The 61,463-nt window shown below is 48.4% G+C and overlaps 1 protein-coding gene and 1 long non-coding RNA gene across 3 annotated transcripts; both read left to right on the top strand.

The window, feature by feature from the left end:
- Nucleotides 1-14,366: 14,366 nt before the first annotated feature.
- On the top strand, nt 14,367-19,986 carry LOC144724499 (uncharacterized). Of its 2 annotated transcripts, none has more exons than XR_013586509.1 (5): nt 14,367-14,481; nt 16,187-16,342; nt 16,940-17,143; nt 17,274-17,423; nt 18,858-19,986. It is a non-coding gene; the product is annotated as an uncharacterized LOC144724499 (long non-coding RNA). The 2 variants fall into 2 exon arrangements; XR_013586510.1 differs by lacking the exon at nt 14,367-14,481 and adding an exon at nt 14,597-14,643.
- A 3,488-nt stretch (nt 19,987-23,474) lies between these two features.
- LRRC63 (leucine rich repeat containing 63) lies at nt 23,475-57,320 on the top strand. Its single transcript, XM_078603696.1, has 5 exons — nt 23,475-24,039; nt 26,108-26,244; nt 38,460-38,543; nt 45,652-45,894; nt 56,177-57,320. Exons 1-5 carry the CDS (start codon nt 23,980-23,982, stop codon nt 56,379-56,381), a joined length of 729 nt encoding a protein of 242 aa, XP_078459822.1. The 5' UTR covers nt 23,475-23,979; the 3' UTR covers nt 56,382-57,320.
- The last annotated feature ends 4,143 nt before the right edge of the window (nt 57,321-61,463 follow it).

Genomic DNA, 61,463 nt, shown 5'->3' with positions numbered 1-61,463 from the left:
GCGGACTGTGCTTTACGCTATATTATTCATTATAACGCGATTTTTCCAAAACGCGGTGTTCTTCAGGAACGCAACTACTACCGCGTTATAGGAGAACACGACTGTATTGTGTTACGATGAGGGGAAACGGCAGTGAAAATGGACTGCAGGGTGAATCGGTTTCACACCAGGACTCTTGCCCAGCTCCAGCTCCTCGAGGATTAGTGGGGCACATTAGGAATGGACCACTCATTTTAATAAGTCCTTATGTACTGTGCAGTACAACAATGCACGTGTGTACACCACCATGTGATGACTGGGTTGGGCCTGTGGTGGGGCTGGCAGGGTTAATGATTAACCGGACGTGTACACCAGTCACATGGTTAATGGTGACTCGGTGAAGATTGCTGTGTGTGACACACGTGCTGTTGTATTTTACAGATAAAGGACGCAAAGGTTGTTTTTGATCATTATATAAATGTTCTAGACTTGTTCTAGACTTCAAGCTTGGCTTTGATTTGTTAGTTTGTGATTTATTAAATTGGAGGGGTTTTAGCACTGTGCATTGTAAAGGATGACGTACTGCAGTTATACTTGTAATTCTTAATTCTCTAGCCCTAATACTGTTCATTCAATAACCATGCCCATGCACCCAGAGTATGACTACTTGCAATGCTATTGAGAATAGAATACATGTAAAGTAGTAAGTTGTACAATGATGACAAATACAGTACGTATACTGTACACATACAGTACAGATAATGGGTGTAAGTGGATGGTATAGACATACAGCTTAGGATTAAAGTAATATTCGAATAGTGAAGTGCAAATGTTATTGTCAAAGACAAAGATGGTTTATCAGTAGTAGAAGTGGATTTAAGAGAAAACTGTTAATGAGTAACCGGACGTTTACACCGGTCACGTGGTTAATGGCGACTCGGTGAAGATTGCTGTGTGTGACACGTGCTGTTGTATTCTACAGATTAACCACAATAAATGTGTTTGCCCTCGATTTGGAGCACCTGCCCAACGTCCTTTATTTCGAGTGTGCAACATTAGGCTACTGGGTGGGCCACCATAACGATGATTCGCCGCCAAGGGTAGTGAATCTGGCTGGGCCAAGATGGACATTTGGTGGTTGGATGCCCGCCCCAGCAGTGCCCCAGTGCCAATGTCGACCACAGCCCAGCAGCAGCACGGCTTACCGTCACTCTCGTTTATGGCAAGGCGCTTGTGCCTCGGCATGACTGTGGGCTCGGTGTAACGGTGGAATTGCACAAAGTGGCGGTGCCTCGCAAGCCCCGGCACAGCGTGGGATACGTCGTACTACGTGCACACACCATAGACAACGGAGGTATCACACGTTTTTTGGTGTCGAGGGTAAAATAAACAGTGTTACATTATCACGCAATGGGTAAAAATTATGATTAGTAAAACGACGACCAGTAAACCGGTATGTGAGTGATGAGTGCACCGATTGGTAGGCGCGAACACACAAACCGGACGGCGGTCGAATTCACTACGTGCTACATTTAGCCCTCATTTTTTCAATAACAGGAGTCAATCCCAATTCAAGTGTATTTGTGTCACCAGGTGGTAAGATCTCGACAGACCAGGGATATACGGATTTGCAAGAATGACCAGAGGATACCGAAATTACAAAGAAAAGCTAATAAAGTGCAGCGATAATAAATTGCAGTGCAGCAGTAAGTGTAGCGTTACCACCTTGCCATCGCCTTCTCACACATGGAGCTCTGGAGCAGCGGCTTCTCAATCTTTTGTTGGCGGATATACCCTATCTCCCTTGTTTAAATTTATTTCAACCGAGTACAACCCCTTGCCTGACCCAACATGGCACTGAGGAATAAATGTATGAATAATGAACATTAATATTTAACCAATTGTCCATTTTGTGAGGTACCCTAACAAGCGAGTAACTGCAAGCGAATAAATAAAATTAAACGGACGCCCTGCACGCATAACGTAATTTGGTCACGCTTGCTGGTTACTCTTGGAAACCCGCATTGTTTACCGATCCATGAGTTTATTAAGGTCTTTATATCGTTCAATGTTACCATATGGATTTAAAATGTATCGTTATTTTATATTGGCAGATTCATATGTGATTATTCACTAATGACTCTCATGTATGATATAATTTCACACATTTATGAATCACCTCACGTACCTCTTGGGACATTGCCACGTTCCCCCCCCCCCCCCCCGGGGTCTGCGTACCCCTGGTTGAGAACCACTGCTCTGGAAGATATTTGGTCTATCCTTCTGCTCCGGCCAAACGTCGTTGAAGAATTACGTGGGAGAATCTCCAGTTTACCTCACCACAAGCTATCTGCCAATTTCGATCGATTGTGGTGTAGCCATGCCTTGCCACTGGGTATACTGAGATTTAAGGAACTTGAAGCACCATTTGTTTCAACTACCGTGCCGGGAGATGGAATAAAATCGGCAACCTCTGGTCCAGTGTGCTACCCTTTACACCACTGTGACAGCTCCCTTTGTTTCTCAGTTAAACTGGTAATACGGTAACCGGTTTTTACCAGGTTTTTTGTTGTTCATTCGGTTACCAAGAATGCATAAGAACGATTCTAACCACCATTTTAATAAAGGCATGAACACACACAGTGGAGCACGTGACAAATACGAAGCTGCTAAAGTACCGACAGCAGGTTTTACAGAACTAAACTAATAAACAAGCCCTGGCGCAGGAAGGATGCGACGCACCTGGTCGCAGAGGAGTCCCACGGAAGAGCAGGCCAGGCCAGCAGCACGCTCACAGCAAGAACTCACTCCGCAGACGCCACTTGGAGAGGACGCACACACACACAAGGCACAGGGGCCCCGGTGAGTCACGGTTTGTATACGCCCAATGTAATACAATAAGGCTCACGGTGCATTAAACATTCACAAGGGCGAACATAACCCGGTCCCTGCGCACGGCACCTGCACGCTATTCGCTTACGTACGCCAAAGCATCGGGTATGAGCGTGGCCGCCCAACCATGGCACAAGGGGAATGACATATCGCCTGGTTAAACAAGTGGGTTTCACGCAAGTAAATTGCACTTGTTTCAAATGAAGGGCATTTTTTTTCTAGTCAAAAACCTCAAGAGTGAAGTTTAGAAAGTAAATTGCGGAGCTCTTGTCTATGACAGGGCATTTCACTACTGTACTGTGGTGTGCAGTGGTCAAAATGTGCCGGTATACGATGGTATGCCATACGGGCACTTCTCAGAACACCACACATATATATAACGGTTCCTATTGCGATACGGCAGTGGTTCTCTTCGTGTGCTTCCCGGACCACCGGTGGTCTGTGACGGTCCTCAGGTGGTCCGCGGTGACTGTAATGCAAACGCAGGTTCATCCGGAAAAATAATGGCAACATTTATACCTTTTGTTTCGGGCATTGATATTGATTTCTGTCGAGATTAATCTGTCGTGGGGGTGTGGTGTGGGTTTTGTTGGCCCGGGCAACGCCGGTTATATAAGCTAGTATATATATGAATTTGCAACATGACCATATATTTTGTATACAATTTGCAAGTGTCACTATCCTCTGCAATTAATATAGTCATTTAAAAATCAAGAATATTTTAGGAGACTCTACACAAGTTCGTAGAACGGTATATTAATGCAAGTAGAAACAAAGCACTGTCCAGAACTCGTATTTTCCGCTGCCCTTTTTTCCACAACTCCTATTATCTGTGACAACTGTAGGATCCGTGAAAACTCCTATTATCCCCGATCCTATAATAAAACATACACTGTAAATATTTTTTTTATCTCATCGTGACCACAAATCGTGATAATTAATCAAATCGTGGGGGTGTGGTATGGGTTGGACCAGTGGACGACGCTCTCATTGGCTGAGCGAATGTAAACAAGGACGGCGGCGGGTACATTTTCTCACTCGTAGGTGCTTTTTTGCTTTTTAGATTTTCTTTTTTTGTAAAAAAAATCTCCAAGACAAAGAGCGCTATCGCGAATCAGTGTTCTACAGGGTCGCGCTAAGTGACGTCTGCTTGTAATCAATAACGGATTGCCTGTGACATCCTGTACGCACACTGCAATATACACACATTAAACTCAACTATGTGATGGAGGTGTCAGTCACCCCCTTTTATTCCATCTCAAACACTCACACGGTCTATCTGGTGCTCACCCCGGATAAAATACGGAGATCAAGCATGGCAAAACCGCAACTACATTTGTCGAGTGTCAGTGGGGAATCCCTAATCCTAAATGGCATGGTGCATCACCCACAATGCAAACAAAACAGTGCAAATATAACATGAGAGCAAGTGACGCCGGGAAAAGTTCGGGACTCACATGTAGCAACCGCTGTTTACCACTAAGTGGCAGTGATGCCACTACGGCGCTTGTGCCATGCTCTGTGCACTTTAAGGCCACGTGAAGTATCGAGGGCCCGCAGGCAGGTCGGGGAACCGGCTCAGGTGTCATGGGTTGGTGGCAGTTTCCTTCCTGAGTGGAGAACTGTCCACTCCTCATGGTGACTGGAGCCAGAACCAGTCCACCAAACCTTTTCTGCGTAATTTGCACTTACAAGAAGGTCGTTTGGCTGATGGGTTGTATAAAACATTTTTGCATTATTTTATGTGGAGAGCCATATGTGTGAAGGAAAAGGGAAATAATAAAATAATAAAAATCAAACATAATAAATAATTCTCACGACGTTTCGAACCAAGAAGATGAATCCCTGCAGTCACGAAAGCTTTAAATCGATATATAAAAATAGTAAAAAAATTATCTGTATGTCGGTTTGTGGCTTTGTGTGTTCGCGCACTTGTGAAGGATTTGGCTCTCCAACGGTGGGGTTTACATTAAATAAAAAAAATAACCCGTAAAAACAAAGTTTTTCACTATAGATCCTTTATATGCGTGGCATCGGTTTTCTATTTATTATTCATTTCTGTTTTTTTTGAGTAAAAGTTTCATTTTTATCACATTGGTATTTAAATTAAATATAAGGAAAGTCGTATATAAGGATTATAAGGTTTTCAGTTTTTGCATGATTGTTTATATTGTACATTTTTGTTGTTTTCTTGAATAATTTTCTGTTTAGGAAAAATATATGATTGTGTTAGTAAAATTTTTTTTTTCCTAAAAAGTGTAAAATTTTGGAAAAACATTTTCACGAAAATAAATTGTCACGCACAACGAGTCTGTGTGCAAAATGTCAGCTCGATTGTATCACGGGAAGTGGGTTAAAAAACGACCGAAAGATTTGCACGGTCGTAAGCGCGCAAGCAAGCAAGCAAGTGAACTTAATATAAAGGATTTAATAAGTATAACCAGTAAAAACAAAGTTTTTCACTATAAATCCTTTATATGCGTGGCGGCTAGAGTCCTCTGTCCTCTGGCTTGAGATGGCTGCCACCTATGGGTCAGATGATTGCATTGCACCATTAAGCAATTGGTAATTAAATATATTTTTGTCCTAAAAAGTGTAAAAATTTTGAAAAAAAATTTCACGAACATTAATTGTCACGCACAACGAGTCTGTGTGGAAAATGTCAGCTCGATTGGATCACGGGAAGTGGGTTAAAAACGACCAAAAGATTTGCACGGTCCTAAGCAAGCAAGCGAACTTAATATAAAGGATTTAAAAATAGCCAAGTACCACGCTGTAAGCCCCGCCGTGAGCAACTGCTATTCCTTTTTCATATCCGTCAACTTTTAATAAATTTAATTAGCGATTTAGTGCGATTTTTTTGCGCTATCTCTTTATTTATTTATGACGCGTGCACGACCATACCAACTGACGCGCCTTTGGTGGGGGGACGGCCCATGCCAAGTCGCACGCCATCGGTGGGAGTGAGGGGGACATTTTCTTTTGCGTTAAAAATACTTTAAAAATACATTAAACGCTGAGCTTAAATCTTCACTGTGTGATGTCCCCCCCACCCCGATGCGTGCAGTTACTAATATATACAGTCGCTAGATGCTACCACTATAGGCCGTAGATATTACTGCAGAGCAGCCGGGGAGATCGTGGCTGGGGGGGGTGTCAGGGGTAGCAGCCCAGCCCCAGCCTGCCAAGGTGCCACCTCGGCTGGCTGGACAATCTAGGCGAGTCCAGAGGCTCTGCACTGGACTAGGCCTAACCACGCCACTGTCAGGTGAGTACTTTGTGCTATAGAGTCGATAAATCCTGCTATAGAGTCAGCATGTACTACTGTTGTGATAGCAGGTACCACCACAGTCGGTAGGCACTGCTGTAATCATAGCAGGTACCACCACAGTCAGTCCGCACTGCTGTTAGATTTTTAAGAGTAGTTTTGAAATGTGTTTTTGGCCCGGGCAACGCCGGGTATATAAGCTAGTTTGTTATATTACTCAGGTACTCGGCGACATTCTGCCTCACTTGGCCCACCCGTGACCTTTCTCTCTTGCTTTGTTGGCCTGCGGGGCTCTACCTTACCCCACGCCTCCACATAACTCTGCGAACCACGAGTCCAACAGTCGCAGTCGAGGAGGAAGTCATACCCTGGCTCGCCAGGAGAAGGCAGTACAGCAACAATGTGAAGTTCACCTGCTCAGTCTGTTTGGGATAAAGTGTTGCCCCGTTGTACGCGTGTGTTTTCTCCATGTGCTCCGGTTTCTTCCCACATGTAAACACTCGTGAATTCACCGATAACACTTTCATAATCAGAGGCGTAGCTAGGAGGGGGCAGGGGGGTACATATGTCCCTGGGCGCCAAGGTAAAGGGGCGCCAAAATGAGGCTGACAACGTTACATTAGAACTTATTGCGGCGGGCGCGGCAGCCTGAAACTACTGCACAAATCTACACCTCAACCTAAAAGTTTATATATCCCGCCACACACAGCCTACATGTCATGTAATTACATTTTGGTACGCGCACCTATTAAGAACCTACATGGAAGAACGTCCCAAACAACAGACAGGCACAGTCTTTCAGCCCTAGTCACTGGCCTGTTTTTTGGTGGCGGAAACTACGACATGATGATGAACTTGTTAACAGTAACGGGGAATATGAGATAGAAGAATCTTCTGAGGTTTCAGGTTTCACGATGTTGGCTACTTAGAATTTGATAAAACGACAAAGCTATCGAAAATATCACAGCCTCTTCGCAATGAAATGATTACTCTCGGATCCTTGCCTTTTCAGCACAGAGACAATCTATCATCAGTATCCAGAGAACGTTCAATTACACCAGCATGGTTTAAACGTCGACTAGCGAACGGAGGGGAAGTGAATCGTTCGTGGCTATTATATTCACCAATCAATAATGCTGCTTACTGTTTCTGTTGTCTATTATTTACATCATCGAGTTCAAACTCACGAGCTTCGTTTGAGTTAACAAACGGTTTCAACAAGTGGAGAAAGCCAGAAAAAACTAAATTCTCATGAAAACAATCCTAGCCACCGCATACAGCTTTTACTACATTGAAGTAAGCCAAACGAAGAATAACACTGGTCACACTTTTTCTGGCATAAGGTATTCCAACGGTTTTAAGGTAATGTTGGGGTGCTGATTGCAAATCTGGCATCAGTTTTTGTATATCACGTCAGGTTTTTTGAGATATCAAATATTGCATTTTCAATAAAAAACTGCAGAAGAAAAATATTAAATAAATGTGGATATCTACATAAAATTATATTATAAACGCACTATCCTAAAAATACAGCACCATATTTTAACACTAAAGCAGTCACTGACTCGCAACAACTTGCAATCATAAGTGACAAAGTTAATTTCTGGTAAAATCAATGAAAATGGGGTATGCCGATAGCATAAAAATGATGTGATAGAGCAAATCTGAGATCAGATTTGGAATCAGCACCCTGAAATTAGTCTAAAAAAGCTGCAAAAGTCCAGGCCAGAAAAAATGTTTTTTTTTATTGACCAGTGTAATTGATGGTACTGGAATTAACGCAGTGGTTCAAGCTCAGATTCATTTGGAAAAACAACGTTGGCGAGATATATTGCAAAGAATACTCACCTATATTCAGTTTCTGGTTTCACAAAATTTGGCACCACGTGGCCATGAGGAAAATTTGAATGCGGATGAGGATAAAAATGTTGGAAACTTTCTCGCGCTGATCAAACTCGTTGCTCAGTATGACCCATTGTTAGCAAAACACGTACAGCACGCAGGAGAAAATCCGGGATCAGTTTCTTATTTGTCACCGGAAATCCAGAATGAATTTATCCACATACTTGCGTCGACTGTAAATAACCAATTGTTGAGTGATATCAGGAAAAACAGGTACTACGGTATCTTACTTGACTCAACTCCTGATCGAGGACATCGGGAACAGCTTTCTCAGGTCATAAGATTTGTGGATGTGGATTTTCAAACTAAAAAAGTAACTATCAAAGAATCATTTTTAGGTTATATCGAGATACATGCAAACGATGCAGCAAGCCTAGAAAGAGTCATCGTCGAGAGACTGAAATCTGACAACATACCTCTAGCCGACTGTCGGGCACAATGTTATGACAATGCTGCTGTGATGACTGGGCATATATCCGGCCTTCAACAACGAATGTGACAAAAATCACAGAGCATTGTTTGTCAACTGACAACCACAGCTTAAACTTGGCAGGAGTACACTCAGCTAAACAGGATCCACTTGTCGTCATTTTTTGGAACAGTTGAAAGTATATATTTGTTTTTCTCTCGTTCAACAGTTCGTTGGGAAGAGTAAAAAAAAGCTGTGCCCATCACAGTAAAGCGTGAGTCTGAAACACGCTTGAGTGCACGATCAGAAGCTGTTAAAGCTATCTATGAAGGACTGGATGAACTAGTAGGGCTGCTAGACAAATTATCGGAGGACGTAACTATGACGCCTGAAACCAGAAGTGATGCAGAACAGTTACATTTCTGGAATGTCATTCTTGGAAAAATTTATCGTGTTCAGAAGCGCTTACAGGATCCTACTATGAATTTCAAGGAAGCAGCAACTGATCTTGAATCTTTGGAGCATGAATTTGTCAAGCTTCGTGATGATTTGAGCCAAATTACTGTAGAAAACGCTAAAACAAGATGCACAGCCTGGGGGATCGATGTGGACAGAAGAATTAGGCGACGTCGGAAGATGCCAGGAGAACTGGCAAGAGATGCAGGAGTTTCAGCAGAAGAAGAAATTGTGCGCGTTATGAAGAGCGTATTTTATCGACTTCAACAGATGTCAACACGGTTTTTACGACTAAAAGACCTGAACACAAAATTTGTATTTCTGCTGGACGTCAAAACTCTTCTATCCGACACAGATGTCGATGCAATTCGTCGAAATTGCACAGATTTTGGAAATTTCTATGACACCGACATTAATGGCCATGAACTTTTCACAGAAATTGGAGATTGCAAAATGCTGCTCAGTAACCGGAATGAAGTTCTACCAGAAACTCCTTTGGATCTGCTTGGTTTTATTGTGTTTTATGGAGACGACATATTTCCGAATTTCACTGCAAATGTTATTAACAATAGCAGTTTCAATTGCAAGCTGTGAGCGGTCGTTCAGCAAATTGAAACTTATTTTGTCGTATTTGCGTGCTTCAATGGGACAAGATCGTCTCAGCGATCTTGCTCTTCTTAGCGTTGAAAGAGAAACATTAGAAAAAACAGATTTTGATTACGTGATTGACCAGTTTGCGACAGTGAAATCAAGAGAAATGTATCTATTGTAGACTATGTCAACCAGTCTACGAGAGTGACTGAGTGAGCCATGTAATATAATTTCTATAAATTTGCTTCTTTAAATACAATGTTTCATTAAATTTTTTATTGTTATTCCTTATTCGATGTAATAGCAAAATGTGATTCAACGGGGGGGGGGGGGGGCGCCAATTTTATAGTTCGTCCCCGGAAGCAAAATATCCTAGCTACGCCTTTGCTTTCATTTATAGAAGACCTAGTTTGGGAAATTGGTGGTGCCCGCTCATCACGCGGCTGTTCCCCGTGTCTCCGAATCGTTCCGTCCCTATGAGAGTGAGTGAATACTGTGTGCGCGTTACAAGTTGAAATATATTATTTATACGCAGCGTCATCTCCTTTAGCCGCAGCGCACCTAATTACTCACCATCCTCCACGACATCATCGTCACCTTCTGCATCCCCAACCTTCCAATGGCACAGCGTCGCAACACACAAATACATTTTATACAAATCGGACTCGAATGTACAGAATAAAACTTTGATGAATACCAAGAAAATAATATGCAACTATCAGTGGTCATGGTGTTAATATTTTTCGGTTCATGGGGACCGTTTATGATGTTGGAGCATAGGATACACACATTTTAGGGTAAAAAAACTTCAGTGCGTCAAATTCCTGCAGCCACTTTGGCCATCATTCCGACACATTTGGCCGTCTTCATATAATTTTGGGGAAAATCTCCCCAGTTATGCACGAACGCACAAAACCCTGTATCCACCACTCCCTTTGCCAGTCGCAGAAAGGCCCAGAGTGGTCTTGGGGTGGCAGGGAAGAGTGGAACAGTGGTTAGAGCAATGTGTGGGGGTGGTGGTGGCGGTGGTGGGGGGGGGTCTTTGTCTGAGCAGTGCGGATGGAGGGAGGAAAGCGGCTGCGTGACGTCACCGTCTCCAAGGCGCCGCGTCAACTCCACTCCGGCTCCACACGCTGTTGCCACCCTTCGACTGCTTATACCAACGTATACGAACTTATACTAACTTATACGAACTATAACGACACCCACTACTACATACATTGGCCAAGACACTGTCCCGTACACTGCGATGGTGTACACACGATACAAAGCTGTAAGGACGCGTACACAGTAACACCGATGCACTTACACTTACCACGCTGTAGCATCACCTGAGATTAGCGCGGATGGCTACGTACGGTGCGAAATAAGTTCAACATACATACTCGACACGATAGTGAACGCCTCTATTACACAACGCTTGACGGCATACACGATACACCTCCATAGGACCAGTCCACTACAACACCAGTGTAGAGTAACGCCGCTAGGCCACTCTACGTCTACAATCGCCGACATTCTACCCCACCAGCACACGACACACCGCATACATCGCTCTAGCAGTGTACAAACACGATACACATTTACCCCGACCACACAACCCTCCCCACACCACACGTACCGCTGCGCACACTCTTCAGCCCCACCTGCACGCTGCAGTCTAAAAGACCCCCCCCCACCCCGTATAGCAAACGCTCCAAGTGTTACACCTCGCACACACGCCACGCACTCACACCACGCACTCACATTACGCACACCTCGCACACACACCACGCACTCACACCACGCACACACACCACGCACTCACACCACGCACACGCAACTCGCACACGCACCACGCACTCGCACCACGAACTCACACCACGCACACACACTACGCACTCACACCACGCACACACACCACGCACACACGGCCACTCTTCACGACCCCCACTCCGCAGCAGCAGCAGCAGCGCCCGGGTTCCACGGCCTCGCACTTCCTTCTCAGGGAGCTCCCGGCACGTGGAGCGAAACTTCGGACACCGCGAAATCCGATGCAGTGGTATGTACAGGCTGGTCCAGATGTCTTCTGACCCCCAATTAATTGACTCCTAATGTTTTTTTCCTTTCCATGTTCATTTCTGTTTAAAACACATTCCTGCGGAGGGAGCTGGTAGGAACGTTGGGTTGATCGGTCAATGGCCAGGGTCAACGGCGGCGTGGTGTATTCCGCAAATATGCCCGACTGTGAGGGTGGGCACAATCCGGCGTGAGTAGGTTAAACGTTGAGTTTTATAAGGGCACCACGGGGTGACCAGCCCCTCCCCACCCAGCCCAACTCCTCCCATCCCCCACCCAGCCCCACCCTCCCCACCCAGCCCCTCCCCACCCAGCCCCTCCCCACCCTCCCCTCTCCACCCAGCCCCACCCCTCCCATTTTTGGATTCACGACGGACGGACGGACACAATCCCCTGTGGGCTGGTGTAACCAGGAGGTTCCTACCAGTATATAAACCTTACTCGTACTCAAAATTGTAAATGTTGTGGGTTTACTCTCCAACACACCGGCGTGCTGAACTAGTAACGAATTGGCACGTTTTGTTTACGACACGTTTATATTTATGCAATCAAACCCAACAACCTCTATTATGGGCCCCCTTTGACTACCACCATGACATACGTTTATAACAACAACAATGTAACGTTCTTGAAAACGCGGTTTACATTTATTTTTGTATCAAAATTCTTTCATTTACGTTCCACGTTTTGTCTTCATTTAATTAGAGCAGTAACGTTTAACAACCGTGCGAGACAAATCACAACATTGGGCCCCCACCTGACCCATTGCCGCACCCCCTGAGCTGATAATGTCCTTAACCGCAGTCACTGTTTGAGACAGATAATTGCGTTCAGCGCCCAACTTTCTTGTTACACTTTTACTTTTACGTTTGCTCAGGTAATCCTCACCGACTCTCAAGGCTCTTTGGTAGGAGGGTCCTGCCAAGTTGTTGGAGGAGGGGGTGACGTTGATGCTACTGTGTGCACCGTACTCCCAATTGAGTAATTTGCAGGTAATTGTTTAGCAATGTTATATTGGACCGATATCGGTTACATCGCATGTGTTTTTTTATAGCTGTGGGAGGAAACCGGCAAACCACGATGAAACCCTCATGCAGAACAGGGGGGGGAACACACTTCACACAGAAAGCCACCCTAGTTAGGAGTCGAACCCAGACAGTTGATGCTATAAGTCACAAGTGTCACCATTATGCCACGCTTTCACCCAAATACTGTAGCTAGTTCGTGAGCCCAGACAAAAAAGAAAAAAATTTACCAGGCAAGGCCCACCGCTCTTTTTCAGAAGCAACCTGGCCACAAATGATAGTTCAATGAAGTGGCTCATGTGGAAATTTATAGCAGCTAAATACTCTAATCACATTTGGGGGGGGGGGGGAGGGGAAACCAGAAGAACCGGAGAAAAATCCACACGACCACGGGAAGAACATGCAAACACACGACCTCCTGCACACCAGGCGAGGGAGTTAACATCTCACCACCACTTGTCGGCACCACCTGAGGTGACGTAACTTTAGTGGTTACAATTTATATATGTGATAACAGTAATTATGTGATGTTTAATTGAAATGAGTGGGTTATCAAATAATGCATAGTTACGTAGAATTATTAGCCTGAGAAATTATTTTGTACTCCTAGGTGGCATCAATTTTTGCTCTGGCCCATGGAAGAATAATCCTACTTTGTACCCCTGTGTCAAGGTTATGGATCACAAGTGCTCTATTGGTTCGGAAAAAGCGAGAACCGAATAATTGGTATGGAAAAAAATTAGGCTTTCGCAACCAATATTATCCATAATAGAGGTTTTTTGGGTTAGATCGCGTCAATATAAATGTATTGTAATTACCGACAAAACATCGAACTCCAATTGTACATGTTGTGGGTTTACTCTCCAACACACTGGTGTGGTGAACTACTAACGAATTGGAAGTTTTTGTTTCCATGACAAACCATACTAATTGACTGCGTTGGGTGGTGGCGGATTTAACGACACATTTATATTAAGGAATCTAACCCACTAAAAACCTTGTAAAAAATATAACTATACACTCAAAGCAAATTGAGCAACCTTTTCACACGTAAATTTGGAAAATTATTTTAAAAATAAAGTATTCAAGGAAAGATTACTTCCAAAAATATAATGGGATACATATATTTGGAAGAGGGGAGCATTGTGTGGCACTGCATAACTCTAGACACACCCGGTACAGTGTCTGCCTCTGCACCAAAGGGTGATTGGTGGTGCAACTATAGACCACGGTAAATTCACGCAATAAGAACCAGACGGTAGGGGTGCAAATAGTTTTAAGGCACAACCAATAGCTTTCTTACACCAAGGGGAAATCTCACACCAGTTTCACCCGTGCAAGAACCACGCACAGGTACGACAACACGACACACCCCCTGCCCTCCGCTGCCTCTGCAGCTTTACGCGAGATTTCACTGGCCCCACTCCTTCCCTTAGCCCTATTCCAGACCCCTTTTCGAGGCCCTTGACACTGTCATGAGCCGTGTCGTGGTGTGTGCGGAAGCCCCCACACGTTGCAGGTGATGTTGCGTGTTGTACGAACCCCCAATCCTCGGGGGAGTCATCCTCTTGACTCAGACTAAACCCACTCGGCCATTTGCCCATGTGTTTTACCGTGGTTCCTCCTGTATCCTTGTGTTTGCCTCGTAACAACAGCCTTGATATGTCTCTTCGAAATAGAGTAGTTCCCTGTTTTTTCTGCATCTTCCTTTAAAATAGGGTTAATTTATGCGTGCACATGTTTGCATATGTATGCATGAGTCTGTGTTTGACTCCAGTTGGCCAAAACCATGACCGACTCAACACGACTGCTCCGCCGCCCCCTGCCGCCAGCACCTCCAACTCTGCCAACCTCACCAACCCCTCGCGCCACACACCCCACACCATCTTCACCTGCCTCAGGTGTGTCACCAACCCCTCGTGCCACACACCCCACACCATCTTCACCTGCCTCAGGTGTGTGACCAACCCCTCGAGCCACACACCCCACACCATCTTCACCTGTCTCAGGTGTGTGACCAACCCCTCGCGCCACACACCCCACACCATCTTCACCTGCCTCAGGTGTGTGACCAACCCCACATGCTACGCACCCCACACGATCTACACCTGTCCCAGGTGTGTGACCAACCTCACGAACCCCACGCGCCACACACCCCACACCATCTACACCTGTCCCAGGTGTGTGACCAACCCCACTCGCTACACACCCCACACCATCTACACCTGCCCTAGGTGTGCTACCAACCTCACCAACTACACCATCTATGCCACCCGAGGTCCACTGCCCTATTTGCATTGTGTGTATGATTCCCCTCTCCCCTTTATACTTTGCTGTCAGACATGAAGATGTGAAGGTAGATTTTATATATTTCATTTTAAGGCCAGTGTTATTTCAGAATGTGCTTGAGTGCGTTTAGGAATTGATTATGCAATTTGAACGTATTTTATTTATTTAAGGGGCGCCACGTTCATGTGATGTTATCTCCTCGACTGGTATGCAGGAGGTCAGGGGTTCGATCCTGACCCTGATGCCTGTATATTTGGAGTTTGCATGTTCTCCCTGTGGTCGCGTGGAGTTTTTCTCCAGGTTCTCCGGGTTTTCCCTCCACATTTAAAAACATGTGTTTAGACTATTTAGATTATTTTACTGCTATAAATGTCCAAATGATCAGCCATTTTGTTGGTGGCTTTTGAAAATTAAATGGGCTTTGTCTGGTAGGATGGGGATAGTTTAGTTTTGTTTGTATGTGTTTTGGTGATTTGTTTACCTTTCTTGTACGTTGCACTCCTATCATGTTTTTGTATTTGTTGTTGTAGCGTTCTTACCTGCCCCTAATGGACATAAGTGAAAAAGAGCTTTATAGCTCATCGGATTCCTCCAGTAGAATGAAATATTCTGATTCTGTGTATGGAAATTAGCATACAGACCAAAAAGCAACTCGTTCTGATTCCATTTATTGTGTGTTATGTACTGCATTGTACTGTAGTGTGACGCGTACGGTTGGCGATGTTGGTAGCATACCTGGGACAGACGTTGATGGTGCGGGATCTGTGACACGTGCGGTTGGTGAGGCTGTCATTGTCATTGGACCAAGTCATTCACATGATCTGTCAGTCATCTCAGTCAGCCCATAACATCGGGGTCTGTCCTGTGACCTCGTGTCTGCAAGTGCCTTCTAACACTTCACATGGCCTCAAAGGGCACTTAACCTGGCACGAGTGCTGTGATAACATCACCGTCACTTAATAGCGAATAGAGGCTGCTGTTTTATTGTAGTTATGTCCGTAGTCTCGATATTGGAGGGTACATTTTTCTCAAAGACCATAAACCCCAGCTGAAGTCCTGGGGTTAAAGTTCTACATTATATTAACCCTTATGCTAAACACTTAATAATATACTATCCACATTTTCATTGAACCATATAATTCACGTAATAATAATTGATTATGGAGTATGACACAAAAACCCACAGAAAGTGGCCAAATTAATTATTGGTTACTGATTATTCACGTTGGTCATCTTGATTATTAGACATTTGCAGTGAACAGTTTGTGTGTGGCTGCTTCTTCAGTCTTTTGCGCTGTATGTATGTGTGACCAGCAGACTGGAGCCGCCCGGAGTGGTCCTGCGGCCCAGCTCCCCTCCCACCTTCTAGACCATTCAGACTGCCGGGCTTGAGGGCCGTGGCTACTTGCAAACACTGCCATGGGAATCCACCCATATTCACACTCGATGACTTCTTGGCCTTCCCGCCCTTTGGTGTGGTTCACATACTGTACTTACATTTACAAATTATTACATTTACCACTTGGACACAAGCAATCAACAGGCATACAGGAATTCCTCAATTATCTAACTCCCAATTTATGAATGTTCGCTTGAACGAAATTTGAACTGACATATCTGTTGCTTATTCCGGTTTCAAGTTTATTTTGTTGAACCAGGTGAGTACAGAATTGTCTTATTTGCAAAATGACAAAGTATTGGTGGCAGCGACAGTATTCAAGCCCATTACTTAGACCACTCGGCCACGCTACCGTGAGTTAAAGCATTATCAGTTGCCGAAAGGTGGTTAAAATAATAGAATCAGTTTTATAAAGTGCCTTTCAAATTAGTAGACTCAAAACACTGACACATTGTATTCAGCAATATATTATACATGTAAAAATGTGCATTTAAAACATAACTTAAATATATGAAAGCTATAAAATATTCACCTTGGGATGATTTGTTGTACCTACAATTTAATGAGTAAATTAACATGGGATGCTTGTCGATATAAAACATTAAAAATAAATGCAAGGGTTAACGTGGACAGCATTACATTCAGATGATCTATGTGTTCTCTCCGCATAGACCCCGTTTCCCAGATAAAGTGGCTGAGGCAAGCTGTGCTCTCACGCTGCAACTATGGTAATCTTGTGCGCATGCTGGCATCCACGCTGGAGAAGGGCCATTGCGGACACAGCAAGCACAGGGAGATCACGGACGTTGTTATTTCCGTGCAGGCCATCCCAGCCGCGCCACCTGCACGTGTCCCTAAACTTCAGCTCCTTCTGGGTCAGCTCCACTCAAAGACACGTTTCATATTGTGCATAGTCCACATCTACATGTCTACCACAGCTGAATATGTTGAATCTAATATTTGATGTGAATCACATGACACCTGTCTTCTATGCTTTCCCAACAGAAATAAGGGCCTTTATCCAGGAACATATGGCAGCTCTGACCATTGGCACCCTTGATGATGATGAACTTAGGGAGAAATGGAATACAGAGAAATCTCAGCATCTTCAATCAAAATGGGAACCACACGTCAAGGAATCACCAATTCAGCCAGGTACAACATAAAGGTGTGAGCAGCCACAGTGGAGTCGGGTCTTAAACAACGACTGTTTGTAAGACATTTTCAAATGTACTTCTCTTTATGAAGAGTTAGTGTTGATGGTTTGAAATTTTCAAGTCAAAGTTGAAGTGATTTCTTGTTTAAATGAGCACTGCGGCGACACTTATTTCACATTGACAGCCCTGAGCCAGTTGTGTAAATTCTACATTGCTATGAAAAGGGAAATAATATACATGGACTATGACTTGAAAGTTTCACCAGTATTAACCTGCGTGCTTCAGTCTACTATAATGTAGCAGTGAGGGTGAGGTCGGTTGGATATGTTTTTACATGTGACCAGTCTAATTATCATTCGGCACCTTTTCTTTTTGGAAATCTATATCCTTGTCTAGAGACACAAGTCTTGCGTTTTCTTCACAAAGGCTAATATTGACGATGCAGATACCAGTTAGTAACAAGTCAACTTCCAAGTCTCAGTGTATTGTGTCAGATATAACACAACTTAGTCTGGGTAAACCCAGGATGGAACACAGTGAGTCCTTTAAAATGTTTCCAGCTACTACAGCTGTCAATGTCGACAGGGTGAATGTCTCTAAAGCTCAAGGTTGTGTGTCAGACAGCAGTGTTGGAGAAAATAAACTTATATGTGTAAGAAATTGCTGAAAATAAGTTAGGTAGGTTTGACAATGCAGAGAGACTACACACTTCATTCTTGATGAGAGCTGGGAAATTATGGAGCCTGGAATCACTATTAGTATTGGACATCTGTGAAAAAGGGCTTCATAGCTCATCGGATTTCTCCAGGATAAATACAAATTCTGATTTTGACTTCTTAGAATCGAATAAGTTTGCGAGCAGCATTGTCGGATCTGTGGAATTGTGAAAGGACAGGCTGCGTGGACCTCTGTATGGTGCTCGGGCAAGAAAGGAGGTCCTGGTCAGCCAAGTAGTTTTAGCCACAGACCCCACGTTAACTCCTCACATGGGGCAATCCATTACCCTGAGGCAGATTTGAGTGCGCCACATTGGCTGCTTTCCAAGACAAATGGGAGCCCACTTTCCAACACTGGAGCCATCGGAATGAACAGTACCAAGTATGCCAAAATTATCATGGGGGATTTCTGACCATACTTCACCATGCTGGTCAGTGCGACTTGATGTGGGGAAGAGAAGGGCTGGTTCTGAAGTTAACAGTGGCCACGAATCGAACTCAGGTGACTGGGTTCATAGCTCAACACACAGGAAGGAATCAACAGATCAAATGCAGCACAGTCTGTATGCATACATTTGTGATTGTTCCACTGCAGTGTTCTTAGACCTAGCCATCCGGCATTATGCACACGTAGATAAGTGCATCGTTGAATTTTCAACACTACAGCTGAAATTGTCGTGAGCGCAGCGTCCGTGTTCTGTGCCGTGTGAGCGCAGCCGTCGGGCTTGTGCTGCACGCTGTGCCAGCAGGCAGCTTCCAGGGCGAGGCGCGCAGCCGCTCACCCTTCAGCACCGTCATCAGCCCTGCTGAGCTCGCCGTGCTGCACTGCTTACTGCAGGGTGGCACCACGCTCAGCCTCAAGGCACGTGCCACACTTCGTTTGGTTCATTAAGATGCCGTCTGCTGTTGTATATGTTGGGTATCAAAATTTGTTATGTTGTATGCGTGCGTGGGTGAAATTATTATGTTGTATATGTGGGTTATGAATATTCAGTGAAAATAATAATAATCAAATGAAATTTGGCCAAATGTGTAATTATCCGGAAATATGTTAATTTATGTAATTATGTACATTTAATTATGCCAATTCGAGAGGTAATCGTAGTAATTATGCGAGTGGGTGTAATTATGATAATGCAAGTCGTTATGATAACCAGACCCCGCCTCGGTGACGAGGGTGGGTTATCGATCGGAATAAGGCAATTAATCGTATGCAGTTATGCAGGTGTGGTGTAAGTATGCAAGATTAACTTAGATTAACTCGGCATCGTTGTCTAGGTTCGTCTCATTCTCGCTTATTTTAGGTCCCCGGTTCACCCCGTTATCGCTTTAACATTTACTGAGTATGTATTAGTGTGTTTATTAAGGTCACCAAGTTCAGATCTCAACGCAGAAGCAGATCTTATGCATAGATTTCAGGAAAGAATCACACAACCACTTCTGTATTAATCAATTTATTACTAATTCAACCTCAACTATGATATAGTATGCGAACTCTCATTCCCGGAACGTCAACACGGCATCAATACAGTATCATCAACGATTGTCTGATTTCACTTTGACAACGGCACATGGATCCCGCATAACGCGATGGTTGTTAGTGAGAGAGAGTCGTTAAAACATGCAAATACTATGCTAAGAAAAACCTTAACGTTAATGAATGATTACTCAATATTGTTCACGCAGTACCGTACTCCTTATTGATCATACGCAACCCTTATCACGTTGTTAGCACCTTGGGTCACGGGACAGTTGAATATTCTGTAGAGGATGCGAGTACGTGCGGCGATTATGACTGAAAGATACTTGAAAGATTATACGGCGATAAAAAAACACAATCAAAAACAGTTATTATTCTTAAAGGCACCAATCTCAACAGATACATCGGCAGGTTATCTGACAACAGAATGGCTCGGAGTAAGGGCCTGCGACGGTGCTCCTTTCCCGAAGATCGTTATCTTGTACCAAGTTTACTAATTGGGGACCAGATCACCTGATAAGGATCTGGTGGGCCACCACTCCCCACGGGAGCGTGGCTCGGCGGAAGGAGGTGCCAAGAATCAATTCGTATTGATGGATCTGTTGGGAATTTATGCGATTAAGAGTACAGCCCACTAAGTGTTAAAGATAAAAATTACGAACACTCTTATAAACGACGGATGGCCATCACTCGGTCTCGCTGTGATGCCTTCACAGCCACGGATGGCTTATGGGTTCGAGTGTTTTGAGTGGTAAGAGTTGTCTTGAATAGTCAGTGTTCGGAGTCGGTTCTTTATGTCAAACAGACGCCTGGTGGTCGTGTGGTGAGGGGGCGGTGCGCGTCATACGTATCAGTCGCTCCCCTGTCACCGTGGTGAACTGGTGGATGCCTGTTGATACGCTGTCGTAGTTCGGAACCCGGTCGGTAGGTGGCGCCCACAGCTCGCTCGCAGCGTGCAGTGTTGGGTCGTCGACCAGGGTGAGCACGAAGCCTCGTCGCCAAACCGCGATTCTCGCCACTCCGGCGGCAGCAGAGACCTCCGACTCAGCAGAGGTTGACCCACGCAGGCCGAGTTGAGCTGTCAAGCGGGTCTTGCCCGCCTGCAGAGGAGATGGGGAGCCGCTTGAGTCGAGCCCCGAGAGCCGGCTCCGGTGAGCCGATCGAACTCGGCTGAGTCCCAGACGAGCTGAAGAGTCGAGCCGACCCGCTGGTCGCAGCTCGCTCCTGAGTCGACCCTCCCGGTCGAGCTGAAGATGAGTCGAGCCGACCCGCTGGTCGCAGCTCGCTCCTGAGTCGACCCTCCCGGTCGAGCTGAAGATGAGTCGAGCCGACCCGCTGGTCGCAGCTCGCTCCTGAGTCGACCCTCCCGGTCGAGCTGAAGATGAGTCGAGCCGACCCGCTGGTCGCAGCTCGCTCCTGAGTCGACCCTCCCGGTCGAGCTGGTTTCCAATGCTCAGGGTCCTTTCTTTTATGCCGAAAAATCCCTTTGGGTCCTGCCCACAAGGCGGGGTTTCTTTCGATTTTTGCTGTGTCAGGATCTGTCCGTAGGTAGGTGTGTCCATGTGTGTGTCCGTACGTCCGTATGTCCTTGTGTGCATCACCCACGGTATATTCCGTTGTCATACTCCCTCCATAAAATCCACGAGCAAACAATCAGATGTTACAAATTGCCTCACAGTCGTCTCTCTGTCTGGGTGCGATATTATCTCTTGTCTGGCCTTCTTCATGAACCAAAACACAGACGTTACAAATCGTCTCACAGGCGTCTCTGTCCGTGTTGCACGACCTGGAGGGAGGGCAACACTCCCTCCGACCCTCACCGATGCACAAAGAAATGGTTAAAAAGTTTTAAGTTAACATTTGTCCCTTACCATTTCACAGTTATGATTCTGTATGTAACCTAAGGTCTGCCGTTTCCCATCGTGGTGCTTGACCCAAGTGGAGGTGCCTCCCCGAGCGTATACACACTCTTATCCCGCGCTGCGGGGATACAAAGACGGCCGGGATCTCCCTTTCTCTCTGACCCTGGGTTTAACATCGCTCTTTTATTATGTATTTTATATTCGACCTGGTGGTGATTCATCCCGTTATCCTGGCTTTTCATAAGTTTTACTTTTGTCTTTTCATGCATAGGCTTATTATTGTTAATTTATTTCCGATATCTTAGGTTAAGGGGTAAGTTTCTTGATCCTAGGAATTCGTATTCCTTGGTGTCTGCATGGTTATATAAGCGGAATATAGTTTACGGTGAATAGCGTTAACATTGATGTTATGTACGATATTATGTATTGTGATGTCTTTAACTTAACTTGTTTATCAGGGCTTTACTGACATGAAGTTGCATTTCATAGCCCCGCAGTCTTTGCCTCACCCTGTCTCTGCTCGCCGTTGTTGCTGTCCAGCTGACGCCGTTAACTCAAGGCCTCATTAATTTCCGTCACTCCTTGTAGGTGAGGGCGGTTGAACCTTGGAGTCAGTTCTGGTTTTTGTCTGCCTGCTTCTTCTGATGTCCCCTGACCCCTGAGTTATTATTTCTACTTTTATGGCCTGTCGAAGCCCGACTCGCTGTTGCTGGGCTGGTGGGTCGCTGGGATGGTGTCGTTCCCGGCTTTTTGCTTACGTTTGCAGTTCGCCGTGCTCTTAATTTCCTTCCCTCTTCAACCTTATATCGACTATTCGCTCCTGTCTGGGTGCGATTCAATTTTGACTTAGGAAGGTTCTGATTGTCATATGCTTCGGGTCGAGTTGTATAAAAAGTATTAAAGTATGGAAATAACATTTCATATTGACTTAATGATGGTGATGGTTCAGTAGGCGTAACTTGTGGCCTGGTTTAATTGGAGTGGGTGTGAATATCAATAACTTTAGCCTACCCTGTTGTTAAATTCCGACTTTAACGTTACTTTAATAGCAATACAGAATAATTGAGCTTTTTGTCTTAACTAGTCGAACGCGAACTTCTGGTGACCCCCGCAGCCTTGTTGTTGCTGAGTCTGCATGGTTGAGAGATATACAACCCTCTTATTTGTCTCACTGTGGCCACCCAACCTTCTGCTCTGGGAGTGTTATTCTTAATTTCAGGTCAAAGGCCCCCTCACGTTCAGACGTGCAGGGTTGTTTAAATCAGCTCCCTCCCCTGTGCACACAGCCTTGAGCTGACCCACTTATTTAATAATTTAATTCCTTGGCCTTTTTGGGTATCTTTGCTCCCTCCAGTTCATTACTTAACAACCCCTGGTGTTTTGCAGTTTGCTGCGCTTTGGTGTGTTTTTATTCATTATATAACAAGTAAAAAGATAATATATAAAAAATATCAATTTTGGAAGAAGGCTAGTACACAACACTGCCCAAAGCTTAACTGGAATTCAAATAAATACCGAGTTATTTTATGCGTAAAAAATTACATATAGAACACAGAAGTGCTCGCCAGCCACTGTTTAACCCTTTCCTGTTCCGATGACGAAACCGGAAGTGAAACTAAAATAAAATAATTGTATCGGTACCGAGGCTCCCACAAGGCTGTGCGGAAGGGTGTGTGGAAGTTTGGTGCCAGCTATCATATACAGTGCAGTCGTGTCTCTACCGTTATCTGTGGTGAGTACAGCATCTTATAAAACAATGGCGCTACACTTCTCTAATTAAAAGTAATGTTGACTGCTTGCGCGTTCCGAGATTCAGCAGTGAACGGGATCCACCATGCGAATAGCAGACGTCATCGGAATGGGAAAGGGTTAATTATATCCAAAAACTGTGGGTTGGAACTCATATCTATCCCAGGACATCGCCTTAAAGGGGCCGGGGTTGCATCCCTCCTGGTTGAGATACATCTTGTACTTTTCTGGGTGTTAGTAAACCAATGCAGAGTTTTCTGTTCGCCTAAGGGTTTGGCCAATGGCTGTGTGTCTTGGAATATTTTAGTTTAATGTTTTATGGAATTTATGGAAGGTGCATTGAGGCTTGTTTGGGCAAAAGGCAAAATTAGAAAGAGGAAACAAATCGATACATTGCAGTGGTGTACTGATTCACAGTGACTGGTGAAGTAAGCATTCATAATAACTAATTTTGTATTTGTTGATTTTTTATTTAAATTTATTGTGAATGTTTATTGTTGTTACTCAGATAAAACGATTGTAATCTCCTTGATATGTTGTAAATGTCCATGCATTTCCAATGTTTTCTATATTTGGCATTTTCACTTATGGCATTTATCACTTGCGGTATAATGAAGAGGAGTGCATATTTGGTGTTGGGTATACGCGACGGTATCATTACAATAATGTTCAGAGATTAAAGTGCAAAATGTGTTTTATTTCTTCAAGGCACATTTCATCGACAGCTTACCAGGCCTGTCACCGCTGATGGACACTTTGGTTTACCTCAACCTGTCCTATAATAATCTGCGAAGCTTACCACACGAGGTACACAAAATGTCATAATGATATTTGCATTATTTGATGCAGATAAAATGTCCCCGCTTTTGTTTAACACAACCCCAGTAAACCTGACCAAAACTATTTTTATTTTACCAGGTAAGGCCCCCTGAGCTATGTAGCTCTTTTTCAAATGCTTCCTGGCCACGAATGATAACTCAACGACGTGGCTTATCATGTGGACATTTATAGCAGCCAAATACTCTAAATGCATGTTTCTAAATGTGGAGAGAAAAATCCACGCGGCCACGGGGGGAACGTGCAAACTCCGAATATACAGGCTTAAGGGTCGGGATAGAACCCATCACCTCCCGTATTCTAGGTGAAGTAGTTAACATCTCGCCTCTGTGGTGCCTGTAAACCCTCCCTCCCTATGTGACATGCTTGCTGCCGTCGTATCGGCCATTCTGTGTTGCGCAGGGTATCAGGAAGGGATCTGAAAGAAGCCCCCCCCCCCCCACCATTAAAACTCCACATCATGGTGTCATTAATTACATCCCGAGCCAATATTTCTGGTTAAGACTCAGCACATTATGTACGCAAGCAGTTCAACACTGAGGCTTCGTCCATCCCTGTACATGTGTGTCCTAGAGTTTCCCCTCTCCCCTCTGGCAGCTTAAACCAGTCAGAACCAAGTTTGGAGCCATGGAGCCAAGCCCGCACTTCTGCAGTGTTGACTGAGAGGCCGAGTGTGATGCTTCTTGCGTTCAGATTTGGAGTTGGAGTTTGAGAATGAAACAGAACAAACCTTGACGAAGTCTCCACGTCTATCGTTGTGTGCATACCAACACCCGGGTCCACTGGCATACTACCTTTCAAAAATGAAATGTGCAGCCAATGAACTGAACTACAGTTCGCAAGTGCTACACATGCAGCCCCCGTAAACCCTCCCTTCCAATGTAACATTCCCGTAAACTAATCCCTTCCCATGTAACATGCTTGCTTGCTATCATCCTATCAGCCATTTTGCTGGGTAGTCATTGAAAACGAGCTTCTTAGCTCAATGGAACTTACCTAAGTTACAACTCAATACACCTTACATGACGTCTCTTCACCCCCCTACTGGTGCTGCCCATTCGAACGGGCACTCCCAGAGTTAGCTGTCCCTATAAAGTACAAGGTGACAGCACCTGACTGCCAGTAGGAAATAGTCTGCCAGTACGGGGGTACGAGTGCGACTGTATGTGCAATCTAAATTTTAGTCATTTGTGCCTGATTTTAGAGATCGCAAATGCACGTTTAATTTGTTATCATTTGCCCGCATTCTACCCAGCTCAAAGCAATGGAGAGCCAAACATTTCATGTTGTTACATTTTAAACTCTATGTAAGTGTTGGCAGGGTGCTTGTCTTAACATGGATATAGTTTGGTGTATTTTAATAGTAAATGGGAATGATAATGGTGCTCATATTGGCAATACATGAGAATAGTTGTAATATGACAATAGTGATCAGTGTGTATTAGTGGGAATTATGTTATTAACGGTGAGGATTAGTGGGGTGCCTATCGGACTGGCGGTTCTGCTTTCATATGGATATCGACTTAGTAGTAACTATAAATCCATGTCTACGTTATGCATCCAGCTGCCGGCTTCAGAGCGTCGTGAGTGTTAAGACCACTCCTGCTGTCAGAACACTCGTAGTGGACACGAACACACAGAGTGACCCATAGATTCACAGAAACACACACTCACACAGAGAAACATAGACTCCCACAGAGATCTATAGACTCATCACACAGAGACCCATTGACCCAGATAGAGATCTATAGACTCACACACAGACCTACAGGGTCACACAGAAATACATAGACTCATAAAGAGACATGCAAACTCACACAGAAGCACATAGACTCACAAAGAGAACAATAGACGTATACAGACACCGAAAGACTCGCAGAGAGAGATCCGTAGGATCACAGAGCAATGCATCAGTCACACAGCTACACATCGACTTACACAGAAACAATGTTTTCCACTGTTTACAATGTTTTCCACTGTTTTGGTGTGTCACAGTCGCATTTCGGTGATTCTTTAATTTTTCGTTGGTGGAAAGCAGCTGCTTGAACTTGGTGGACTGGAAGTGCTGAAGCTGCGGAACAACCCGCTGAGCGGGCTGCCCCAACAGCTGGCCGGCCTGTCGCATCTACACACACTGGTGCTCTCCTTTTGCCTGTTCACCTCACTGCCCCAGAGGTGAGTGACATGTCCGTCTGTTTAGACAATGAACGGTTTTTCATCACTTCATTAATCTTGTTTTTATATCGATAGGCAGTTTTACAATAAGATATTCTAAAAGTGCTACATAGATACATAATGAAATATTATTATTCAACAATAGTCGCTTACAAATCAACTTTCAAAGAAACTGAACATAAGATGATACATTTTCCTTAAAAATGCAAATGATTAGTTTTAAAGGGTTTATAATCTCACTACAAATACAGAAACTTTAAACACAGGAACAACAACATCTAAAAGCACTGTCAACAAAATATGGCAATAAATAAGTACATAATAAACAGTGGTGGTGATATTGTAAAGGATTATAAGTTATGTTAAATAACGAAATCAATAAGCATAAAATACACCTTCCCATGTCTGACTGAATGTCAAATAAGTCCACAGTTCGCCTGAATTAAACCAATGCTGCTGAAAAGAATTACTTCCAGATGGACGTGTGGCTGATATAATGTGTAAATAAATAAACTATGTAATTATTTTGTGTGGAGGGACATATGTGCGCTAGGCATATTGTCTTCTTATTTTTTTTAAGGTTGTAAATTTTTGTTTAATTTAGTAGCATCGTTCATGCAAATTGCATCTCACAGTCACCGTGGAGCCAAAGACAAAGCTGAAGGGAAGCAGCCAGGCGGTGAGGCCGCATCTCTGATTAGGACAGTTGGCTACGTGCGGTGCGAAAGAAGTTCGACGTACATACTCACACAGAGACCCATAGACTCACACAGTAGTGACCCATAGTTTGTTGTCCTTTCCCGCACACTTCCGATGAGTACGGTTAGCTACGTACGGTGCAAAAGAAGTTCAACAGACATTCATACTACCAACAATTGGCCAAGCTCTGCAGTCTTCTAGAAGATGTCAGCCAGTTAAAGCGTGTTTATATTGCAACTAATGTTCTCCACAATGACGTTGTGATGCGAATATTATAGATCCCTTTGTTGATTTGATATGTAGGACTATTCATGTTTATTCAGGTAATTGAAAAACTATTATTTTTCAACATTGCTTTTGCATCCATTGCAACGTTACAATAAATGTATATTGCTACCACTATGCCGTGGGTAAACCATTTAACAAATTAGTTTAGTAATATTGCATTACGTGTTGTGGTTGCATAATGTTTTGTTTCTTATATATAAGTGTTTATATGAAAATGAACTTGGCACCACAGATAGGAACTATCTACATTACTGGACATCTGTGAAATACTAGACATCTGTGAAAAAAAGCTTTTTAGCTCATCAGATATTTTTAGTCTATAAAGTTCTAATTGTAACAATTAGAACATTTACTACTTTTGATATTGCGTTTTTTTATGTTGATTCTTTTGCAGAGCATTACCTGCTTTGCTTTTTAATACCACTTTTGTAACAGTATTATAACTTGTACCGAACACCGGTTGCAAATTAATGACCGGTATTCTAGATTTTAATAAATAAAATACTTGCTTGTGTAATGAGGGAGCGCCATCCAGGGGATACCAGGGGGTAACGAGTACAGGCATGATAATGCCATCGGGATCCAATCCGAGAGGGGGGGATATGATCGGGCCGGTGAGGCGTTTGGGTGTGGCCAGAGGCGGGGCTTAGCTCCGCCAAGGGGGATATAAGGGAGAGTGGGGGGAAGGTTCGGGGTCGGTGTGGAAGCCTGGGTTCCGGACGGCGGTGCTGCCTTCTCCTCCTCGCCACGGGCCACGTGGCGGGTCTTCCCTCGGAGCTCGCCTCCAGTTCCAGCGTGCCGTCAGCCAGCCACGAGGCCGGAGAGTGGAGCCCCGCGGGAACGCGGAGAGAGAGAGAGGCACGTTGTCCACGGGTTGGGAGAGTGGAACCATCGGGAGGGAAGTGAAGCTGTGTTGTACCGTTCTGAATAAAGAAGCACTCAACAAGCTCCGTCGTGGAAATACTGGTGCCAGAAGTGGCCTTTCAAGACAAGACGATCATGAAGGAGAAAAATGTCTAAAAAATCTCAGAAAGAAGAACCCACCTGTGTAATCTTCAGACGACGATGAAACGGAGACCCTGGACCAGCCGACCCCGGGACCCGTGGTCCCGGTTACAAGCGCCTCGGCCGAGGAAGTTACTGCTCCGGGGGCAGGCGCCGTGGTTGCGGCACCTCCATGCGTAAGGCCCGACGACGGGTGGAAGAGGATGGAAGAGCAGCTTGAGTCGCTACGGGGCGTTCTTCTCCAGCTCGTCTCGGTGGTGGGACGTCCACTCCCATCGCCTCCAGGAAGCGGGCTCCTCAGCTGGGGTGACGGCCATCATTGCGCACGCGGAGTCGGCGTCCGCCATTGTGTGTGAGGAACAGTTATCCGCCATTGTTCGCGCGGATGAGACGTCCGCCATTACGCGACCGGAGTCGCCTATGCGGCTGGACGCCGCCATCTTGGACAGTGCGGCGAAGGCGGATACGGTGGCCGCAATTTCCGACAAGCAGCGTGCTGGGAAAGGGGCAGCGGCCGCTGCTGCCACTGCTGTCACGTGCAGCGGCATTGATTGTGGACATCGTCTTCCCCACGTTAAATAATTAATTGCAGCGGGTGGCGACTGGAGCGCCTTCACCGGGAAATTTGAGGCGGCGTTCCGGTCGGTCCATTGGTCGGAGGAGGAAGCGGGCAATGTTACAAGGTGCATACGCCGATATGGCGGAAGTTTTGAGTCACCTTCAGACACGCGGAAAAAATTTACGCAGCATAAGCGGGTCAGTTTAGAATCTCCCCTGGCCTATAGTAGTGCCTTGATGGCACTGGCTGTGGCTGCCTACCCTGATGTGAAGCAGGAAGCGCTCAACTTGCTCGTTATGGATCGGATGTTGGCGCTGGCCATGGACATGGGGGTTGTCCTTCCTTCATGCGGTTTACGGAACGCAATCATCCCGGTGGGTTGTCAGGTGCTTGCACGCACACAAAAATTTGCAGCACTGGTCACAAATGGCGGCGTGGACGGGGGACCCTAAGCATGATGGGGAACCCAGGGGTTGGTCCCCGTCTAAAGTTGTGAATAGTCCGCCTTGGGAGGATTCCTCGGATGGTGATCTGGCCGCTGCGGCCTATCAGTGGGATCAGAGATGGACCGTGGCTTCTCGTCGCCGGGGGACCGAAGGACCCCGTCTTCGTGACGACCGGGGGACCCAGAGACCGTCCGTCACTTGTTTCCGCTGTGGTCGGCTGGGTCACTTCGCGAGGGAATGTCGGAGTCGTCCTCACTCTCCATCTTCGTCTGCTGCTCCGGCTCCTGCGGGACCTTCGATGGATCATCCTCCGAATCCGCAGGCGAGTCTGTACACGTCGGACTCACGGCACATTTTGCAACCTCATGCATCTCGATCCGCGGTGCCTGTTCGCTCACAACGGATTTGGTTGTTGGCAACCGTCATTCCGGGTCGGTCCCGATTCACTCACTCAATAGAGGAAATTAGCGCATCGTGTGGTTGCTGCGGCTGAGGGATCCTAGTCGGTGCCGGGTTCGATACAAGGGGTCCGCGTTCGTATCTTGATCAACACGGGAGCTTCTGCTACTATTATTTCTGATGTCATTTTTAAATTCCTGTCTATTCCTGTTACTCAAATATTACCCGTCGTTGATGCTTGTGTCGCGACTAATGGGGGCAGCATGGGCATAATTGGCCAGGTGGATGCCCTCGTTGTCATGGGGGATGTTGCCGTATTGGGGCTTGTTTTGATCTCGAGGTCGTTAGCTGTGCCCTGTTTGTTGAGTACTGATTTTCTTCGTCGCATGCCCGTTAAGAGTCTCGTCGATCAGGGTTGTTTGGAGATGCCTTCGGGTCGCAAATTTCCCTTCTTGCCCTCCCCATTGATGCGTTCGACACAGGGCGTGGCAGTCCAGGCCCTTGTTGACGTTAAGGTGGAGATTCCTCCGGGATCTCAGATGCTTGTGCCATTACGTTATCGCAAGGGGATTGGACATTGATTCGACTGCGGGAGTCCTCCTCACTCCGTCTAATGTGGTGGCCTGAGGGTTGGCACTTATTGGCACGCAGACTATCGTTCGCTCTGAGCAGGCCCCGTTCCTACAGGTTCTCAATGGAGGGCCGGACGCTGTGGTGGTTCCCGCTGGTATGGTGCTGGCTCACGCCACCACTATGTTTCTGGTCAATGACGAGGTTGAGCCGCAACGGTTGGTGGGAGTGGCTCAGCCTTGCCGTGTGACGGATGAGGGATGGGTTGCCGCGTTGTGTGGGGAAAATGCATCCTTGTCCTCCGATCAACGGGGTGAATTGCACTCTCTGCTACGTGATTATTCGGACGTGTTTAGTAAGGATGAGTTCGATCTGGGTCGTACGAACCTGTTATCCCACCATATTGATACGGGTAACACCAGTCCTATTCAACAGAACCCACACTGGTTGAGCCGGGTGGAGAAGGAGCGTGTGCAACAAGTGGTCAGTGATATGTTGGCCGCCGATATTACCTCCCCTTCTACTAGCCCTTGGGGCACGCCGGTTGTCCTCGTCAAAAAGATAGACGGTGGCCTCAGGGTTTTTGTGACCGATGCCTATCCGCTTCTTCGGATAGACGACTCTCTAGACACCTTGTCCGGTGCTAAATATGTTTCCACCCTTGATCTGTCTTCGGGGTTTTGGCAGCTACCCCTGGACGAGTCGTTCAAGCCCAAAACTGCATTTCGCACGTCTCAAGGTCTCTTTCAGTTCAATTGCTTTCCCATGGGCTTGAATTCGGCTCTGGCCACCTCCAGCAGTTGATGGAGCTCGTGTTAGCCGGGTTACAGTGGGACACTTGTCTCATTTACTTAGATGACGTGATTGTTTTCAGTCGCACATCTGCAGTGGCTATGCTCCGTTTTCGATAGAATGCGTCCCACTAGCTTGGAGTTTCAGCCGGCTAAATGTCATTTGCTGCAGACTTTGGTGCGTTTACTTTGGTCACATTGTTAGTTCCGAGGGCGTTGCCATGGACCCTGAAAAGACTGCTTGTGTCCGCGATTGGCCGACCCCTGCGACTTTGGGGGATATGCGCAACTTTGTAGGATTTGCTTCGTACTACCGCAGGTTCGTGCCAAATTTCGCTACCGTTGCTGCACCATTGCTCGTGCTGACCGCTAAAAATCAGAGGTTCAAATGGGGTCTGGAGGAGGAGGCTGCATTTTCTGCCCTCCGTGAATGGCTGTCTAACGTGCCCACGCTCAGTTATCCCGATTTTTCGCTGCCGTTTGTCCTTAACACCGATGCCAGCAATGCGGGCATCGGCGCTGTCCTGTCTCAAACTAAGGATGGCGTTGAAAGGGTGGTCGCATACGGTAGCCACGTCCTTTCGCCTGCGGAATTCCGCTATTGTTACCCGGACAATGAGACAATAAGTCACAGCTTCTCGAGACGCTGGCCTTCCTCAAGAGATACCGCGATAACAAGGTAATACCCATCGCTTTCACACTCACATCTGCTGCTGTGTCTTCACCGAACTCTAAACAGATTTTATTTAAAGCTAGCCTATCACTAATCTCAGAGAGAATAAGGTTACTCCGATTTGAATTCGATAGTTTAGACAAGACTCTCTTACAAACGCATTTAATGTTAACACAAAAAAATGTCCCCGTCTGATTGGAACCACGTTGACAACATGACTGCTGCTTCTGCTGATTCACTGTCAGCCAAATGCAAAGCTAACCTGATCTCTAAATTCAACCTCCTATCAAAGAAGAAGCCAGAGCCACACATCACAAAGCTGGATGTTAACAAGATCGTTATTAATCAGAGTAACATCCCAATTTTGGACAATCTGAAAACGGTACTGGCTAAAGGACAACATTTTGCTGTCACCCCTAAACATATACCAGTAGAGGATGTGATTTCTCAGGTCGATGTAGCCCTCAGAGGCATAGGACACATCCATGCGGACGTAGCAAGAGCTGAAATAGCCACTATTCTCAAGAATGCTAAGAAACCCACTAGCAACATTAGCAAAAACGAACGCTCTGAACTCAAGAATTTAAAAAAGAGAGATGATATAGTCATCCTCTTGGCCGACAAGGGCAATGCTACGGTTATCATGGATAAAGGCTCATACAACAACAAAATCCAGGACCTAATCATTGATGGTAGTTACTCCAAAATTTAAAGTGATCTTACTAACAGCCTAACGACAAAAACCAACAAGATCATCACTAGTTCGACTTCCCTAATCAAACCAACCAAACGTCCCTCCCTAAAACCCTCGGCTGCAAGACCTCCCAGATTCTATGGTCTTCCTAAGATCCATAAAGAAGGCACCCCACTACGGCCCATAGTGTCCACGATCAACTCTCCTACCTACAAGCTAGCCCGTTTTCTTTCAGATACTCTGCTTCCCTTCACTGGCAAGACCACTTCAGCAGTACTTATTTCTATGGTCAAGGACATGGTAGTGTCTCATGATGATATCCTCGTCAGTTTTGATGTGGTATCTCTGTTTACCAAAGTCCCAGTGCCTGACACCTTAACAATAATTGAAGACTTGGTCCAACATGGACTGAACTCAGATGTACCTGCGCTGGTTAGGCATTGCCTCACCAACACTTACTTTACCTGGAATGGCACCTTCTACAAATAGAATGAGGGTGCATATTCACTATGAGATCTCTTTTACCAGTGGCAAAATATAATAGTAGGTTTTTACCCTTTTAACTGGTACAAAACTGACACCTTTATTCAAGGCATCATGTTTGCCATTACCACAACACAAGTAGTCAAAAAAGCAAACAAAAAGAAGCAACTCTGATAAGGATGATAATATGCACTGTCCTTGAAGTTGATTGGCCCACACCCGAGACGGCTTTCTTTAGAGCCTAGTCCCCATTGGTGTTGGACCAGATGACACCAGAAGGCGTACAACTCAAACACAGTGCAATATCAGAGAATTGAGAGCTCGGGGTAAGCATTTACACTATGAGATCTCTTTTACCAGTGGCAAAATATAGTAGTAGGTTTTTACCCTTTTAAACTGGTGTAGTGACATAGAATGGTCACTACTGTGTCGGCCTGTACGAAGGCTGGGGGCCCCAAGGGGGTGCCTGGGGGGTCACGTGGTGGAGGGATCCGGACCTTCCCAGAGGTGGGGGAAGTGAGGCGTGTCCTGGGAAGGGAGGCGTGGCCTGAAGAGAGCCAGCCACGCCGGGGCGGAGCCAGCCACGCCAAACCAGATATAAGCGTGGTGTGAACGCAGAGCGAGGCTGTTGTACTGTACTCCGAAGTGAAGACATCATCGGTCGTCAAGTCCCGAGTCGTCGTCCTGGGCCAGGCAGGCCGTTGCCTGCCTGGTCCAGTCTGTGTCGCGTTCCAGAGTGTAAGTGAGTTGAGAAAGGTGGTCACCACCTCATGTACAGCGTTATGTTATTTACCGTTTAATAAATAGTGTTGCCTCCAAGCTGCGTGTGTGTGCACCTAATTCGGTCTTACTACATTTGGTGCAGAAGTGGTCATCGAACTTTCGCTGATTAATTTGAAGAAGCTGTACCCTTCGCTGCCATGGTGTAAAAGCTGGCAGCGAAGTGCAAGACCCAACCGGAGGTGCGGATGGACGGTGTGGGTTGCACCTGGCCTCTCCCTGCGACGACCCCGGAGTCCGGGGCCCCGGTGGTGTGCCCCGGGGGATGGGCGACTGCAGCCTGCATGGGAGGAGGCTGCGGGCCCGGGCTGGTCGCCATCGACGGCGAGTTGGAGCGACGTCGCTCGTCAACTCGACCAGCTGCTGGTGGCAAAGGAGTGGCCGGGTGTTGGTGAGTGATGGCGAAATTGCAAGATGACGCAGCTGTGGCGTTCGCGCCGTTTCGGCGGTGCCGGCGTTCCTGCCATTTCACTGCGGCGGCGTTCCCGCCAGTTTCACAGCGCCGGCGTTCCCGCCATTTGCACCATGCCGGCGGTTCCCGCCACTTCAATGTGCCGGCGTTCCCGCCATTTCAACGTGCCGCCGTTCCCGCCATTTTTTTACGTGCCAGCGTTCCCGCGGCGGCGGCGTTCCCGCCATTTCAACGTGTTGGCGTTCCCGCACTTCCCACAGCCGCGTTCCCGCCATTTTCACTGCGGCAGTGGTTTCGCGGTGGCGGCGTTCCCGCCTTTTGCGCCTTGTGTGCTGCGCCGGCCTGGCGGCGCGCCGCTGCAGCCCTGTGATTACGGGCCTCCCTCCCCACATTGAAGTAAGAAGAGCGGGGGAGGGCATCGGTGGTGAGAGCGAGAGGGGCCCGTGATTGAAGAGAGGGTTTCGACGTTGGAGACACTGCTGGGAGGGACTTTTTCAGTTTGACTCTCCGGTTTTGTGTTCCTCGCGGACGGTTTTTCCCTCTGTTCTTTTTGCATTTTGGCTTGTGCGAGTGTTATTTGGTGTTATATTGTTGTTGTGATGTTGTGGCCAGGAAGAGGTTGGCTTAGGGCTTTTGGTTTGCTATTCATAGGGATGTTAGTTGGGTGCTTGGTGTTGTGGTGTGTTGCTGTGTGGCGTTTTTGATGCTTGGCGTAGGGGTTTAGGATTGGTTTGTTGTTGCGGTTGTCTAGGATTGTTGTTGTTTATATGTGGGGACTGGATGGAGCATTGCGCCAAATGATTGACTGTACGAACTTCGTATACTGCATATACTGTATTAATCAATTCGGCGATTTTGGACGTTTGTGTCTAGTTTTTTTTTTGCTCTCAAAATTCGAATGCCCTGAGTCCCATGGTTAATGTTGAAGGGGATTTTGAAATGACAGGTTCGGTTTGTTTCAAACTCACTGGTTGGTTCCTGTCCGTTGTTGCACAGATGATGTCTTTTGTGCGGGAATGCTCCTTGTGTTCTACGTGGATCGGGGGTGCGTTTCCATTAATTGCCGTCAAATTGCGTTGCTCTCTCCACTCGGTTGGTACAGCTGCATGCTGCAATGCGAGTCTCGGAGATGATGTGTACGGATACGGGATGTGAGGTGTATTGTTGTGACCATTGAATATTCGGGATCGTCACAAATTGTGCGTACCTGTTCGGCATTGGATCAGTTCTGTGGGGGATCATAATTCAAATTGTATGTGTTGTGATGGTGTTAAATTGCGATGGTGACATGCTGCCAGGGATTTGGAATTGTGCTGCTGGCTGTCACCTATCTTGGGGCGCAGGTCCTGACCAGGATGGCCCAGTGAGTGTTGCGTGTCTAACATGAACGTTGTGGTCCCGTCATGCTATGGCTGACGGCTTGACCTGACAGCCCGGAGATTGAAACACTCCGTGGTATGTCTAGCCTAGCGGGCTGTGCGCTCACAGGGCTCGGAGAGTGTGGTCCCGTCATGCAATGGCTGACGGCTTGACCTGACAGCCCGGAGATTGAAACACTCCGTGGCATGTCTAGCCTAGTGGGCTGTGCGCTCACATGGCTCGGAGAGTGTGGTCCCGTCATGCAGTGGCTGACGGCTTGACCTGACAGCCCGGAGATCGAGACACTCTGTGGCTTGTCTAGCCTTGTGGGCTGTGCGCTCACATGGCTCGGGGAGTGTGGTCCCGTCATGCTATGGCTGACAGCTTGACCTGACGGCTCGGAGGTTGAGACCCTCCGAGGCGCGTTGAAACAGTGGGCTGGAGATTCGTAAGGTTCAGGTGGAGTTGTCCTGTTACGTTGAGACTGTATCCCTCAGTTGTTAGGGTGCATGTTGTGCAGTGAGTGAGAGACTGGGTCGTCTCAGCTCAGTCGGTACAGCTATATGCTGCGATGCGAGTCTTGGAGAGAGACTGGGTTAAAATCCCACCGATATGGCCGACGCGTGCTGCTGGTTGTGACGCCGCGTCGGAAAGGCGGTGGGGTGGTAACATGGAAATTCCCCCCCCCGATATGGCCGACGTGTGCTACTGGTTGTGACGCCGCGTCGGAAAGGCGGTGGGGTGGTAACATGGAAATTCCCCCCCCGATATGGCCGACGCGTGCTACTGGTTGTGACGCCGCGTCGGAAAGGCGGTGGGGTGGTAACATGGAAATTCCCCCCCCGATATGGCCGACGCGTGCTACTGGTTGTGACGCCACATCGGAAAGGCGGGGGGGTGCTAACGGGTGACTGTCATTGCATGCGTGATTCTAACGGGGGGGGGGGGGGGGGGCTGTGCTGGAGCGTAAGTGGGTTAGCCAGTTTTCATGTATATTTGTTGTTTATTCCCCGTTTTCTATGCGGTTCCCTTTTACCCTCGTCGATTCTGTATATATTACGTGATTGTATTTCTTATCGGTCGCCGGTCATTTATTGATGTTGCTGGTTCGGAGGCACACCTTTTCGATTTTTCACAGTTGTGTTACAGCCGGGGACGGCTGTGTGTTTATACAGGGGGGGGTGATGTAGTGACATAGAATGGTCACTACTGTGTCGGCCTGTACGAAGGCTGGGGGCCCCAAGGGGGTGCCTGGGGGGTCACGTGGTGGAGGGATCCGGACCTTCCCAGAGGTGGGGGAAGTGAGGCGTGTCCTGGGAAGGGAGGCGTGGCCTGAAGAGAGCCAGCCACGCCGGGGCGGAGCCAGCCACGCCAAACCAGATATAAGCGTGGTGTGAACGCAGAGCGAGGCTGTTGTACTGTACTCCGAAGTGAAGACATCATCGGTCGTCAAGTCCCGAGTCGTCGTCCTGGGCCAGGCAGGCCATTGCCTGCCTGGTCCAGTCTGTGTCGCGTTCCAGAGTGTAAGTGAGTTGAGGAAGGTGGTCACCACCTCATGTACAGCGTTATGTTATTTACCGTTTAATAAATAGTGTTGCCTCCAAGCTGCGTGTGTGTGCACCTTATTCGGTCTTACTACACTGGTACAAAACTGACACCTTTATTCAAGGCATCATGTTTGCCATAACCACAACACAAGTAGTCAAAAAAGCAAACAAAAAGAAGCAACTCTGATAATAATAATAATATGCACTGTCCTTGAAGTTGATTGGTCCACACCCGAGACGGCTTTTTTTAGAGCCTAGTCCCCATTGGTGTTGGACCAGATGACACCAGAAGGCGTACAACTTTTTTGACTACTTGTGTTGCGGTTATGGCAAACATGATGCCTTGAATAAAGGTGTCAGTTTTGTACCAGTTTAAAAGGGTAAAAACCTACTACTATATTTTGCCACTGGTAAAAGAGATCTCATAGTGTAAATGCTTACCCCGAGCTCTCAATACTCTGATATTGCACTGTTTGAGTTGTACGCCTTCTGGTGTCATCTGGTCCACCACCAATGGGGACTAGGCTCTAAAGAAAGCCGTCTCGGGTGTGGACCAATCAACTTCAAGGACAGTGCATATTATTATCATTATCAGAGTTGCTTCTTTTTGTTTGCTTTTTTGACTACTTGTGTTGTGGTTATGGCAAACATGATGCCTTGAATAAAGGTGTAAATTTTGTACCAGTTTAAAAGGGTAAAAACCTGCTACTATACTCAAATAATTGACAGATACTTATTGGAAAGACAGATATACACTGTCCAAAGCGTAAAGTTAATATTTTTCAAATGTCCATGTTCGTTTCTGAAGGGTTGCATTTGCGTGTGTGCGTGTGTGTCGGCTGTTATTGGTCATACAGAGACATTCCACTTTATTTTGTTCAATGGGATCCACCTCATCTTTGACAGATTTGGAATGTTAAGTAAATCATTTTTAAGTGGGCTGTAGAGTACTGTGATGTGTGTGCTAATAGATACATTGTGTGTGGCTTTTACTATATTATAAAACATGATTTTAGTGAAACCTGTGGTATCCTTGTTAGTGGATGTTTGCTTCTCTCATGTTCTTGTTCAAATACCAAGTCCCCTTTAAAATGTTACTTATGTTCCTGGTTAGATTTAAGGACATGTCCAATAATAATAGTGAATTAATTTCCTGCTCAACAGAGCATTTGAGGCTGAGCTCATTCTATTCACAGCCCTGAACCAGTGGTGGAAGTTCCGCATTTCTACATTTGGCGGGGTTGGGAATCTATCCATAGGACAACCTCTGTTGACTTTCGCACAAATGTTATCGACCCCGGAGGGAGGGATGGTGGGCCGAGTGAACTGCCAACTAGGATTTGAATTAGCAACATTCCCATTGTGAGCCGTTCAATCTACTGCTGTGCCACCAGGCCGGATTATATATGTGATGTGTACGTGTAATGTGCATTGGTGCTAAGTTGTAAATTTGGCATTTCGATATTCAGATAATGATTTCACGATGTATTTTGACTTTTGTTTCTTGTAGTGTCTACAACCTGCCCAACTTAAGAATGTTGGACGTATCATATAACAGCATCACTTCTCTCAGTGAGGATATAAAAAAATTAAGGTAAGTGTCTAATTTGAATTAACGTGCAGTTCACATAATGATTTCAGTCACCCAAATAATTTGTTCAAATTACAGTGCAGCCTTTCTCAATCCACTGCTGGATGAAGGGCCTCCCCACACTGTGATACAGAAAGATGCCTCTGAAGCTCGCCCGCATTGCTTTAACTTAAAAAATCAATGTATGTGCACATTTTCACTTTCAAAGTATATGTTTGATACTGAATGTCGACGAGCAGAAAAGTGCTCTTATGTGAATTCAAACTTAATTTGCCAATGAAAAATTCCCAGTCATCTCAGGGCACCACTGAATAATGTGCGATCTCAACTATATAATCAATCTTTCTGCCCTTTCCCTTTTGCTCTGAAGATGGGCCATTGCCCAAAATATCACCCTGCCATGTAATTTTATACATATGTAATAATTCTCCGGAGACGGATTCGGAATCGGTCTTCTTTATCTTCACTTCACGGTACACTTGTTCCCACACGCTCCGTTGCTGGCAGACAACGGAGAGCGGCAGACTCCCGCAACTCCCACCGCGCACGTGGCACCCGGAGCCCCGTTCGCGCGTGGCTCTCACCCCGTTCAGTTCCCCGTCTCCTCTCGATCATCCCTCTCTCCTCCCTCTTAATCCCTTCGTCACGTGGTCCCCCCAGCCAATCCTCCATGGGCAATCTCGACCGTTCTCGATGGTTCCCTGTCACTCCCGGGACCACGCCTCTTATCCGGATCCCCATTAGCTGGGGCCCCAATGGCTGGGCCAATCACCCCTGATGACATGCCGTGATCACGCCGGTCCCACGCTCCCTATCTCGACCCTTATTGGCTACAAGCAGGACCGGCAAGCCAATCCCCCACGTGAACCCACTATAGCTGTTATTACATCACCCCCCCCCGGTGAAAAAAAGTAGCCGTCTCGGCTGGGAAAGGGTGATAAACCAATTCAGAACACATTATTAGGGCACCAAGGTGCATTTAACGATACGAGGGTGAACCGGCGTCCCTGCGCCCAACAACATTTAAAAAAAGTCACCCATACAACAAGAATCACCACGTACATTAGGGCGCCCCTGCAGCGCAGTAACAACAGGGAAATAAACGAACGATCAAACGTTAACGAAACGGAAGAGATTTTGACTGCGTACGCGACGCGGGACCCCCTCCGCTTCCAGCGCATGATCCCCTTGCTTCCGGATGGACAGGAGGTGGTAGGCTCGAAGAAGAAGTAGGTTGTTGATGCTCGGTCACGTCCAGGGCAGGTCTCATTGGAGGGGGGCGGCTGGGGCCGCCTCAGCCCTCAGAACCTGTTCATCTGTAGGAGGCACAACACAGTCCCCCTTGGGATCAATGGATGTGACAATCGGCGTGGTCGGCTCGACGGAACCCGGCAGGTCAACTAGTGGGGATGAAGGGCCGACACGTGCGTCAACATAGGGTTTAAGCCGTGAGGAGTGGACATACCACCGCCGATTTTCGTACTGAACACGGATACTCTGCAAGTTCCGAACATCCACTAGTGTCACAGGCCCTCGCCACGGCCTGTGCAGCTTGGGGGATGTGCCCGCCGGTACCTGGGGGCAGTGGAGCCACGCCCGGTCCCCCACTGACCAAGACATGTGAGTATGCGATTGACGCGCATAACGTTCGTTCCTTGCCTGAGCACGGGCCGTCGCACACCGGGCAGCCTCTCGCGCCTCCGTCACTCGTTCAAGCGAGTCACGCACGTGGTCAGGCAAGGAACGGGACGGTCGCTTACTCGGCTCACCCAATTGCACATCGATGGGTGGAACATTTTCACGGCCATACATCAAAAAGAATGGTGAGTATCCCGTGGACGTGTGTGGAACCATGCGGTAAGCCGCTAAGACGCCTGGTATGTGCAGGTCCCAATCGGTTTGCTTTTCACTGACCGTGTGACAAAGCATAGCCGAGAGGGTGCGGTTGAATCGTTCCACCATACCATCTGTTTGTGGGTGGTAAGGGGAAGTGCGAATTTTCTTCGTACCCAACGCGTCACAAACTTCCTTAAGCAATTTGGAAGAGAAATTCCGCCCTTGATCTGTGAGCAGCCTCTCAGGTGCCCCCTTGTCCATGACATACCCGTTCAAGAAAGCGTCGGTAATGGATGCTGCCGTCTGGTCGGGCAGAGGCCAGGCCATCGGCCATCGAGAAAAATATTCCACCCCGACGAGAAGGTATTTATTGCCCCTCGCCGACGGGGGAAACGGGCCCAGAATATCGAGAGCAACCAATTCGTTAATGCGGGACACCTCAATGGAACGTAACGGTGGTACATAGGGGTTCCGAGGCGGCTTCCTCTTTGCACAGTCCTGGCATGAGCGAATAAAGTCCTTGACGTCTGCCGTCATACCGGCCCAAAAGAAATCCTTCTGCAGCGCGGCCAAAGTCTTTTGGACACCGAGGTGCATCAACTTATCAGCGTGCAGAGCACGAAGCAGGTCGTAGCGAAGCGAAGTAGGCACCACCAAGCGTGGTCGGTCAGACAACCCGTCAGTACACATTAACAATCCCGACTTGCCTCGGAACATCTGCCATTTCCAACCCGCCAATTGAGATTTTTGTTTCCCTATCAATTTCCGTAGCGGAGACAGCGAGGCATCAGCCTCCTGCTCACGTAGCCAGACCGCGTGTGGTAGCCGTAAGATATCATCCGTGTCCACCGACCCTTGCTGGTCGTCCTCCTTCGCTTTCGCCCCTGCATCCTCATCCGCTATCGCCCCCATAACCGGACAAGGCGAGGTGGCTGGTGCCGCACAGCGGTGCGTGCCCGTCAGGCAAGTGCACGGAGGAAGGGGCGGCAGCCGTGAGAGCGCGTCAGCGTTCGTGTGACGGGTCCCCTTCCTGTATGTAATATCAAAGGAAAATTCCTGTAGCGATTCCAACCACCTAGCCAATTGGCCTGACGGTTGATCTAATTTCAAGGAGTATTGTAAAGCCGCATGATCTGAGCGAACTAGGAATTTCCGTCCATACAGGTACGGCCGGTACAATCGGACAAAGTGAACAATTGCCAAAAGTTCCCGTCTTGTCACACAATAGCGTGTTTCCGCAGGGGACAAAACCCGGCTGCCGTACGCCACTACTCGCTCTACCCCGTCCTTACGTTGCGACAAAACGGCCCCAATGCCGATATCACTAGCATCCGTATCGAGGATGAACGGCTGTGAGAAATCTGGGTAATCCAGCGTTGGCGCCGTGGCGAGGTGGTCCCGAAGTGCCATAAAAGATTTTTCCTCTTCCGCTCCCCATTTAAACCTTTGATTTTTGCCAGTCAGAACGTGTAATGGCTTTGCCAACGTCGCAAAATTTTTAACGAAGCGGCGATAATAGGAAGCGAACCCAATAAACCGCCGAACATCTCCCACCGAAGTGGGTGTGGGCCACTCTCGTACACATTTCGTTTTCAGAGGGTCAGTGGATACGCCGTCCGAACTGACAATATGACCCAAGTAACGGACAGAGTGTTGCAGAAGGTGGCATTTTTTAGGTTTAAATTTAAGGTCAGCCGTACGCATTCTTTGAAAAACCGCCTCTAGACGTTGGAGGTGTTCTTCGAACGTGCAGCTGAAAACAATTATATCGTCAAGATATATGAGGCACGTTTCCCACTGCAGTCCCGTCAACACCAATTCCATGAGCCGCTGAAACGTCGCCGGTGCCGCATTCAAGCCCATAGGCAACCGATTAAATTCAAAGAGACCTTGCGGCGTGCGGAACGCCGTTTTCGCCTTCGACTCATCGTCGAGGGGAAGCTGCCAGAACCCCGAGGACAGGTCAAGGGTGGAAAAAAACTTAGCACCCGATAAAGCGTCCAACGAATCATCCATCCTCGGTAAGGGGTATGCATCTACCACCGAAACTTTGTTTAACCGGCGGAAATCAACACAAAATCTTGTACCACCATCTTTCTTCTTTACCAGAACGACGGGCGCGGCCCAAGGGCTGTTGGACGGCGAAATGATGTCCGCCGCCAACAATTCATTTACCGCTCCGCGCACGTGATCCCTCTCCGCCGGGCTCATGCGATGAGGGTGCATACAGATGGGTGGCGTCGCACCGGTGTCAATATGGTGCGACAAAAGCGACGTGCGGCCGAGGTCCAAATCATTTTTACTGAAAACATCAGTGTACTGTATCAATAATGAACGCAGGGCGTTCCTTTGTTCGTTCGACAAGGAAGAATTTTCTCCGCACAAATCAGCGATCCAACGTTCTTGAGAGCGATCGTGTGGGGGCCTACCAGCGGGCATTCGTGCGCGCGGCGCTGCGTTGCAAGAGGCGAAGTCGGTAGTGGCGTGAGCCAACACCGACCCCTCCGGAACAATAACGCGGTCAGGTCCCCCATTTAACACCTGTATAAAAGGTGCTTGACCCGGTCGCACGATCGTTTGTGCCGCCGCTAAAGAAAAGGATTTAGATGCCGAATTCGATGGGGATAGCAGCACGCCTTCTGCACCCTTCCCCATTCGAAGGGGTTTACGATAACGCAACGGTATTAGCATCTGTGCTCCCGGTGGTACTTCTACCGTAGCAGCAACAACGGCAGTAACTGCGTTACTTGCAGGCGCACTGGCCAGCAAGGAAGGCAGGAACGCCATTCGACGACCCCCCGGCATTTCCAAACAGTCCTGGTCGACTCGTATTTTCAGCGGCATCCGACGCAGGAAATCAGTACCGAGTAAGCATGGAACAGCTAGCGAGCGAGAGATCAATACAGGTCCTGCAGCGGTAATATTCCCGATAGTGATGCTCACATCTGCCTGGCCACAGATACCCATGCTTCCCCCATTCGCGGCGACACACGCATCATTAACCTTACGTATCTGCGACGCAGGGATGGACAACAAATGAAAAATAACATCAGAAATGATGGTGGCCGACGCGCCCGTGTCCACCAAGATGCGCACATCAACGCCGTCGATGGTACCGCGTACCGTCGACGAGCCCGAAGCCGCAGCTACAACCCTGCGAGCCAATTTTTTCCACTGCGTAGCAGAGCGTGTAACTGTAGCGGGGGAAGTAATGAGTGCGAATGGATGGGTGATGTGACAGGACCTGCCGGGTGTCCGATGTGTGCCGACTCGCCCGAGGTTGTTGCGGCTCCGCAGTAGGTGGAGGAGATGGAGGTCCCCTCGTCGGAGGAGGCGACAGTAGAGGTCGACAGCGGCAGTCACGGGCGAAATGGCCCCGTCTGCCGCACTTGAAGCACGCCGCCAACGTCGGCCGGCGGTCGGACGACCCGGCCCTTGCACGCGGACGGCCCATGTAGTTGCCACGCTGGTCGCGCAGCCGCCGTCCCGGAATCCCGTGCGAAACAGCAGCAGCCAGCATGTCGTCGTCGCCCGAGTCGTCGGAGCAGTGGACCACCAGTCGTGGAGACCACCCCAAAGGTGGCCCGTCGATCTCTGGTGTCCCCGTCCACGCCGCCATCTGGTCCCAACGCCTGATATTAAATTTTGCATCCAGGCAGCGCGCCACCCATCGCGATGTAAGTGGTTCGTGACCGCAAACTGGCAGCGAAATCTTGAGTTCCTGAGCCAACTCCAGCATACGGGAGAGGATGAGAGGATCCAAATGGTCGGCCGTCGCGTCGGGGTAGGCAGCCATGGCCAGCGCCATCAACGCCCCACGATAGGCCAACGGCGATTCCTCTGATGCTCGGCGACGTAACATAAATTTTCTGGTGGCCGACGTCGGTGGGTCATAGAATTCCGCCATCTCCGCGAACGCGTCCCGCAGTGTCTTCTTCTTGGCCGCCGGGATGGAACGGAAGACCCCCAGAGAAACATCGTCGAGCAGTGTAGGTAGCGCTCCCAGCGCTTCATCCTCCGTCCAATTGACGGATCTAAAAGCCGATTCAAAGCGCCATGTGAAAGCACTCCAATCACCCCCGGCGATGAATTCTTTGATTTGTGGAAGGCGATGCCCGCGGTGGCAAGCGCGCGCCGCGGGCGTCTCCGACTGACGTTCCCGCTCTCCACCCGTATCAGGCAAAATGGCGGCTGGCGGCCGCGTGGCGGTAGGCGCGCCCAAAATGGCGGCCGACGGCTCCGGCGCAGCCGCTCCACCCAGAATGACGGCGTCCTCCCGCGTAGCAGAAGGAATGGCGGACGCAGGTTCTTTCACCGGACTCCTTCCCGCGGCGTCCAGTTGATCGGCAATCTGGCGGCCCGCGGCTGGTAAGGATGCCACCGCGGTCACCAGACTAAGCAGAATGGCGCGTAATGACTCGATCTGCTCCGCCATCAGCCGCCACTCGCCTTTTGTTCCTGCAGCGGTCGCATCTTCCGTCGGTCGACGCTGAGAGACGTCGAGAAGTACATTTTCAGCAGGCGGCATAGGGGCTGTAGCTCCCAACAGCTCATCTTCATCCGTCTCGACCTCCTCCTCCGATAGAGGCACAGGTAGGTTCTTTTTTCTGGGGTGCTTGGACATCTTGACGATCGTCCAAACAGTCGCAGAAGTACTTCTGACACCAATGTAATAATTCTCCGGAGACGGATTCGGAATCGGTCTTCTTTATCTTCACTTCACGGTACACTTGTTCCCACACGCTCCGTTGCTGGCAGACAACGGAGAGCGGCAGACTCCCACAACTCCCACCGCGCACGTGGCACCCGGAGCCCCGTTCGCGCGTGGCTCTCACCCCGTTCAGTTCCCCGTCTCCTCTCGATCATCCCTCTCTCCTCCCTCTTAATCCCTTCGTCACGTGGTCCCCCCAGCCAATCCTCCATGGGCAATCTCGACCGTTCTCGATGGTTCCCTGTCACTCCCGGGACCACGCCTCTTATCCGGATCCCCATTAGCTGGGGCCCCAATGGCTGGGCCAATCACCCCTGATGACATGCCGTGATCACGCCGGCCCCACGCTCCCTATCTCGACCCTTATTGGCTACAAGCAGGACCGGCAAGCCAATCCCCCACGTGAACCCACTATAGCTGTTATTACACATACAAGGCGTGATGCAGATTAATGTGGTGAATATTTTGTAACTATAAATTCGTTCTTTTCTCTACAAAGTTTCAGAATGGGAATGGAATTGAAACGTTACCCTAACCTCCTGGTTCTTGTTGAATGTGGGCCAGGTTTCTTGAGTGCCTAAACATGGAAGGGAATCACTTGACAGAGCTCCCAGCCAGCTTCCTCTCGCTCCATTTGCGCGAGTTACAAGCAAACAACACCTTCTTGTTTGCCGGTTTGTCCAAAGAAGGCCTGGCAGATGGAATAATACCCCAGCGTCTGGCTGACCTGGCAGCCACTGCAGTGTCTTGCATGCAGAGGGTCCATGTTGACACCCTGCCGCAGGCTGCAGCACTCGCTCAACGCAGGTGAATGTTTTCGTCGCCAACTGCAGCTCTTCCCTGACTGACCCAAATTTCATGCTGCCAGATCTTCAGTGCAACACAATTGTTGTTTTCAATTATATGGGGGGTGGGTTGTGTCTTGGATAAGCAAACTCACAGATAAACGGAGCTTTCATCCTGTTTCTGTGGTTAATGTATTGTATCCATGAGCATTCATCCAAGTTACCACGGATAAAAGTATGTGTTTAGTACAGAACTCTTATCCTTTGTATTAGCCCATAGATATATAAAGGTTCCATGGCCCTTGTTTGGTCGAATTGTTTATATAACAACGGACCTCCCCAGCATCCCCTCTCTAAGGTGGCTCCCTCCCACCCACAGCCTCCCACCCTCCTCACGCCCTTCCCGAGCTGCCATCACCCACGTCCACCCCCTGACGCACGGGCTCCCCCACCCACGCCGCAGCCATCCGCGCACTACCTACCCCTCCCACTACCTACCCCTCCCCTGTCTAATTGGCACATACAGTGAGGGAAAAAAGTATTTGATCCCCTGTGATTTTGTATGTTTGCCCACTGACAAAGAAATGATCAGTCTATAATTTTAATGGTAGGTTTATTTGAACAGTGAGAGACAGAATGACAACAACAAAATCCAGAAAAACGCATGTCAAAAATGTTATAAATTGATTTGCATTTTAATGAGGGAAATAAGTATTTGACCCCCTCTCAATCAGAACGATTTCTGGCTCCCAGGTGTCTTTTATACAGGTAACGAGCTGAGATTAAAAGCACACTCTTAAAGGGAGGACTCCTAATCTCAGCTTGTTACCTGTATAAAAGACACCTGTTCACAGAAGCAATCAATCAATCAGATTCCAAACTCTCCACCATGGCCAAGACCAAAGAGCTCTCCAAGGATGTCAGGGACAAGATTGTAGACCTACACAAGGCTGGAATGGGCTACAAGACCATCGCCAAGCAGCTTGGTGAGAAGGTGACAACAGTTGGTGCGATTATTCGCAAATAGAAGAAACACAAAAGAACTGTCAATCTCCCTCGGCCTGGAGCTCCATGCAAGATCTCACCTCGTGGAGTTGCAATGATCATGAGAACGGTGAGGAATCAGCCCAGAACTACACGGGATGATCTTGTCAATGATCTCAAGGCAGCTGAGACCATAGTCACCAAGAAAACAGTTGGTAACACACTACGCCGTGAAGGACTGAAATCCTGCAGCGCCCGCAAGGTCCCCCTGCTCAAGAAAGCACATATACATGCCCGTCTGAAGATTGCCAATGAACATCTGAATGATTTGGAGGACAACTGGGTGAAAGTGTTGTGGTCAGATGAGACCAAAATGAAGCTCTTTGGCATCAACTCAACTCGCCGTGTTTGGAGGAGGAATGCTGCCTATGACCCCAAGAACACCATCCCCACCGTCAAACATGGAGGTGGAAACATTATGCTTTGGGGGTGTTTTTCTGCTAGAGGGACAGGAAAACTTCACCGCATCAAAGGGACGATGGACGGGGCCATGTACCGTCAAATCTTGGGTGAGAACCTCCTTCCCTCAGCCAGGGCATTGAAAATGGGTCGTGGATGGGCATTCCAGCATGACAATGACCCAAAACACACGGCCAAGGCAACAAAGGAGTGGCTCAAGAAGAAGCACATTAAGGTCTTGGAGTGGCCTAGCCAGTTTCCAGATCTTAATCCCATAGAAAATATGTGGAGGGAGCTGAAGGTTCGAGTTGCCAAACGGCAGCCTTGAAACCTTAATGACTTGGAGAAGATCTGCAAAGAGGAGTGGGACAAAATCTCTCCTGAGATGTGTGCAAACCTGGTGGCCAACTACAAGAAACGTCTGACCTCTGTGATTGCCAACAAGGGTTTGCCACCAAGTACTAAGTCATGTTTTGCAGAGGGGTCAAGTATTTATTTCCCTCATTAAAATGCAAATCAATTTATAACATTTTTGACATGCGTTTTTCTGGATTTTGTTGTTGTTATTCTGTCTCTCACTGTTCAAATAAACCTACCATTAAAATGATAGACTGATAATTTCTTTGTCAGTGGGCAAACGTACAAAATCAGCAAGGGATAAAATACTTTTTCCCTCACTGTAATATGATGTTGAGATGGGACGGGAGGCTCAGATGTCAAAGCGATGGATTTACATAGCAGAGATCCTGGGTACAAATCCACCCTGGCACCTCCATATAGCACGGTTGGCTACGTATGGTCCAAAAGAAGTTCATACATACAGGCAGCCGCTGCATGTAATTAAACCGGGTTCTCGAATTCAATGAGTTGTTCGTTTCAGCCTGGTTACTGACTGCACACAAAATAAGTAATATTTTTAAAAACTTTTTTAAACACGCTTTTATGAAATGTACTAGTAATGACAGAACTCCACGACTCCAGGAAGTGGCCCCGAATCTTACCATAACGTAAGGGACCGTGGTCAATTACAGCCAACGTCAGTTGACCGTGGACAATTATACCCAAGTCGAAACATAACATATAAAAAATAATGTAAAAAAATATAGTTATTTTATTTTTTATGATAGAATATAGTGTTGTCATAAGTATCACATAAGTATACCAAGTTTGCAGTCGATACCACATTGGGAAGTGGGTTAAAATTGAGTTACAAGATTTGAGGATACAACAACGACAACAACATAGTGAGTTAAAAGAAAGCATGTAAAAACGCATTAGATATAGTTCAGAACTTTATTTGGTTAAATTCCAGCTCGAAATAATTAAATATAGGTCTTACTGTCATGCAACTGTAATGACCAAAAAATGACTCCAAGCCAATGTGCAGTCTAACGGTTATTCGAAAATCAACCAAGGTCTCTCATTGGCCGAAAGAGGCATCCACAGGGATTGGTCGGGAGGAAGGCTTTTAAAGCGATTGGAGAAAAGGGTTTAAAGGAGGCGGCAAACAAAGTGGAACCCAGATCCGTTAGAGGGGAAGGAGAGGGATTGGCTAAGGGAAATACAGTGAGGGAACATTCCAGAAAGGGGACTGGAACGATATAAAAGGGCAGAGCACAAGATCGAAGCCTAGGGTCCTGTATTGTGGCTGTGTCCCAATAATGTGGCTCTTCTTACTTCGTCGTCAGAGTCGTTACACAACGACCATTACTCTCCTATGCATAGCTGATCATAAAGTGCTCGTGTGTGTGGACGATCGTGACACATGAAGTGATCTCAGAGGTAGTTCTGTGGTATCCGCTTCCACGGGCCGTTCTCCAACACAGAGGGCTCTTTTTCCATCCGTCCGAGAGATCATCCATATATAACTCATAACGTGACACCGATAGTACAATGGGGATACACATCAGAGACAGATGTTAATTAAAATTATTTTTAAAAAATAATTGTATTTCAGGTGGAAGCATGAGCTGATGATTTTCTCTGAATTCAGATTTTCCCTGTTTACAAGTGTAGGGGTGTTACGGAGGGGCTGTATACATAGGATCACACGGGAAACAAACACAGTGGGCGGGGCTTCGTGAGTGCACGGGGAGGTGCTCTCAACGACGTCCGCACAGGGCAGCCTGGGGGGGGCTGGCCCCACCCCTCAGCGGGAGGTTTTGGTATAAAAGGGGATGAGCCGGAGAGCTCGGGGTAGAATGTTAAAGCTAAACCAGTGAAGACCGAAGATCGTCTAGCTAGAGCCCTGGACTCCCCTGGGTCGCCGCCCTTGTCAGGGCCGCGCAGGACTGAGCCAGCGGCGTGGTCCCGAGAACCAGAGCTAGTGCTCTGGGATTCCGGGTACCGTAGCCCGACTTACCAGTGTCGGGCCAGACAGCCTCCCCTAGCCCGTTAGTGGAGGACTAGGAGGTAGGTCAGAGATAGCTAGCAGTGTATTCCCAGCTAGCCGGGTGAGGGGGCCGATACCCCCTCCAGTGTTGTATGTCCGCGGTTGTGACAACTGTTGCGGAATAAATACGTGTGCCTCAACCCCGGCGTCCAAGAGTCCTCAACGATATTACATCTGGTGACAGAAGTGAACGACCACGAACATGGACACGCGCCGGACAGCTCGAGCCGGGGTACCGGAGGCGGAGGACACCGCTGAAATTGTGGAGCCCGGGACGGCTGAAGAAGGCATCGAGCAGCCGGGCCCGGACGCATCCTTACCGCAGCATCGGGATGAAGGGGAGCCGTCAACAGACGGACTGAGGCTGGCTCACGCCAGACTGGCGGAGCTGCTGTACGCTGCTGCCGCCACGCTCGAACACATCACACGGCTGGGGGCTGGTGGACCGCCACGGGGCGAGGACAGCCGACGACCGGTACGCCTTCCCGCCATTTCAACGGAGCACAACTTTGAATCTCCCGCCATCGCCGCAGCAGCTGCTGAGGGCGTGGCCGGCCTGAACCTCGGGTCCGACATCGGCCTCACAGGTGCTGCCGCGTCATCACCAGCGGACAGAGCGTCACCACTGGTGTGACCGGCGATGCCATCCGTCGTTCGCGCCGAAGCCCAGCCGAGTAACGGGGACAGTGGAGGGCGAGCTTCCATGGCGGCCGCTGTGCTGCACCAACGCCTACCTCCACTCAAAGAGTTTGTGGGCGAGGAGGGCGACTGGGGCGGCTTCCAGCGGCGCTTCCTCGCGCACCAGGAAATGGCGCAGTGGTCGGATGCCGAGGCCCTCTGCGCGCTGCCGGCGCTCCTCGACAGCGACGCCCTCGCCGCTCTTATATCGGCGCCGAAGGACAAACGCTCCACGCTACAGATGGCGCTGCAGTTGCTGGCTGGGGTCTACGGACCATCGTCGGAATGCAGGCAGTTCTTTTATGATCACCAGCGGGGTGCAAAGGAGTCGCCCCTGGCGTACCGTATGAGTCTTCTGGCGCTGGCGAAGACGGCCTTCCCACGAATGGACGACGAAGGCGTGGACGCGATGGTAACGGAAAAGATCCTCCTGCTGGCGGACGACCTGGACATCACCGTTGTTGCACAGGAGGACACAGAAATGGGTTCCCTCCAGGCTGCGCGGCTCCTCCACGCCAACCTGCTGTCGCAGCGACGGAAGGCCAGCAGGGCAGCGGCCGGGCGTACGGTGGCTGCAGCCACCCTCCCGGCGGAGGAAGTTTGCGCCATCGACCATCGACTGCAGCAGAGGGTGGGAGTACGGGCGGGCCGGGATGGAGCGAGCCGCTCCGACCATCCGTCATCGCCACCTGCGCTCCCGCGCTGTTACAACTGCGGCATCCGGGGCCATGTCGCCTCGGGGTGCCGCTCTCCTCGGCAGCGCGGGACGACGCCTCGACAGGACGCCGGCCCTCCTCCCAAGCTCCATCAACATAACCCGGCGAGTCGCGGCACCCCTCATGTTTGGCCCACGCACACACCCGTCACACACTCGCACACCGCAACGAACGGGGGGCCGACATTGCGCACCATCGCGCCAACACGCACCACTATGGGGACTCAGATCGAACCCAGGCAGTGGTCCGTGTTGGCCCATCGCGTTGTGGCTGCATCGTTGGGGTCGTCAGCCGTGGTGGGGCACATTGACGGGGTTGAGGTGCGCATCCTGGTCGATACAGGAGTATCGGCGACCATCATTTCGGAACTAATTTACAATATTCTCCCTGTCCAGAGCCGTCCTTTACTGCCGGTTAACGTCCCATTCTATGCTGCTAACGGGGGCTCACTTGGCATCATTGGACAGATTCGAGCACAAATTTGTATCGGTGATATCAAATTGTCGGGCCCGATTTTTGTTTCCTCCTCGCTGGCGGTTCCGTGCCTGCTGGGGACGGACTTCTTGGGCAAAATGCCGATTCGTATTTTAATAGACCAGGGCTGCATTGAGCTCCAGTCGGGACGACGCATGGCGTTTCTGCCGTCCCCTACTGCGGCTCGGACGGCGTTCGCGACGGTACCGGCGTTCGTCGTTAAAACGGTTCGCGTACCGCCGGGGGCACAAATGTTGGTGCCTCTCAAACTTCGTCGGCCCTTCGCTAAAGGCTTTGGGGACCAGGGAATTCTGCTGGGGCCATCTAGGGCCGGGGTTAGCGGACCTCATTTGATTCCGGCCCAGACCATCGTAAAAGGGGACGGGGACCCTTTCATCGCGGTCCTCAATGTGGGGTCGCAGACAGTGGTGGTTCCTCAAGGGACCGTGCTTGCTCACGCAACGCCGGTGCCCTGTGAGAAACCTGTCGCGAATCACGTAGGCACTGTCCCTCTGCCGCATCCACATTCGGACACCGATGAAGGGTGGCTCGAGGCGCTTTGTGCAGGATCGACGGACCTGTCAGATTTAGAGCGTCAAAAGCTTAAGACACTGCTGCGTGAATTTTGCGACGTTTTCATTCAGAACAAATTCGATTTGGGCTGTACCCATCTGCTGCGTCACCATATTTATACAGGTGACAGCGCGCCAATTCGCCAAAATCCTTTTCGGTTAAGTCCCGCCGAAAAGGACCATGTCAAATCGGCTGTTGATGACATGTTGGCCGCCGACATCATTTCTCCCTCTACCAGCCCGTGGGGAGCGCCGATCGTCCTGGTTAAGAAACAGGATGGCTCGTTGCGGTTTTGCGTCGATTTTCGCCGCCTCAACAAAATTTCTGTTGCCGACGCATACCCGCTCCCACGGATTGACGAATCGCTGGACGCTTTGGCGGGAGCGCGATTCTTCTCCACATTGGATTTGCTTTCGGGATTCTGGCAGCTTCCTCTGGACGATGATTCTAAGCCTAAAACTGCATTCCGTACACCGCATGGTCTCTTCCAATTCAACCGGTTGCCGATGGGACTCCACTCGGCGCCGGCGACTTTCCAGCGATTGATGGAATTGGTTTTGGCTGGATTGCAATGGGACTCGTGCTTAATTTATTTGGATGACGTTATCGTCTTTAGCAGAACATTTGACGAGCATCTCCAGAGGTTGCGGGCGGTTTTCCTCAAAATGCGGGCTGCTAATTTGAAATTTAAACCTCAAAAATGTCATCTGTTACGCGAATCTGTGCGTTATTTGGGACACATCGTTGGACGCTCGGGTATTGCTACCGATCCCGCCAAAACGCAGTGCGTCAGCTCCTGGCCGACTCCCACCTCTGTGGGGGAGGTCAGGAGTTTCATTGGATTCGCGTCGTATTACCGACGCTTTGTCGCGGATTTTGCGACAATTGCAAAGCCCCTACACGCTTTGACGTCAAAGGGGGTCCGCTTTCATTGGGGACAGGAGGAGGAGGCTGCTTTCCGCTCCCTTCGGGATGCTCTGGTTAAAGCTCCTCCTTTGGTTTACCCCGATTTTTCTAAACCCTTTGTGCTCGACACCGATGCGAGCAACACAGGTATTGGGGGCGTGCTTTCCCAGGTGGTTGACGGCGTGGAACGGGTAGTCGCGTACAGGTAGTCGGGTGTTGTCTCCAGCGGAGCAAAGATATTGTGTCACCCGTCGGGAACTGTTGGCAATTGTCTATTTCATCCAACAGTACCGCCCATATCTGTACGGTCAGCGGTTCACCGTCCGTACAGATCATGCGGCACTACAGTACGCCCTGCGAGTTCAACAACCATCGGGACAATTGTCTCGATGGTTGGAGGTTCTCCAGGACTTTGATTTTGAAACCACGTACCGTAAGGGCGTCCGCCACACCAATGCGGACGCTCTGTCGCGCATGCCAACCACCCCCGAATGCGCATGCCTCCTGGGGTCGGGTCGTTGCAGGCATCCGGGGGAAATATCTGTTCCGGTCTTGGCGGCCGCAGACGACGCAGCGTCAATGACGAATTCGATCGCACAACAGGGATCAGATTCCCTGTTGGGCTTGCCTGTCACTGAATGGGGGCGCCTACAGATGGAGGATACCTCCCTCCTCGCGTTGCGTCGTCGCGTCGGGGATGCTGGGCGGGGGAGGGGTGATGCCGACGCATGGGAAATGGTCACAGGTCTGCTGATGCATTGGGACGGGAAATCCCATCGACACCGGCTGGTGGTCCCTTCTGGGTTACGGGGTAAGGTGGTGTGGGCCGCTCATGAGCGCCTCCTCCACCTGGGGACCCAAAAGACCCTCGCCTTGCTCCAGCTTGATTTTTTTTGGCCGGGCATGACAAGGGATGTCGCAGATCTGTTGGGGTCATGCCCTCGGTGTGCGCAACGGAAACCACCAGCACGGGAGTCTAACCCGCCTTTGCAGTCTATCAGAGTCTCCAGAGTCAACGAACTTGTCGCGCTGGATATTCTGGGCCCATTCCCCGCCACCCCCAGGGGCAATAGATATTTGTTGACCGGGGTGGAGTACTTTACGCGCTGGCCTATGGCCTGGCCCCTGGCCAACCAGTCGGCAGCAGCCATCGTGGAGGCCTTTGTCCAGGGATACGTCCTGGACAAAGGTGCTCCCGAGCGGCTGCTGACCGACCAGGGCAAAAATTTTTCCGGCAAACTGCTCCAACAAGTCTGTGAGCTCCTGGGCACGAAAAAAATTCGTACCTCTCCCTATCACCCGCAAACTGACTGGATGGTCGAGCGTCTGCACCGAACCATCATGTCCATGTTGTCACAGCAGGTTTCGGACTCACAGACCGATTGGGACCTGCAAATTCAAGGGGTCCTGGCAGCATACAGATTGGCCCCCCATGCGGCAACGGGATTTTCCCCCTTCTTCCTCATGTATGGCCGTGAACCTGACCCACCTGTTCGTGCCCAGCTGCAGATCCCCGCGCCGCAGGGTAAAACTAAATTGGCCGACCATGTTAAATTTAATCTTGCGAAATTAACAGAGGCACGGGATGCTGCCATGCAAAATTCCGACCTACGTCAGAAAGCTAATGAGCGGCTCAGACTGGGTCGCGCGCACGTGCTACAGTGGAAGCCGGGGGACAAGGCATGGCTGCACTGTCCCCAGGTACCACTCGCGACCTCCTCTAAACTGGTGCGGCCGTGGCGGGGCCCTGTCGAGGTGGTTGAGGTTTTGCAGCCTCAGTGCGTACGCATCAAATGGGGGAAGCGCCGGTGGTTTGTGCACCCCTCCAGATTGAAACCCTTCATTGCGGTGCGAAGTCACACTCCACACACGCGTGGCCAAACATGTGGGGGGTCGACCGACTCAAAGGGTCCGTCTCCGCTGCTCTCGCCTGACGTGTTGCCGGCTGTCCCACCCCCAGGTGCACCAGGAATGACGGGCTCACGCCCGACAACCCCTACGGGGGATGCCGAGGGTCTCGCGACATCGAGAGGAGACTCACTTGGAAATGGACAGTTGCCACCCGACGGCCCGCCATCCGGGGTTGCCCTGTGTGCAAGGACGCGCGCAAGAATGCGCAGACTCTTGTGATGCACAAAAAGGAAAAAAAATATATTTTTCACATGTTATGTTCACTGTGTGCGGCGTCGGTGGTGGGTTCCTGGCACATTGGATTGTACGTATGTTGTGTTCACTGTGTGTTGTGTGTGTGCTGGGGTTCCCTGCAAATTGTATATACGTTGGTTTTACGGATTTCGTATTTATTCTGGGGTGGGGTGCGTCGGGTTATTTTCCCTTCTTGCTTTTCTGGTTCTTGTTGTTCTCGTTCGCGTTATTGTTGAAAAAAAATTGGGAGGCACACGCGGGGTCGAGGGGTAAATAAACTTTTATTGTCGGTTGTTGCAGCCGGGACGGCTGCGAGCTGTACAGGGGGGGGTGATGTAGGGGTGTTACGGAGGGGCTGTATACATAGGATCACACGGGAAACAAACACAGTGGGCGGGGCTTCGTGAGTACACGGGGAGGTGCTCTCAACGACGTCCGCACAGGGCAGCCTGGGGGGGGCTGGCCCCACCCCTCAGCGGGAGGTTTTGGTATAAAAGGGGATGAGCCGGAGAGCTCGGGGTAGAATGTTAAAGCTAAACCAGTGAAGACCGAAGATCGTCTAGCTAGAGCCCTGGACTCCCCTGGGTCGCCGCCCTTGTCAGGGCCGTGCAGGACTGAGCCAGCGGCGTGGTCCCGAGAACCAGAGCTAGTGCTCTGGGACTGCGGGTACCGTAGCCCGACTTACCAGTGTCGGGCCAGACAGCCTCCCCTAGCCCGTTAGTGGAGGACTAGGAGGTAGGTCAGAGATAGCTAGCAGTGTATTCCCAGCTAGCCGGGTGAGGGGGCCGATACCCCCTCCAGTGTTGTATGTCCGCGGTTGTGACAACTGTTGCGGAATAAAAACGTGTGCCTCAACCCCGGCGTCCAAGAGTCCTCAATGATATTACACAAGGCCTTCTTGTTTATGCAGCGTGAAAACGCTGTTACTGTTTTCAGCATTCTCATAGGAACCTATGTCCCTGGTTGTTTTCACATAGAGCCGGCGAGTGCGACGTCTGCTGCGGTCCACGTTTTGGTGCAGGCCTGCGTGTGCTGCGGTCCGTTTCTCAAGTGTTCGGCGTTCGAGGCCTCATCTTCTCCTTCTGCTGCTGCTCCACGATGTGTCAGCACTGGCTGCTGGCACAGCGCAGTGCTGTGACGTTTCCTGTGTGCCTGACGCACAGGAACTCTGACCCACAGTAAGATTCTCCACAATAGGAAACCAAGTTCCATCTGCACATAAGTCTGTTAGCTCCACCTCCAATTAGCACGATTGGCTATGTACGGTGCGAAATAAGTTCAACGTGCATCCATAACTGGAGCTTGTCAACCTCCAAAGGATTAATATACAGTGAAACCTTGGATTGCGAGCATAATTAGTTCCGGAAACGTGCTCGTAATCCAAAGCACTCTATATCAAAGCGAATTTCCCCATAAGAAATAATGGAAATTCAGATTAATCGTTCCACAATCCAAAAATATTCAGAAAAAATTATTAATACAAAATACTGTACCTTTTTATATTTTTATTTAAATTTAATATAAAGTAATCAAATGTATTTGTAGTGCTGAACTTTACGCGGACAACTTCTTCCTTTTTTGTCGTCACTTTATTTTGTCCAACACAGCACAATTTGCCACCATCCTTTAGCGCGTTCTCCGCTCGCTCACCGCGCTCCGCAGGCCTCGCTCACTCCGTTCCTCCCTCTCTCCGTTTCTCCCGACTCTCTTCTCTGCTTCCCCGTCCCACTCCAGCCGTCGCTTTCTCTCGGCTTCTCCGTCTCACTCCGACTGTCACTCTCGTTCAGCTTCTCCGTCTCTACTGCTACCCTATACTTCTTCTTCCACTCCACTGCTACTCTACACTTCTTCAACTCCACTGCTACCCTACACTTCTCCACTGCTACTTTATACTTTTTCTTCTACTCCACTGCTACCCTACACTTCTTCTTCTACTCCACTGCTACTCTACACTTCTTCTTCTACTCCACTGCTACCCTACACTTCTTCTTCTTCTACTCCACTGCTACCCTACACTTAAATTTCGATTTAAAGCTTTCGTGACTGCAGGGATTCATCTTCTTGGTTCTTTCGGTGAAGTCACGTAGAAGGAAAATAATAAAATAATAAAAATAAAACATAATAAAACAATTAAATTATTCTCACGACGTTTCGGCTACAACGCAAGCAGCCGTCTTCAGGTGGAGAACAGGTCCGTCAAGTCTGAATGGCACGCTCCAGGCTTGGAGCGACTATTTATGCTGGGATGGAGGGGCGAAGAGCGTCTTGACAAAATAATTTGCATATCAAGATGAATTTAGCATATTTATGGGAAATGCAGATATGCGATTAGTACTACTTGTGAAATGCGTAGGAGGTTTGGCGAGGGGTTTAAAGTCATTATGCCCATGCATTATGCAGGATTAGCAGTATCAAAGGGAGGGAGTAAGGTTAGAATTAATAAAGGGAAGGAATGTTAATAATATGGCGCCGCAGCAACTAATATGCTTATTGACTATACCTTGTCATATTACACTATGTTTTATTCTACCCACTCAACTGTATAGCACACTGCTATATATTCACTATAAAAAGACGATATTACCTTATACATTGTATTAAACATTACACTTTAATACTATGTATTATTATATAATATGCTATACACTATACTATTAACCGTACTCCCTCCCTTTCATACTGCTAATCCTGCATAATGCATGGGCATAATGACTTTAAACCCCTCGCCAATCCTCCTACGTATCTCACAAGTAGTACTAATCGCATATCTGCATTTCCCATAAATATGCTAAATTCCTCTTGATATGCACTCCGCAGGGAATAGATTCTTTGCTCCGCTGCAAGCTTCCTACCACCACTCTCCCATTGACATATTTCGTTGCTTCCTCTTAGTACCTTTCACGCGACGGTTAATGGTATAGTGTATAGCATATTATATTATATAATAATAAATAGTATTAAAGTGTAATGTTTAATACAATGTATAAGGTAATATATAGTATCGTAATTTTATAGTGAATATATAGCAGTGTGCTATACAGTTGAGTGGGTAGAATAAAACATAGTGTAATATGACAAGGTATAGTCAGTAAGCATATTAGTTGCTGCGGCGCCATATTATTAACATTCCTTCCCTTTATTAATTCTAACCTTACTCCCTCCCTTTGATACTGCTAATCCTGCATAATGCATGGGCATAATGACTTTAAACCCCTCGCCAAACCTCCTACGCATTTCACAAGTAGTACTAATCACATATATGCATTTCCCATAAATATGCTAAATTCCTCTTGATATGCAAATTATTTTGTCAAGACGCTCTTCGCCCCTCCATCCCAGCATAAATAGTCGCTCCAATCCTGGAGTGTGCCATTCAGACTCTGTCTAATTGACAGACCTGTTCTCCACCTGAAGACGGCTGCTTGCGTTGTGGCCGAAACGTCGTGATAATTATTTTATTATGTTTTATTTTTATTATTTTATTATTTTCCTTCTACGTGACTTTACCGAAAGAACCAAGAAGATGAATCCCTGCAGTCACGAAAGCTTTAAATCTAAATTTAACAGGCGTTCTTGTATATGACCCTACTGGCGATGGGTAGCCAGTTGAGGGCACGGAGACAGGCAAGTGAGTCGAGATGGGGATGAGTGTGGCCAATGATGACGCGTGCTAGGTTGTTTTGTAGTCTTTGAAGTTTTTTAAGTTGCCAGTGGAGGTCCGGACTAGGAAGGAGTTGCAATAGTCAAGGCGAGACCCAACTATGCAACATGCCAATGTGTTGGCAATTTCAGTGGAGATGAGAGGACGTAGGTGTCTGAGAACCTTCAGGTGAAAGTTACATGAACTGATGATATGATTGGTTTGACGGTCGAAGGATAAAGTTGAATCTAGGATGACACCGAGGTAGCTGAAGTGATCGGTGAACCTGATGCTGTGACCGAAGATGTGTGTGTGTTGGGAGTGCTGATGAGTTGAGACGTTGCTTGGTACCTAACATAATAGTCACTGACTTTTTCGGATTAAGGGCTAGGTTGTGTGTAGTGAACCACTGTTGCAAGGTGGTGGTAGATTCCGAGAGCTTCTCGAATCCAGATGCATTGTTAGAATCGATGGCGGTGAATAGAATAGTGTCATCCGCGTATGAGTGGTGCTTAACACCAAAGCTTGCGATGAGCCGGCCAATCGGGGAAGCGTAGGCTGTGAAGAGCAGGGAACCTAGGACGGAGCCCTGGGGAACCCCGCATAATGCTTTTGTTTCCGGCGATGTGGACGTACCCACCCTGACTGAAGATTGCCAGTCAGAAAGGTACGAAACTATCCACTTGAGTGCTGAGCCACATTCAGGAGGGAAGAAAGGAGCGAGTGGGTGATGGTGTCAAAGGCTGACGAAATGTCCAGACTTACAAGTGCAACAATGGAGCCGGAATCAATGATCGTTAAAATGTCATCGAGCACTCTAGTGAGTGCTATTTCTGTGGAGTAGTTTTGACGGTAAGCTGATTGGAAGCAGCAGTAGTTTGCAGAAGTGGTGATGTGTGGTTTTAGCTGGGCAAGGGATAGTCGTTCAAAGAGTTTAGAGAGGTTCAAGAGATTAGTGATGGGACGATAACTAGATGGGTCATCCGGGTCGAGACTTGGTTTCTTTAACAAGGGAGAAACCAGGCCATATTTGAGGTTGGACAGAAAATACCCCATAGAGAATGAGGCATTTGTGATGTTCCTGATCATGATGGCGAGTTCCGGAGCACATTGCTTGAACAAGGAACCTGGGAGCACGTCGAGTGGAGATGACTTCAATTAAAGTGATTCAATTAAAGAGAAAACGTCTTTTGTAGACACCGGCTTGAGCGTAGTTAGAAAGGTGTCTGGGTGAGTGCTTACAATTTCAGGTAACTTGAGCAGGGTACAATGGTGCGATGTGTGGGTAGACGTGCAAGAGTTTGCGATGGTGATCAGCTTGTTGGTGAAGTAAGTATTAAAAGAGGTGGCAAGTTTTGTTGAGGCTAGGGGATCGCTAAGGTGAGGGACCATTGTGCTACCAGGATGTAGAAGATCTTTGAGGGTTTTCCACAGAATCGCGGTTTTCCGGTTGCTATTTTGATGCGTTCTTCAATGTAGGAAGAGCGTGAGACAAGGATACGTTTGTTAGTTTTCCTGCAGGCAACTCTGTAGGCAAGTCGATCAGCAGGTAGACCACTGCGGGATGCGATACTTTCAAGGCACCTCCTGGTTCGCTGAGCAATTATGGCGTCTCTTGAGAGCCAGTGAGTGTCGTGGGAAGACTGCCTAGCGGTTCGTGATTTTAATGGAGCCAGTTTGTCCAGCGCCGCCCTCATGTCAGCTTCTAGTTGGAGAGCGCAGACGATTGGATCCGATGATGGGGATAACATTGAAGGAAAATTTTGTAAGGAGGTGGTGTAAAGCAGAAAACTCGATACCCTTGAAATTACGCGAGTTGCGGGTGAATTTGATGGTGATTGGCTTGGGAATTTGGAGGGAAAAAAGTATGAGGCGGTGGTCGGAGTAACCAGTTTGGAAAACTCCCAGTGCAGTGATGTGTCGATGCTGGTCAGGTTCCAGAACCAGGTCGAGCATGCTCTCAACATTTGTTGAGAAAGCTCTGGTGGGGCCTGAGTTTGTGATGACCAGGTTATGACAGGCCAAGGTTGACTCAAGGTGACTATCGATGGAGGCTGGGGTATTGCCGGGGCAATTAAAGTCACATGTAAGCACGAGCCTGTGATATGGGTTAGGAATGAGGTAAAGGAATTCCGAAAGTTCATTTAAGAAGGTATTGATGCTGCCATCTGGAAGGCGATAGATGGAAATGATGGAAAAGCACTCATTGTTAGTAGTGAAGGATACGGACTGGACCTCGAAGGTGGCGGTAGCCATCGGTAGATAGAGCTCTTTAATTTTCAAGTGTGCCTTGTAAACGACCGCTAAGCCACCACCCCGGTGGTTAGTTGTGCGAGGTTTATGAAGAACCTTGAATCCCGGGGGTGCAACTTCCAGAGAGATGGCTGGCAGGGAGTCTTGCCTGCACCAGGTCTCAGTAATGAGCAAATGGTCGATGTGGTGGTCCGAGATGGTATCATGAATCAGGGCTGATTTGTTGGTAATGGAGCGTGAGTTGAGTAGGCCGAGGCGGATGTGTGAAGGTGGATGTGAAGATCCGTAGAGGTGAGGCGTCGAGGGATTAGAGGAGATGGCTGGTTGAAGGTTGACCTGTGAACGGCAGCCACTACCACTTCTGCAACCAT

The sequence above is a fragment of the Lampetra planeri genome, chromosome 21 (genome assembly GCF_965212315.1).
Source record: "Lampetra planeri chromosome 21, kcLamPlan1.2.h2, whole genome shotgun sequence".
Taxonomy (NCBI): Eukaryota; Metazoa; Chordata; class Hyperoartia; order Petromyzontiformes; family Petromyzontidae; genus Lampetra; species Lampetra planeri.
Note: the sequence above shows the minus strand (reverse complement) of the source record. Positions and strands in the feature narration are given on the sequence as shown.

What these genes read in the sequence shown, in the direction of transcription:
- LRRC63 (XM_078603696.1), top strand. Translation starts at nt 23,980, where the DNA reads ATGGACACTTTGGTTTACCTCAACCTGTCCTATAATAATCTGCGAAGC. An exon ending in TGCGAAGCTTACCACACGAG is followed by an intron (nt 24,040 to 26,107) that starts GTACACAAAATG and finishes GGTGGAAAGCAG; the next exon opens with CTGCTTGAACTTGGTGGACT. An exon ending in GAGGATATAAAAAAATTAAG is followed by an intron (nt 38,544 to 45,651) that starts GTAAGTGTCTAA and finishes AATGTGGGCCAG; the next exon opens with GTTTCTTGAGTGCCTAAACA.